This window comes from Erithacus rubecula (assembly GCF_903797595.1).
Source record: "Erithacus rubecula genome assembly, chromosome: 12".
In the NCBI taxonomy this organism is placed as follows: Eukaryota; Metazoa; Chordata; class Aves; order Passeriformes; family Muscicapidae; genus Erithacus; species Erithacus rubecula.
In genome coordinates this window covers 14,034,619-14,097,140 of record NC_136664.1, presented here as the reverse complement: position 1 = coordinate 14,097,140, position 62,522 = coordinate 14,034,619, and the positions used below count along the sequence as shown (strand labels likewise).

The window sequence follows — 62,522 nt, the reverse complement described above, 5'->3', positions numbered from 1 at the left end:
AAATCCATCCTCCTTCCAAAAAGAAAAGATTTTCAGGATAATTAGTTTGTTAACGTAATGGTGACTCCAGAACATCACAGTGTGGTTGATTCCAGAATGTCACAATATGAGATTGTCTTCTCAGGTTTCTTTTTTCTGGTTTGGTCTGTTTCCCACATGACTCCCATCAAAGCAATGAAACCTTTGGTGTGCTGACCTGCTGGAAAAGAGGTTCTTTAGGCCCTATGGCAACCATGGCTTTTGTCCCTTTTTCTCCTAAATGCCACACTCAGGGGGTGGGGAAGGGAGAATTGAGGTCATCTTCCTCTGTCCTTGCATCTGCAGCTCTCACTCTTAGCTATTGGTAAAGGCAGTGCAGAATTATTTAAGGATTGTGAAGATGCTCAATGAATTTGTATTCAACACAGCCACAGCATCTTTGCCAGGCAAAGCAATGATGTGGTTTAGTCTTACAATTCTTAGCTTGAGTAATGAATGTTATTTTATGTCCTTTGTATTGTGAAAAACATCATATTAAATTAAAATAAAGGTAAATGCACTGAGATACTAGTATCTTAGTCTGCTTAAATCAGTACATTTGTTTGATCTTTGTGCATTTAGGACTGCTTTGTGTATGTTTTCATACAGCATTGCACAGAAGATTTAGTGAAGGTTGTCCCAACAGGTATGCACTAATACAATTGTTACCAGCTTTGGAAGTTATTTTCAGTGAATCTGTGAGCTTGAAAGGCTGACCTGCAAGCAATGAGCACTGGTGCTCCAGTGCCACAAGAGTAAAAAGCTTTAGTCAGCTGAAAACTACAATATATACTGATAAGGAGTGTTCAGTGTTGATAGTTGTTTTCGAAGAAACTGGTGCCTGTTGTCAAAAGTCACATTCACAACTGTGAGTGTGAAAATGTTGTGTTTGCCAATGTGTTTCTTATATTGGTTTCTACTTAATCACATCCCAAAAACTCAGAAGTGCCTGAAACTCAAATGGGTTTTCATCTGAATAAAATGAGGGGGTAAGTGAGAAGTTCCTCAGTGCTGCATGCAAGGTCTGAAGGCAGTAATGTTATACACATTAACATTCTGTCCAGGGCAGAAGCCTCAATGAGTTGGTGTATTACTCAAAGTAATGCAGTGAATACTGTAAACAACAGGATATCAGGCAGCACACCACTGTGTAAGCCACACCAGCACTTGTGGAAGGAACAGGTCATAATTTGGGTCTGTATTGTTATATATGAAAGGTAAGTGCAGAATTTAGGAAACAGAAGTAAAGGAAAGCTGATTTTCAAGCCTGCAAATGTGACTGATCACCAGCTCTGTATCATTCTTTGTGCCAAAAGTATTTGTCTAGCAGCATTAAGCATCTGCTTGCCTTTTTCACACAGATGCTGTAAGTAGAATTTGACCTTTTGTTCAGCAAGTGTTTGATTATTTAACGTGAAAATATTAAGTTATCAGAAAGGCTGACTCTTTTGGGAAGACTGTTCAATTTTTATACAGCCCAAGTTGTTAAAGTACTTTGGAGCATGAACAACTTCAGAGCAGAACAAAGCAGCCAGTGCTAATGTGTAGAAACTCCAGAAGTAAATAACAGCTGTTCAAGAAGACTTCTATTAAATATGTATTAATTAACTTGAAGTGCATCACTTAAATATGTGAAGAGATTATCTTGTGTTAATTTACATTAAAACACACAGCACTTGTTAGCCTCATTACACCACCCTAAGTATATCCTAAGCTATCACCTCATCTTACACTGAGCATTTTGTTGGGTGTTGATTGCTTTCGATTTGCCCTTTTAAAATGTCAGATAGTGGCCTCCATTTCTTGTTGGATCTCTTCTTTCTCTCAGCTTTTGCTCTTGCATAGTTACTGTTCTTGCTTGTGTCTGATCTGTGCTGAGGAGAAAGAAAAATAACAATAGGTTGTGAAAATATAGTGGGAACTGCCCATGCAAACTTCACAGGTGCTGTTAACCTATGAACCATCAGAGAATGAAAGTGTCCATTTGTGTAGGAAAATTATTTTATATGAAGATTCAGTATCACCTTTAGACCAGGAAAGATACATAGTGAAATGGAGTCTCTTTCATGAAATTATAGATAAATAAAATATTAGCAGCACTAATAATAGTGATCTAAATCAATGTGTCAATCTTCATAAACTCTGATTGCATCCATAAAACAGGTATTTTTAGGTGGACTTAAGTAAAAACCCATCTTTGTTTCTATTTTGGTGCTGAAAATTTATAAACATATAAGATTTTCCTTAGTGTCATTTTAGCAGCTGATCCAGCTGCAGGGCTGTTCTTCCATCCATTATTTTGACTCTACAGACTCTCTGATCACAAGTTGGAGTTCTTGTTTCCCACACCTGTCCCAGCACACTCCTCACTAGGGGGACACTGAGGAATGTGAGAACAGGCCCTGGCAGAGAAGAAGGGCAAATGAAACCAAAATATTTGGCTTTAGTAGAATCTTGAAGTCCTTGACTATTTGCTACAATGCATGGCTCTCCTGGGAGAGTGAGTGGGGGTGTTTGCTCTACTTTCAGGTTATTTACAGCCTCTTCAGTTAAGACTTTGTGAATTTGCACCTAGGTTGTGTTTCCAAGATTGTCTTTAATGTATTTGTGCTTAGGGAGGAGTTTTTTCCCAAGTGAAAGCTTTGCAAGGTACTTATGGCAATATGGGAAGTGCTACCAGTAGAGAAATCCAGGCTTGGAATTCACATCCCTTAGGTTCAAGAGCAGATTTAGATCCATGTATCTTCCAAAAAACCCTTTAAAAGTGACTTAAATTAAGCCTTCACTTTGCCCTGACATCCAAGCAGTGTTTGCTGTGCTGAGTTGAGTTCAGGAATTAAACTGACTGTGGCTTTTTTCTTGTGCATTTACAGTGCTTATCTCTGTGACCTAAAGGATCTCTTTTTCAGAAAGGGTGGAGAAGTAGGCTGAGATATTGTTTTTGTGGGCTGAAATGCCATGGTGTGTAGTAGAATTGACCACCTCTGCAATGAAGATATTTTTCCTACTATCCAACCTAAACCTCCCCTGGTGCAGCCAAACTAAAAGGCCAGCTGGTCTCCAGTGAAATCCTGAGAGCAGTAGATGCTTTTCCACCCTAATCTTTAAAGGCACAGATAATTAAAGGCAGAAAAAGTCTTTCACATGAGGTAAAAGGATTGCAATTCACAACATAATCTGTTTCTTTGCTTACAGTTTTTAGAAGTAGTAGAGCTAAGGAGAGCCTAAGATGTTTCTTGTTAAACACTTAAGGATAGGAAAAGATGTGTGAGGGTAATTACCTTGATTAAAAAATTTGATCATCTTAAATAGGTATTTTTCAAGGTGCTAAAAAGGGATTTTGCTGATTTGGGCTGAAACTACTACTCTATCTATGTTTAACTCCTCTCTTTCCTGTCACTCAAATTGTCATTGTTTCATAAAGTAAATTCTGTGTCAGCCAGCAAATGTTAGTGTTTCATAATTTATTTTTTAAAAGGATGTCACTCCTTTAAAAATGAGTGATGAATGAATGAGGGACATTCAGAGATGCTGTTTGATGAATGGATTACTGGGCTATTGGGTTTTTTGTCTATTCAAATGCAATTTCTCCCTCTCTCCTTCCACCTGTGCAAAGGGAGATGGAATATCCAGTGTAGGGAGTAGGAGCTGCTAAATTGGTGGGTCTATAGGACCTTTTTATATACAGTGAACAACATTAAATGTAAAAATGTAGTTAAATGTAAAAAAATTACACATCTAAATTTGACAAATATGATACTAAACCAAGTGTTCAGTAGTTGAACTCAGCATTGTTTGACTTTGTGCCTGGTCACTGTGTTAGATGTGCTGTGTCATATTGCTTCAGGAATTGGTCACAAACCAGAGAACATTGAAATCGTGTTTCATACAAATGTAGGAGGAATCCCAAATTCAGCAGTAAACAAAGATGAAAAGGAAGGCAGCACAATAAGGGCAAGAAAAGATGCTTAAGTTTCCTGCAGTTCCTGCCTCATTGTTTATTCCAGCTTCCTGTTTTTTTCAGTCTGCTTCTCAAGCCTTTCTTGTGCATATACACAGATTATAGTATGCACAAGAATAAGCTGAAGGCAGAAACTGACTTAATGAAGACATTCTTGTGAGAGAGAAAAGATTTTGTTGTCCACAGATGCGCAAAGAAAAACAGAAAAGCAGCTGCCCTTAGAAATGGAGTAAAAGTAGAGCTGAGTGCCACATCATGATGCTTTGCTCAAAATCTGGTGTGTTGAAAGCCTTTGAGAGCTTCTGTACTATTGTGCAGGGATGTAACCAAGTGAAACAAGTCTCATGTCTCATGTCTTAGTGTCCTGAGCAGTCCTCTTTGCCAATTTTCAGATGGCAAATAAGGATAGGAGGAAATAGCTTTCATAACTCTGGTATAGTGACACAATTAATAATCAGTTTTGTGTCAAAAACTTCTCTTTCCTTAGGACCAAGCTTTAGAGACAGTTATGTGCTGTCATCCTCCTCTTCAGAGGAGGACTCTGAAGGGCAGAGGTCCTCAGCTCACTAGTTCCCATCTCTGTGAAATGCTTTGTCTTTTCTGAAACCTTTGAGGGCAAGGACAGTATAAATGTGGTGGAAAAGCTTGTGTGGCAAGTTGGGTGGGGAGGTGAGGTGAAGTGAAGCTGAGCTACAGCAATTTAGTGAAGGCTTCTGGTCACTTGGCCTGAGTTGAGGAACTAGGGATATTGGTTAGCAACAATTATTAAATTTAAGGAATCTCTGCATTACACCCACAAGTCTGTGAGCTCTGGCATCTGGGTGAATTGGGCTGGTTTATTCTACTCCTTTTGTTATTTGTTTATCAGCTGAAGCATTTATGAGAGCAAATGCAGCTGGTGGCATTTGGGCTATGAAAATTATAGTTTGTAATATTCTTCTAACAGTAATTTGAGAGTTTAAAGACTAATATTTCAGTCATGCACTGAAAACCTTCAAGTTTTAGGAATTTTTTTTTTTTTTTTTTTGTACTACCTTTATCAAATAGCCAAAAATTCTATAGGATTCCTCTGAATTACTAACCATGGCTGCAGCAGCATACCTGGTGAAATAGATCAGTGGTCCAGTCTGCTTTGACAACTCCTATGTAACCAAATATAGGAGAAAGAGAAGAGAAAATTTGTAGGGCTGGTAGTAGCTTGTATTTTTCTATAATTTATCAAGATTCGAGAGCACAGATTTCCTTTGGGAAATATTAGTTCTAAGGTTTACAAAGTGCCTCAGTTGTAAATACCCATAAAAATGACAATTTGGTGGGTCATATTTATTCTTAAGCGGGTCAAAGGACATTAGCGTATTCCTACTGTATAAATCTGTCAAGCACAGAATTTCTTTGTGCTCCCAAATCACAAAAGCACCTCTTACAGTCAAGGAGAAAGAGTCACATTATTGCCAATCAAGGACAACAAGCAAGAATATTGATCTCTACCCAATAACTTTTGCCCTGCTCACTAAGTTTTTATTACTGAAACTGGACACATCAAGGGATTGGATTTAATATATACATATAGTGCTGATTTATTACAGGAGGAGAAATATGGTCTGGCCTTACTTCTGGCTCAATATTTTAGCACTTATTTTATTCCTTGCATGGAAGCTTTCTCTACAGACAAAGTGTAAAATTTCCAGCTAGCTCTGGATGTGCACAAATCTTCAGCTTGCAGAGGAACTTTGACTTATGGGTGTGCAAGCACCCTGCCTTTGGTGGCCTTACAGTCATGAGTTTTGGTTTTAGGAGTTTATGTATGTGAAAGTGTGTAGGGGGATTGTTGCTTCAGAGAGACATGACTAAAGATAATCTTGGGGAGAGAGGGGAGGAGATTGAAGGGCATGTGGGCACAAGAGGTCTGGGTGCTGGTTGCTGAGCCTGGTGTGAAGATGTGTTGGCTTTCTGCTCACCTGTGGAGCTGTGCATGTAAAACCCTTTGTATAGGGGCTGTTTAGCAGTCACAGGTATTGGAATGAAGCAGAGGGCCAGCACCATGCATCTTGGTCTCCTGCTGGTGAAACTTCATATTTTTTGATCATTTTTGATTGATCACTGCAGAGGATTTGGCCTGCTCCACAAACGTCTTTGAACTCAGTCCACAGTGATAACCAAGGCTTAAGGCAGAGGTAGGATCAATCAGCTGCTTTTCAGAAGGGAAGTGCATCTACAAACCTGAAGGGAGAGTTCTTCACTACACAACTACAGAACAGTGGACATTGGAAGGAGCATCTAGTCTGACCCACAAGCTCAAAGCACAATCATTGAGAACAGGGTGCTCAGGATCTTGTCCAGACAGGTTTTGAATGCAAGGATGGTGTTACCACAGCCTCTCAGGGTAACCTGTTCCAGTGTTTCAGTGGTCAAGGGTAAGCTGTTGAGATAAAAATACAGGCCATATAAGTCAGCAGGACCAGATATCTGCTCATTTTGCATCCTAGGGAGCAGCCAGCTCCCTGTGTAATTATAAGCCCTGCTGGCTTTTTACCTGTCTGGGCAAAAGATAGAAGTTTTGATTGCTCTTTGGCCTTTCAAGAGCTGGTCAGGCCTTTCACAGAATAAATGCATGCAGAAGTAGCTGATGGATTTGCTGCTCATGTTCATAATGCTGTGGAGAGAGCTGGAGAGGCCATACCCTACTCTATCATTTCCTGACAGAGCAGGCAGAGGAACACACACTGAATTTCTCCAGACATGTCCTTCCCACGCCAGACATTTTGTCAAGAGGTTATGTGCAAGGATTATGTGTTTGTCAGGATTTCTAGATGTCAGTAATCCCAGCCTTTCCTCAGCACAGGAGCCAATCCTACCGTGCCTGTAGAGCAAACTGACACTCCCTGGGAGTGCCCCTGCATGTGGTGTGCACACTCACACTGCAGCTGATGTGGCTGGGGTCCTGTGCCTGCACCTCCTGTGGATTTCCACAGCACAATTTGGATGTGACCCAAATGTTTTGGATTAAGTCTGCGTGTTCAGACCATCTGTGCAGCACATGTTCCACTGGGCTGGTGGTGCTTTGAGGGCTGGACACAGTGCTTCTACCACACAGCTCCTGGGGATGCATTTCAGTGCAGGAAGAGTTCAGAACAGGATCATGGCACAATCAGAAATCATGCTTTTTACTAGAACCTCTAGGAAGAATTCTGCCATAGGAAGAAGCTGATCTTTCAGGTTCTTCAGCCTCCTGACTTGTTACAGGCAATTGTAGTCAGCCTTACCCTGCCTTCAGGATGCTTTTCTATGGCACAGATTTCAGAAGGATTGAGAAGGTAGTGGCTTTTGATTTTGCATCTGTGTGTCTTAACTAGAAGGTAATTTCTTCACCAACAGGAATTCAAACCAGAAAGGAGAGTGAACAATGTGGAGTTGAGATAAAAATATGACCCAGGGTATGCATTGCCTACTTCAAGTGTCATGTGGAAATGCTGAGTGCTGCTAGCTGCCTTAAAAATCACCTCTCAGAATCAAGCCTAGAATAAGAAAGTGACAATGACTTCCATGTCACCTTTTTAGGTAAATACAGAAAGCTGTAGTTGCCAGAGCAGTGATGAATCATGATTTCCTTCCATCCAAAGAGCCTTGGGCTTTTTCCTCATTCAAACATTTAACTTACTTGCAAGGCTGACAGAAAAGCAGTAGATTTTTTTTCCAAATATCCATTTGCCTTTCCATTTATCTACTTTGATCTAAAATACAGAACCTGATAGATGCCCTAGGTAAATCAAACATTTTCCATCTGCCAAAACGGTTTTGCAAATGCTTATTTCATGCCATTACCATTTTTCTGTTTCTAGCAGTAAATCAAAAAGTATCAGCCATTCATCCACTTTAAAAGTAATGCCTTTCCTTTGCATAATTACACATACCCAGTGGAGATCTGTGTGCACAGTAAATCTATTCCTTTAAAAGGTTTCGCCTTAAGTACCACAGTGACATAAATTGGTGAAGCGCAAATTTATTTATTTAAAAGGTTTATTCTTTTAACTGATCGAGTAACTGTTACACATCCATTGTTTGGTTTGGGTGGGGAGGGCTTTTATTAATGTATCAGATTTAATTTTGCAGCAGATGTTTATGTAGAAAGGTCTCACTCCTTACAGGACTCGTAGCAATTGATATGCGTGTGTAATTTATTCTCATTACAGGTTTATTCTTAACTGGTGTTCAGGGGGTCTTCACTGTATCTCTAGTAGATCCTTGAGAATTAAATAGTTTAATGAATGTAATGAGCAAGCTTGAAAGAAGTACACATGAAGCAGAATATGGATTTGGGTATTACCTCTCCAAATTTGCAAATAACAGAAGAACGGTACTAAAAGGGAGTGAGAAATTGCCAAAAATAAATGTCTTCAAGTAATAAATGCCCCGGATGGTATTCTGGCAAAGCAAAGATTAAAAAAATTGATCTTTTCATCATTCTCATGTAAAGTTGCTCATCTTTGTAAGTCATGCTTGTAGCTCTCAGGAGTGTCAAACCCAAAGCAGACAAGCCCAGCTGGTGGAAGACTGGGAGTGAAATGATGAATTTTTTAGCAGATCTGAGTTTATTTTTAGGCTTTATAGAATTATGTTTCATTTCCCTGTGAGTGAAATTGTAGGAAGTAGCTTTGAAGAAAAACAAATTAAGAAACTTCACTAGAACAGCAGAAAATAGCAAAACACTGGACCCTAACTACAGTTGAGCACAACATAACCTGATTGAAATTGTGACTACAGTTTAGTCCTGCAAATATTTACATACATGTTCAGTTTAATGCATATGAGAATTCTTGAAACAAGCAGTCAGTCTGAAGACACAGCAGACTGCAGGTTAGGTTATGGCATGGGGAGCTGAACAAAATTTCTAGTGTGAATATATTTTCTGTGGATATATTTTCCATGGTGCTGAATGTGGGAGTAAAATTCCAGGCATCTGGATTTTATTAGGTTATTCAGTAGAAGAAGTGTAGAAATATTATGGGGAGAGGAGAGTTCATAGGAAGATTTTGGGTCTGGAATCTTGTTTGGTTAGTGAAGATAATTTCATTAACACAATCAATATTCAACCCTTTGATTTCACACTATCCATTTTTTGCTGGCATTACAGAACTGTCAACTCTTTCCTACAGTTAAAGAAAAACTGCATTAGTTTCCAAAGCAAGTCTGGGAAAATGCCATGGACCTGGGATGATAGTTACAGATCTAGCAAAAGCTGTTTTTAGCAGGAATTTTTTTACATGCAGCTACACATCTCATGTCCATTCAGGTCACTCTTTTGAGATTTCATTGTAAGTAAATTTGGCTTTTGGGGTCTTTTCTAGTATGTAGAGTAGTTCAGATGTTGCCAACCAACCTTTTTTGTCAGAATTGATGGTGGTGCTGCCATGTAGTTTTGCCTGTGGCAGAAAGTGAACCAGTAAGTGACAAAGATGCCTCTTTGAATCCCATGTCCTAGAATGTGCTCCTGGGAGGGCTGGGGACTGCAGCCTTCCCCAGTGAAACAGCCTCCCCTTGTTCTGCAGTTGGGAACCAAAGGAGGCACCTTAAAGGGTGAGAGAGTACCTCAGCTTCCAAACTGGCTCAATCTTTGTCTTCCCATGCTGTTTGCATCGATGCTAATCAATGTTAATTATGGTAGTGGGGCTTGTGATGTACTCATTATAAAAGCCATCCTATTTTTCTGTGCTTGTACAGCCTGTAGCACAATAGAGCCCTGATTGGGGTTCCCTAGATGCTGCAAATAGTAATACAACTTGTTATAATAATGAATATGTGGTTCATGGTGTAAAGACTACCAAACTCGTTCATGGAGCTTGGAAGCATCACTTGAGAATTCTGTCTGCTGCCACTGACTATGGCACTCTGGATATGTCTTGACAGTTGGGGTCTCAGCAGTAAACCAGTTAAGTTTTTTGTTTGTGTTTCAACAGGTGCTTCTTTTTAAATTTGCATTTGAGTCTGTGGGTTTTTGATGTAAATATATGCTCGAAGTTAGCTGTGCTTAAAAATTCTTTTTATTCAGCATGCTCACTGTTCTGGGTTCATGATCCCACACTCATGGAGGAGTGTTTCCTCCATGACTGTAGTTTGTAACAAGCTCCTGCAGGGGCTGGCAGTGGCTGGAAGCCCAGAGCAGGGAGCTGATGCTTTCCTTCCTCCTGAGCTCCTGAAGCTGCAGCCTCCTCCTCCTCTTTTCCTAAGAGCTGACACCCAAGAGGTGCAGTCTCCTATGATGAATCTGGTTCAGTACTACAGTTATCCTCACTGGAAACTTCAGCACCAGTGTGTATATTAATTAATTTGTATAAATAACTGCAATTCATCCCCTCACTCTACACTACCTTTGTGAGTTTTGATGACTTTAAATAGACTCTTTTTTCTTTCTTTTTATTTTTTTTTCAGAGAAAGCATTCCAGTGTTATTGCTTGTTACCTGGTTTGTTATTGAAATTGTTTTTAGTCCTGTTTTTTCAATTCCCACCAGACTGCATGCTTGAATTTTAGTTACCTACATGCAGCTTAGGTATGTGATTATCTGCCTGACTCTAGTTTTCTGCTAGACTGCTGACCAAGCCTGTGTACAAAAAAATGTTTTAAATTGTTTAGATGTTATATTACCTGTCTTGAGTGTGTACGGTGTTTTAAGAGGAATTCAAGTCAGTGGAGAGCTTCTTCTGTGTTTGTAATTAATTTAAAGTATTTATTATAGCAGCTAGATTTTTCCCTGTTAATGGTGCTTTACGGAAATTTCATGATCTACAGCACACCCTAGTGATATCTGGAAATCATGAAGTTACACCCAGTCAATTTTATTTCCTTTGTGGTGAAGCACATCTTAGGACTACAATAAGCAAAGTCCAGGAAAGTAAATGCCTAAATGTCTTTGTATCCAAGATAGTAAGTGGTTTTATAAAGCAAAAATCAAGTTTAGAAATTGAGACTACAGGCTAGTCCTCTGTGAAAAGAACATCTGTATAATGAGTTAATCTGGCTTGCAATCTATGATGTTTGACATGTTTAACAACATGGGGAAAAGCAGCCTAGGGTTATGTGAGAAGAGTGAGAAGTATCTCTTGGGTTCCTATTTAGAGAGCAACTAGATATAAATAAAAGCAATGTGGAAGAAACCTGCAGGCAGATTTCATAGGTCAGAAGCATGAATCATTTACTCTCTTACAGCCAGAACATTCAAATTCATGCTATGTATTAAATTCCTCCTTTTATAGAGTGTTAGGTCACTTGGTTATTCAGGTGGTGATAGCTGTATTTAGTTTTGAGTGGCCATCAGGCTGCATATGATCCTGTGTGCACCTTCCTAACTTTTTAGGCTGTCGTCTACTCAGTTTTTTCTGGATTTCCATATTTCAGTCATTTATTTCCTTCTGATTTGTCTAAACACACAGACTGTCAAGGATTCTGAATTGGTTGCTGTTGATCCCATGATGGGGTGAGAGGAGAAATCAGGTTTGAGAAGGAATCTGACAAAGAAGTGTCATTAAGTAGTCAAGAAGGAAGGCAAATATTTATCAGAGGTGAAATCAAATAGGTGACGTGTGGATGACACTGAAAAAGTGAAATCCATAGGAGCTGCAGCTTGGCTGAGCTGAAAGATCTGATCCCATATCTCTGTTTCATGTACAGAGCATTCCTTGTCTATGTAAGGCAAAGCTGAATATGGGGTCCTGCTTCCTGTTTCTCTCACATGAGAAATCTGTATACTTTGGGGACAGGCAGGTTTCCTCTCTGACCTTTGCATTTCACTCTTGTCAGGTAATCCAAACAATAATGGAAATTAGTATTTTGTTTTATGTAAATAAAAACAAAAAGTTTGAAATAATTTATGGTATTTATTTAAATTACATGCAAATTACTTTGTGAAACTTAGGGGGGAAAGCAGCACAACTGAAACAGCACAATTGTTTCCAAGAACATTCATTTCAAATCCACATACAATATTTCATTCATGCTTAATTATTTCCCCAATGCTAGTCTAAGCATTACTAGTTTCCTTTGTCTTTTTGCTTTTGCATGCAGCATGATTAGCAAAACTGCTTGTGCTCTCCCAACTCCTGCACATATGGGGTTTATCCTCATTGTTCAAGGGGTGGAGCAACAAGCAACATGAACACTCAAGCTGCCAAATTTGGCACACGTGAGCCCTCCAAAGTATACAGATATCACCCATTTCATTGAAATCCCTGTCTATATTCTGCATTGCTACCATACTGGCAACTCCATTGTCTGGGTGTATTATTTGAAGCAGCTTTTCTCCCATTGTTTGTGCACTGTAAGCCTGGAGGTTTCTGTGGTCGTGAGCAGCTTACGTGAAAGAAATCACTTAGCTCACAGTGAACCTGCTGGCAAAGGAACAGCCCATGACTAAAGCATGAGACCTGTGATCTTTCCCAAGAAAATCTCTTCAGTAGATGGCATAATTTCTTGCTTTCATGAGACTCTGTTCTCAGGTTTGGACTCAGTATTTCCTTTTGTCACCTCTGAGGCATGATGGGAATATTGGCTGAAAAAAATGAGTAATGGTGTTGGCTGTGGATGTGTACCCTAACAGCATCTTACACACATCTCAAATACTAGCAAGGAGACACAGCTACTGTTTGTCAGAAATTTAGGACAGTTGTTTATTCTAACTGCAGCAAAGTCTTGGCCTTTTATTCTTCCGTGGTATTGATTGAATTGGCACATCCTGCTGTGAGTCTTTCCTACAGACTTTGAAAACTTAATGTTTGTCTGCTTAGGGAAAAATAAAGAATTTCCTGGAACTTGTTGTGGAGAAAGAGCTGCCCAGTTCTTTCCCTTTCACTTGCCTGGGCAGTGCCCTCTCCTCCAGTGGCACTTTCCTCTCATAATTGTGTATACACACACTGTTGTCTGTAAAGCCTTTCAGTATTAGTTGTTCATTACAAATTATGCCCATTACTGGTTTTGCAATGCACATCATTTTACCCCTGACACAGTCATTTGTGACACTTTTAAAGCAGTGGCTCCCAAGATGAGCGCTGCAGAAAGCCAGCAAAAGCTCCCTTTGTAGTTTGCAATGTTTCCAGTTCATTTTGTTTCCAAAGTCTAGCTCATGTTAGAGGACAATACAAATGTTTTATAAAGACTGCCCTACTCTTCATTTAGCTTAGTTCTTCAGAGAACCCTATTGCAGCCACATTGGCATTCTGTGATCCCAAAGGGTGACACCTTTGTGCTTGCCTGTGACACTGAGCGGTGAGCCAAGAGACAGTATTAAAATCTGCTAAACTGTAAGTCTGAAAATCCCATTTTAACTTATTTGAGTATTTGCAGTGACTTCTGGAAGTTTCAAATCTGGTAGATTCTCATTGTAGAGAGTGATTCAAATTCACCTTTACATCTTCTTGCCTCCAACTTACCACAATAAAAGAAAATCAGGTAATGTAATCTGTACAAGCTGACCTCTTCCACTCTACTACTCAGCTGCCTGTGACTTCCCTTCCTGCCTGCCACATTATCAGAACTCATATCCAGGAATGCTGGAGGCAATGATTTGTCCCTTTGGAAAACTGGGGCTCTCATTCAGCACCTGGAGTGGGTATAAGATGGAAGTGAAGTCAGCCAAGGACCCTTGGCTCTGATGGGACTGAAATCAGCTTCTTTGCACTCAGAGGGTGTCTCCAGAGTAATGTGTGTTGGGGGCCAGAATTACACACACTGGACACTTACTGTTCTCAGACTCCAGAAGCAACAGTGCACATCTCTCACACCACTGAATAGTACCAAGCATGGAAATGTATTGCTGATGTTATTCCAGACACCTTCAAATGTCATCCATCCTTGATGCTCAAATGTTTTGTTCCTTAACTGAATGTACAATAGGCATTTTAGATCTGATTTTGACATTTGTCTAAATTATGTATGCCCTTTAATTAGAGTTTTAACTAGACCTCAGGTGCACTATTTTAGACACACTTTGCAAAAGAATGGCTCTAGGAGATAGGGATTTTTTTAGCTCCTCTCTAGGAATCTTTCTAGCTCTTCTCTGGTATTTTGTGTAGCAATTTTTTCACCAGGTTTTTATTTCCACATCAGTGTTCGTCCATGCTATAACCTATAAACATGTAAGCTAATTTCAGGACACTGACTTTTACATTCAGATTGCTGTAGCTTTTTTCTGAAAAGGTCACAAAATGACTATACCAGTAAACACAATTAGTGCATTAGGTTGCTGAGGAAGTAAAAAAACAGAATAAATTACTACTGTAAAAGAGGCTAAAAGAGCAGGAGTTAGGTTATTCCATTTGCAGGTAAGAGCATGCCCAAAGTACCTTTACCAGCTTGCTTGGATAGTGCTAGCTAGCAATGTGTGCTCTGTTCCAAAGCACCAGCCTAAATTTTTGGATCATCTTTCAAGACTGAGATGATCTAAGGCAATTAATAGTGTTTTGTGACCTTCTGCACCTGTAGTCCATCTTTTTGGCATTGAAACTGATTTTGCCCAACTTGGCATTTTATCACCTGGGAGTACTGGGGAGATCAAAGAGACACCTTTTACAGCAGCAGTGGAATGATTTAGTTCTGTCACACTGTTCTTCAAATTCACCGTTTCTTACAAGCTGATGAGGCAAACCTCTTCTTTGCTTAATATCACATAAGGTACATTGAAAGGCTGTGAAGAGGCAGATGTTCTATAGCTTCACTTCATATGCAAAAACCTGTTATTCTTTATTTGCATTCAATTAGAAGTCAGACCCCGATGAATATCTAATGTAGGAAATGGGAAAAGATTTGCCATCAAGCATATGCTTTGCTTGTGGTGGATCTCAGTAACCGGCTATTGTGTCTTCCTGCAGTGATTTGGTCATTTCTACTGCATTAATTACACCTTCCAGCTCAGGGCTAAAGAGTATTAAGAGATGACAACTGGAGTTATGTTCCTGCTTTTTGAAATTTGCCTTTTCTCCCCCCTTTAAAAAAGCCACTCTGCAGTTGAAAATTTCCCTTACTAAGTAGCTCTGTTTGAGGATTTAAATGCTGTAGTGTTTCTTCCATATTCATTTTCTTTTTTGATACAGTTGTGCCTTGTTTGATCTTGTGAAGGCTCACCATTCTCCTGGCAATCCTGAGTGTAATGTGAGGAGCTCAGAAGTTATAAAACTGTTGCGTTGTCAAGAAGGGAAGGTTCAAATGATCACTGTAATAGGAAGCAGAAGTGGCAGGCTCTTCCAGAGCAGCTGCTGTGATTGCTGTGACACTGCAAGAGCACACATACCAGGGTATTACAGTACCTAGGGAGAGATGAAAGTTGTCTGGAGCCCAAGACATCAGAGACAGGGATAAGCAAAGCAGCTTTTCATCACTGCAGCAGAGGGTTTTACAGACTTTGGGGGAAAATAACAAAAATCTCATACCCTCCTAAACTGGGATGTGATTAGAAACTTGCTTTGTTACATCTCCCATCCCCTTTCTTCTCTGTGGACCACTCTCACCACATGTTCTGGGGAACACATGACATTTCTTCCTTTTTTCTCTTTTCTCTTTGCTTTGATCTAACATTGTAAATTAAACCATCCTCACCTATATCCAAGCAATGCGTTGACACAAAAGGGAAACCTTGAGAGTATTTTTAGGTGCTCTGCAAACTTAGACAAATAGATCAATATTACTTCATGCAAGCCTCAAGTTTGGAACGATTTTTTTTGTCCCGCCATTGTGATGATAAAAAATGTCAAGATTTTAGGGAAAAAAAAAAAGTCCAACTAGATGAAATGGTGAAACAAATTCTGTCACATACAGTTGCCTAATCCTCATGTTTTCTCCAGGAATCTCTAGCACAGAATGAAATGTAGGGAAACAACTTTTTTTTCTGTGCAACAAGATTGTCTCATCTTAAAAAAAAAAAAAAAAAAAAAAAGAAAAAAAAATCTTAGGGTTTCCTGTGAAGGTAATAGGTATTTCAGATAATTCTGTGTTCTGGACAGTTTCTCCAGACTGGGCCTGCTTCTGATGAGCATTTTCTCAAGTTGTAGTAAAGGACAGGCTAAAAGCCAGAATGAATCATTGTTTTGGTAGCAACAGCTCATCCGCATCTGAAATCATTTTTGGTGCCCCTTGGCCTATCTCTTAGTATGTCAAAAGCTGTGCAAACATGAGGCTGAGGACAGACTGAAGGGGCCTGCAGTGATTTTGGGATTTTGCTGTATGTTAGGGAAGCCCATGACAGAAATCTGCCAAGTGCTCATGAGACCAGAATGCCAGTGCTCCACTGCTGTGGTTGATTTCTGATGCCTGCTTTTGACACATAGTGAGGATTTGGGGGAGTAAAAGGGAATGTGGTTTTTATCTTGATTTTTAAAAGCATGGAGATGCTAGTAACCTGAAGAAGAAAAATATATAAAACATCCTGGTACAGGAAATGAAATAGTGAATCAATGCTGATAAAAGGGATGGGGGAAGAGCAATGACATGTAGTATTTATTAAGAGCCCAGCTCACTGCAGTGAATACAGAATCACAGACTGGGTCAGGTTGGAAGGGAGCCCGATGGGACATCCAGCCCTACCTCCCTGCTCAAACAGAGCCATCCCAGAGCTCCTGGCACAGAACTGGGTTTCCCCCAGACCCAGGAGGAGCTGCTGGTTTCCCCAGACCCGGGGGGAGCTGCGGGCTCTCCCCAGACCCGGGAGGAGCTGCGGGTTTCCCCCAGACCCGGGAGGAGCTGCGGGCTCTCCCCAGACCCGGGAGGAGCTGCTGGTTTCCCCAGACCCGGGGGGAGCTGCTGGTTTCCCCCAGACCCGGGAGGAGCTGCTGGTTTCCCCCAGGCCCGGGAGGAGCTGCTGGTTTCCCCCAGACCCGGGGGGAGCTGCTGGTTTCCCCCAGGCCCGGGAGGAGCTGCTGGTTTCCCCCAGACCCGGGAGGAGCTGCGGGTTTCCCCCAGACCCGGGAGGAGCTGCTGGTTTCCCCAGACCCGGGAGGAGCTGCGGGCTCTCCCCAGACCCGGGAGGAGCTGCGGGCTCTCCCCAGGCCCGGGAGGAGCTGCGGGCTCTCCCCAGACCCGGGGGGAGCTGCGGGCTCTCCCCAGACCCGGGAGGAGCTGCGGGTTTCCCCAGACCCGGGAGGAGCTGCGGGTTTCCCGAGACCCGGGGGGAGCTGCGGGCTCTCCCCAGACCCGGGAGGAGCTGCGGGTTTCCCCAGACCCGGGAGGAGCTGCTGGTTTCCCCAGACCCGGGAGGAGCTGCTGGTTTCCCCAGACCCGGGGGGAGCTGCTGGTTTCCCCAGACCCGGGAGGAGCTGCGGGCTCTCCCCAGACCCGGGAGGAGCTGCGGGCTCTCCCCAGACCCGGGGGGAGCTGCTGGTTTCCCCAGACCCGGGAGGAGCTGCGGGCTCTCCCGAGGTGCGGCTGCCGCCAGATGGAGCCGCCGGGCAGCGGGACCGGGGAGGTAAAACCCATCCCGGGGAGCCCCGAAACAGCGCCGGGATCCAGAGCCAGCGCACCCGAGAGCTGTGCTGATACTCGAGCATCGGTGAGCGCTCACCCAGGACAGAACAGGCACCATTCCATCAGGTCCTGGCTGGGAACCGCGGGCACAGTCGTATCTTAACGCAGCAGCTGAAAGAACCACATTCCCGCAGAGAACCAAATTCATGTAAAGAACCAGATTCCCTCAAAGAACCAAATTCCCGTAAAGAACCAGATTCCCATAAAGAACCAAATTCCCGTAAACAGCCAAATTCGTGTAAAGAACCAGACTTCGATTGACTGCAGCCGAGTCAGCGTTTGCGTGAGTGCAGTGCGATTGCAACATCATGTACGGCATTAAAGGATATTCACCCTACACAGCTATCTTACATTTCGACTTTAGTAATTTCTGTCATACTAAAAAACACACCTAAGGATACAGCCCTACTAACCCGTGTGTATTTTTAACTGGAGTAGTGAAGTAATGATTCGGTTTGGTATATTGATAAAAATTCCTTCCAGACTTCACTGGTTTTAATTTTGCCCCTCGGAAAGCTGCTTGCAGCTGGAATTTGGGGTGTTACTTTTTAAAATGTACATGGCATTTAGGTTCTTTGCTCATTTTAGGAATTACATTTGTGTTTTACATCCGAATCATAAAAATCAAGAGCATCAGTAGACCTGTAACATTTTGAGTTGTTACACAGAGAGTTATTTTATGTGATCATATAAAGCATGGGGAGGTTAAGAAGTCCCCAGTGTAGCCACAGGAAAGGGACAAAAATTATAAGTTATATTTCTCCTTCATTTTCTCATCCTGCATTTTCAATTTCTGAACAAGGAACTGACAGGAGATGGTTTATCTTAAATCAGAAATGAGATAATAATGAATGCTTAGTTTACAAAGCCAAAAACCTCTGTTATTAAACCATTCTTGAAGAAATGGCAGCATTTTCAACATTTGGCAGTAACTTTCCTAAGACTGCACTGGTATTAGGAACCAGTGTGGTATTTCAGGAGCCATATGTGACACAGCTGTTTTAATGCTCATTTGATTGCTCCTGGTGCTCCATCAGCTAGCACCCTGCATTTTATTGAGTTGGTGACTGAAACAAACCTGGATGACAAGCATGCAAAAATATTCTGAGATTAAATTCTCAGAGTAGGGCCAGACACGTCCTAACACCATTCTGTGGCACCTTTCCTCCTCCTTTATCCCAGCTCAGATGGGACTGGAGTGTTCTGTTCCACAACCATGTTCCTAAAATCCTGGCATCAGAGACCTTGAGGAACATCTTGCTCCAGCCCCCTGCCATGGGCAGGGACACCTTCCACAGTCCCAGGTTTCTCCAAGCCCTCTCCAACCTGGCCTTGAACACTTCCAGGGATAGGGCAGTCACAATGCATATTCTCCCCTATTCCAGTGCCTCACTACAATAAAAGAATTTTCTCCTAATGAAAGCAATGAGAGGGAAGCGTCCTTACAAACAAACTGCAGGCCTGCTAGTAGATAAAGCCAGACACTGACAAATGAAAGAAGAAACGAGGGCAGCCAAAAATTCCAGAGGAATTCCACTAATTAACAGAGACTGCAGCTCACCCAAGGTGGTGTTAAATTCCTGGACTTAGAGAAAAAGATCAGGATACATTAGAAGAGGCTCTGTATTAGGCTATATGGGAAATCTGTACCTCCCAAGTACCTCAGCCACTAGGAGCCTGTATCTTCTAGCAATTTGAGACTCTCACGGAAAATGTCCCGTGGTTCCTCCCTTTATTCAAATAAAGCTACAGAACTTTACTTACTCTACTGTTTCCTTCTTGGACATAAGCCCCTGGCATCATTAATTAATTTCCTGACACTAATCTCTAACCTAAACCTGCTGTGTGTCAGTGTGAGCCCGTTCCCCCTTCTGCCGTCACTCACTACGCGCTCTAGTGAACGAGCATTGCCCCATCTTTCCCCCGCGCCCCGAAGGCCTCAGCGAGGTGGCCCCGCAGCTCCTCTCGGTTGCGGCAGTGCTGCTCCCCGCCTTCCCTGGCGGAGAGGAGCGGGGCCCGCCGCGGGCCCGGTACCGGCACCGGCACGGCGCCCACAGGCCGAGCCGGGCCGAGCCGAGCCGGGCGGGGCGGGCGGAGCAGGCGCGGAACCCCCGGCAGCGAACGGCGCCCGGGCCCAGCGAGCTGAGGGCGGGCCGCGCCGCGCTGCGAGGGCCCTCCTCCGGCCCGCCGCTGTTTCCGGACCGCGGGGAGCCGGGCGCTGCCGGCGAGGTAGGCGGGGAGGGGAGGTAAGGAGGGCATGAAAGGCGGGGATGAAAGGCGCGGCGCTGTCCCTGTCCGTGAGGGCCCCGCCATCGCCCCGCGCCGGGGGAGCCGCGCCAGCCCCGCGCCGGGCCCGCACCCGCAGCCGCGGCTTTAGCGCCCCTAAAAACCTTCAGGCCGCGCTGAACCCCGTGAGCCGCACGGAATGCCCGGGTCATTCTGTGCGATCACCCAGCCCCAGGCACGGGCACCCCGAGGGAGGCACAGGAGCGCGGCTGGGTGGGTTGGCAGGGAGCGCCTCACTCATTTCTGCAAGTCACAGGGCGGCTGGAGCAGTGCTTCGGCAGCAGCGAACCTGAAACTGGCAGGAAAATAAATAAAGAAATAGCTATAGTGTGATTAAATCTCGGCTGTTTGGAAGGATTTATAGTTACATTTTATGCTCAGCCTATTTTATTTAATAAATTTTAAAACATTCAGAACATGTGGGTTAGTTTTAATGAGATGACGTTTTACGTTTTTGCAATGAGTCAGGGCAAACATCTTTAGTTTTCAGTCTTAGTTCAGATCTTCAAGATATCACCGCTGTGTGCTGTGATAAATACCTCTACAAGGGAACCACTCTGCTGGGAATAAATAAATTTAAAAAAAAAATAAATGTAACTACCTCTAAAAGGGAACCGTTCTGCTATTTGTGTTTGAGTGTCACTCTTTTCTCTTAACTGAAAGTCTGATTATGGGCTTCAGTATCAGCTATCTCATAAAAGCAACCAGTAGCTTTTTTGAATATAGCCTTCAAAATGGAGAAACTGGCTAGGAAATGGAGGGGGGGGGGGAATCACTCTTATTTTATAATTAGAAGAACAATGAAGAGGTCTATAAAAATTCAAGGGCGGAAGGAGTTATGGCCAGTCTTTCACAGATGCTTTGTAATTTAGCAGACCAGGTGAGCTGGGTGTCCTAAGTGCCTAGACAGATTAGTTGCCAAATTTCCTTTTATCTCAGTGGAATGAGATCATTCCCATAGGATACTTACCTGCATTTTTAGGTATCTAAGAACCTTGTAAAATCAGTTTCTAGGTCCCCAGAAGTAGTTTGCTCGTCTAATGAGTAAATTTGTTACCTCTTGTGTTAAATAAACCAATTAAGTGCTTTGATTATATTACATGCTTTGATAAATACAAAGAAGAAGAGCAATGCTCTTATAGTTTCAGTTCTTACAAAACAATATTAAAATGCTCTTTTATGGATTTCAGTTGAATTCGGGTTGTGTACCAAATACAAGAGTTTCTTACCATCTCCTCACATAATATTATCATCTCCTCATCTGAGTAAATATATAGTCAGTAACATATTATTACAGTAAGTACTTGTAGCTGCAGTGAATCCTCATGGTTAGGAAAGAAGATTACCAAATGCTGAGGTGAGAATGGCAGTAACCATATTTTAACTGTTATGCCACAAAGCAGGAGTCAACCCTTTCTTAGCAAAAAAAAAGAAAATTGCAAATGCAGAGAACTGGTATATTTAAAAAGCTGGGATATTTACTGGCTGCTGATGCCAGTCATGATTTATATCAGACAGACCACCTGCTTTGCAGGTTTCAAGTGCTAGACCAGGCTCTGAAGGTAGGATTTTCAGAAAGTGATGATTTAGGAGCCAGATGCTGTTCAGGATGTGTATGGACCAGTGGTGAGATAGTCCTCCTTTGCAGATAGGAATATCTTGAGTCCCTGTCTGTCCACCAGCTGTTATTGAAATAATTGATGGCCTATGTAATTTATCAGGTGACATCTTCTTGCACACTGTTGTTTGTGAAGTCGTGCTGTCCTAGTTTGAAGGACAGGTGTCTGCCAATAAAGGCAGAAACTTCTCTTTGAAATGGAGAATGAAAACCCCTTTCCTCCAAATTTTGAAATTAAGGAGCTCTCATGCAAAGATATGGGAATTAAGAATAACAGTTCTTTACTAGGGAAATTAAAATAGAAATACAGTATTACAAAGAATAATCCCAAAAACCCTGCCAGAGTCAGAATCCAAGCTGACACCCGTCAGTCAGTCAGGGTGCTGGCAGCAGTCCCATTCAATGGTGGCTGCATCCTCCTGCAGGGGCAGATGTGGTTCAGCTGGAGCAGTGCTCCTGGAGAAGGTGCAGTTTTCCTCTGAAGCTGAAGGGATGATGTGGAAAGCTCTGGCTTTGCTCTGGAATCCAGTGGAAATAAGTTAACTTGCTGTGCCAAATCTCAGTTTTTATCTGGGTAGGAAAGGCTTGGCTCCTCCCCTGGCTGGAGCATCTCCCAGTGGGATGATGTAATTTTATCAGTCATGCAGTGGGACTGAATGGACCAGCAGCAGATGATATCTTCCTGGAGGGAGGATGGGCTGTGGGAAAGATAAAGATGATTGCCCCATCTTTTCTTAAAGATGGCCCATTAGCAGATAATATGTGCCATGGAGATAAGGGTCACTGCCCCACCCAGCTTCAACAGATGGTGATGGAATACTCATTTCTGGCCATCCTATATTGCAATCCAAGACAGGTGTTCTTTAGTCTGTCTCAGTGTCTGAGTACCTTGCTCCAATGCTGTTCTCTTATTTCTTGTAAAAGGTTGCAGTACATACAGAGCTTGTTGCTGTACAGTTGAGGCAGAAGAAATTGTCACCTCACATTCTTCTTTATCACCACATCATGTCCACCATGATACAGACAGCTGCAGGTAAGAGGAACTAGCTCTGTATCTTCACAGCCTGGTGGGTTTGCAGTGTGCTGTGTGAGTGGGTTTTTGTGCTGTGTGCATGTGCCAGAGATGTTCACTCCATTTCCTCAGTGAGAAGCTGTAAGGAGCAGTGAGGACAGCTCGATGGTGGGGCAGGCTGGAATGTCTCCTGTGTGGATGTTTGGGAAGAGGCTCATTTTTCCTAAGTGAAGTTCCTACCATAGAGTAATCCGGGGCCCTCTTCAATTATTTATATTAGAAGGACTTTCAGTGAGTTGGGTATGATATTGTTGTTTCAATTCTTTCTATGGTGTTTTTCTTCTTAAGAAAACCTGCTAGTTGTAGGTGCAAAGTTGAGATGTAGAATGATCTTACATTCCCTTTGGATAGGGAGAGCAGGAGCATTTCTCACTTTGTTCCCCTCTCCTTGGGGTGAAAGTGAGGGAGGGAGAATCAACTGAAGTACAGAATCTAAGACTTCAGATGAGTATTTGGGGAGACCACAAAAACACAAGGAAAGTCACCATTGAACTGCCATAGCAAAAAACATTGCACAACAAAGCTTGATTTCTCAGGGCTTCCTGCTCTAGAACTCTTGGGTTTGGTTTTTTCTTAAGGTGCTGAGAATTCTTGGTGTCATGTGAAGCCAGTGGGAGCTGTGGGGGACTTAGCCTTTGAAAACTGCACACAATTTTATGGATGTTGGTATTTCTATCACTTCATTAGACCAAAGCCAGTATTTTACAATCCTGGTGTTTCCTAATGTCTGGGTGAATTCAGTAGGGAACAATTTGGGGCTAAAACAAAATTGCACATTATTTGTCAGTTACATCATCAGAGTTTATAAATGTTTTTGACTATCATGTGTTTGTACTTGTAGTACACAAAGTTTACAGCTCCTACTGTGCTGTTCTGGGGTAGAATCCTTGCTTCTTTGTAGCACCACTGGCATTTTGCAACATGCCTATCTTCTTATTCTGCTTGCTTGTGATTCTGATTAGTAGGTTGATGTAAGGTGCAACTTTGTGCTCCACATTCTTGCAGTTGGCTTCTTACAGACCTTAGCAGTCTGTGAGGTGTTAGAGGTTTGCAGCTGCAGAGCTTTTTTTAAGCCTTTTGTTTTTCTGAGTGAGCCCAACTGACAATTTAGTTGTCTTTGTGGTGGGGACTGCTTATCCTTTAAGCAGGTTAAATGTTTTTGTGGTGTCTCTGTTGCAACTTGTTAGTGTATTGTCAGAATATCCTTTAATGGCCTATGGTGTGGTTAAACAAATACATGCTCACTGAAAATTGCCTGACTGATCATCTTGATTCTTAATTGGAACTTAATTGCATTTTTTCAAGGAATTCACAATTCTATGTGCTGAATGTAGGAATCTGGGATTACTTTACATGTTAAGACATGAATCATGTTTCAGTGGCTCCCACTAGTGCTCTGTATGTACAGTTTAAAAAAAAAATCTTGTGTGTGCTGTGCCTTAGGTACTGTGTTCACTAATGTTCTTTGCAGGACTTAAGTTATAGTAAATATGACAAGAGGTCATAGAAATACTTGCAGGAGTTTAGAGAAAATAAGTGTTCCTCGTAAAGTCTCTAAGAGTTTTGAGTGTGATGCTCACATTCAGAATTAACAAGGAGCCACTCTTCTATGCCCAGAACCTTGTTCAGTCAAGCCAAAAAAGCCCAAATAATTGTTAAATTTGTGAGTGGAAGTTTCCTTCAGGGAAGCTGTGAGGGGAGTGAAATAATCAGTAATTTGGTATGGAAAAGCTACTTTCAGTTTCTTGAGTCCCAGAAAGTTTCTGCTTTATCTTGAGGGGTGATTAATAAGTTACAAATTTGATTGCAACAAATTCCTGTACCTCCAGACAGCAGTGTGCTTACTATGTCCAATATGGTCTGGCTATTTTTTAACTTCAAGTCAACTGCACTTTGAAGCTAGTTGGTAAAGAGTGTTTTATTTCTCCAGAGGAAGCAAGGGTAGCTGGTTACCTTTGCACTGTGTCACCTCTGCCAGGTCCCCATGGGGACTCCTTGCAGTATTTGCCCTGTGGAGGATGGTAATGCAGGGGACTGGGCAACAGCTTCAACCCAGTGCAGGAACCTCCTGCTTCAGCTGCAGGCATGTTTGCCCATACACCATCATTTCACATCTGTTACAGTTAGATTGCTGTAGGAAATTGTAGCACTCCCTCAGTTTGAGGAGGCAAAGCTGATCATCTTACTATCAGTGAGAGTCCTGTGTTGTTAGCTCTCCAACTTGTCCCACCCATGCTGCAGAGCCTTCATACTCGAGGCTTCATGTGAAACATCAAGTGAATTTAGCCCATATTATGAGATAATATGCATCTCTGGAAGCAGGATGTGTGGCTCTGCTATTGCTAAGCACCATGCACTGCCATTCTGAGCCACTGCTGTGTCATCAGCCTGCCAAAAACCCAAAAGCAACAGTGGTAAAATGATGAACTTGGATGTTTTCTTTAGACTGGCACAAAGATGAATGAAGTAGTGAGAGAAATCAACTATATGATGAATTTCCTACTGTGCCTCTTTGCAGCTATGGAGCCTATGTTGTCCCTTCCCAAAACCCAGACTTTTGTTCAGTGTCAGTGGTACTTATATCCTTCAGTGGCATGGATGATTTGCAGTCAGCCATTTTAGTGCAAAGGAATGCTTTCTCTGTTGCAGTAGTTAATTTTTAATATGAAAAATAGTGTGATACCACTCCATTTTCACTTTGCACCGAGGAGATCTATTCAGGAAAAACTCTAAAACATGTTGATTTGGGCTGAGAAATCTGGGATAAGAGATTTTCTAGGGGCTGAAAAAAAACCCAAATGCTCAGCTATTCTATAGTGCTGACATTACATGTACAACAAGAAATCTTCAACCTGTGTATATGTGATTGTATTTTTAATCTTACTGAATACTTTTTTGTTTGTTTTTAATTATCTCTGGAAGCCCTTTCCTCAGCTGGTGTGCATAGTGGGAAGTATTTATGCAATGAGCAGCAGCAGCAAGTGAATGAGGTGGAGAAGTTTTGATCTGAGTGCTTGTTCCCAGGCACAGGTCTCTGTCCCTTGATGAGGACGTGTGACAGCATTTTGCCACCTGGGGTCCTGTGTCTCTGCTTCCTCCTACATGAGACTCTTCTGGTATCTCTGCTCTGAGTCCTGACTGCCTTATCCATCCACGCCTACATTTCTAATGGCCTGACTCCAGAGCACCCCAAGCACTAAATGTACCAGGTCTCTCCACCAACACTTTCTTAGGGACTTCCTGGTTAGCCTCCTGCCTTCAGAAATCAGTGTGGAAGTGTTTAAACATGTAACAAAACAGGAAGAACTGGTCTGTGAAAATAATTGACTGATTTGTGGTAAAAATTAGGACAATGAGAAGATACCTGACAGATTTGTCAATTATTATTTGCTAGTTGTGCTAGAGTGAAGTTGTCTTTTTCCTGGAGCTGTGTGTGATGCTGAACACATGGGAATTGCTCAGGCCAAAAGCAATGTACTGAAGAATTTGATACTGTAGAATCTCTAAATTTGTCATAAACTCTTTTTTTTTTTTTTTTTTGGTCTAACCTGAGCAGAAACCTAACCATTGGCAGGTTCAGTAACCTTCAGCAATTACCGTAAGGGATGGTTTTCCAAGAATTAAAAGAGAAAGCAAATACAGGAAATACTTCTTGTGTTTGTCCTTGAGCACTAGGGTTTCTTCACCTCATCCATTTAGCAGCTGGGTTTAGTCTGAGCTGCAGTGTCAGACAGCCTCAGCCATCTTTTGCAGGGCTTGGGCTGGCCGAGATGCCGATCCGCGCTGATGATGTGATGAAGCTGCTCAGCCACGTTGCCCAGGTGAAGGGCATGAAGGCTGCTGTGGCACACTCTGGCCGGGGAGCACTGCTGACTGGGGCATCAGCCTTTGTGGGGGGCATGCTGGGAGGCCCACCTGGAATTGCTGTAGGTAAGTGTGCTTTGCTTCAGCAGCAAGAGGGTGCTTGAATCCCTGAGTGAAGAAATGGGAGCTCTGGGGGTTGAAGGAGGAAACTTTGAGTGTTGACATTTCCTGCTGCAATGGGGGGTGAGAGCGAATATGCCTTAACATGGGACATCATCATTTTCCAAATAGTCTTACTAAAAATGGTGCTCATTTCTGTATTTTAAAATATTTTCCTGAAATCCACATCCTGATGAACTTGGTTTTTTCCCACTGGGATTCAATATTCCCTGTCATTTGCTTTTCTTCTTATTACAGAAAGTTACAGGAAAGCCAAAGCCTAATAGTAAAGAATTCTCTCTCCTCTGTATCTCTGGAATCGAGTTGTCTAATTTGGAAGCTGCCTTGTCACTGAAGGCATGTGGACCCTGGCCACTGAATATTGAGCAGCTGAATGTCCTGTCAGAAGTTGCAGAAATTTCACAGGCTTACTGGTTCTGGAGTGAATTGCAGCAAATTGAATTGCTTTAACTCCATCAGGTTGAGTTACAAAAACAAGGAAATAATTTGTGAGGAGTGATAACAGAAAATGCAAACTGAAGCTGTGTATTTACTCCTGTTACAGGTGCAAAGCTCAATTAATAGCCAGAATAGTATTTTGACAAATATATGACTGAAGTTATGAGGAACAAAGAAGAGAAATGAAGCTTTTGTAAGAAATTTGTAAGCTTTAAATCTGGAGTAAAGGTAATGAAGGTAATGGAGTGAGATGAAGAGAAATACTGAAGTTATTCTTGGATCTATTTTCTCTTTTAAGTGTTTGTTTAAGCTTTCATATTGTCTCCTAGTCAAGCTTGATATTCTTCAGCCACTGAGGAAGGCACTGGAACAAGTATACCTATTACTTTATTCTAAAAGTATACAATAATAAGCATATATAAGAAGAGTAATAAGTGCTAACTAAATTCAATTACAGTGCAACTAAATCATAACCCTCTAATTTAACTTTTAAAATTGGACAGTTAAATAAGCCAGATAAGTTTGGGACGGTTAGAGAGAGCTTTGCAATCAAGTGCACCTTCACTTGCTCAGACAGCCTGGATAGGTGTGGGACAGGGTGGCAGGTGTTGTCCCTCTTGCTGCTTTGCACCAGGAATGAGGATGAGTTGCCTGCCAAGTGCAGCATTGCTGGAGAAGCTTCAGTCATCCTGCTTCCCAAGGGCTGCCTGCTCTGAGCAGAGAGGACTGTGGGTTTGTTGCTTGGGGGGAGAAGTGTGATCGTATAACAAATCTTGTCTCAAGGGATGAGGAGCTTAGGCATCAATACTTCTAGTGGCTTTTGCATTAAGTGCCCCTAAATCAGTTATTGATGTTCTCATAAAAGTCCCTTGAAGATGAATTCAGCCATCATAGGCTTTCAAGTATTTCTGTGGTATCATGGGAAAAATTGCTAACTGAGTAAAAGCTGCAAATTAAGAATTTTTGTCTAATGAAAAACTGCATTCCTGTGAGTGCATAGCTGATTTCTTAGGAACAGTCACTGGGAGTGGCAGTTTTGGTGGCAGGGTCAGTTCTGCCACCTCTCCATTGTGAGGGTTCCCCATCCATCCATCCATCCATCCATCCATCCATCCATCCATCCATCCATCCATCCATCCATCCATCCATCCATCCATCCATCCATCCATCCATCCATCCATCCATCCATCCATCCATCCATCCATCCATCCTTCCATCCATCCTTCCATCCATCCATCCTTCCATCCCCCGTCTGTCCCAGGACCTGTGTGCTCCAGTAGTGCTGTCAGTCCTGTGGATTGCTGTGCTGCACTCAGGCTGCTGATGGAGAAGAGCCCTGTAGGGCTGTTACCCTGGTCACCTGGGACCTTCTACTTAGCCCAGCACGTCTTGTCCACCCGGGCTGGCTGGAGAGTGCATGTGACAGATGAGAGCCTGCATGTGTCTAATGGCTTTGGTCTCTGAGCACCTGCAGGGCTGGGCTCCATGGGTGTAGGAGCTGCAGTGAGTGACTCTTCCAGAGGCAGAAAACTTTGATCAGTCTGGGAGTGTCTAGTAAGAGATTATGACACTAATAAGGCAGTTGTTGGTCTGCTGTTTCCCTTGGGCAAGGTTTTATTTAGTAGTAGAGCTTACCCTAAGGGAGTGTCCAGGGAATGTTTTGTTTCTGCTTTCTAGCTTGAAGCTATTAGTGTTGATTGTATTAAGGGTTTCTTTATGGTTGCTGTGGATGTAAAGTGCTTTTTAAATCCTTTTTGATGCCTTGGATATCATGTATAAATCTAGTTAAAGCATACACATAGGCAACTCTACGATGGTTTCTAGTCAAGATGGCAACGTTGGTGAAGTCTGTGGATAGAATTTAAGGCTTTAACATTAACTGGTAAGACTAATGAATCTCTGTCTTTCCTAGGAGGAGCAGTGGGTGGATTGATTGGATGGATAACGTCTGGACAGTTCAAGTCAGTGCCTCAGATTTTGGTGGAATTGCCTGCTGCTGAGAGGCAGAAACTCTGTACTGAAGCCATGGCTGTTGTCAAGAACATACACTGGACTGATGCTGCTCAGCTGATTGCTCTTGTAATGTCAAATTCCACTCTCACAGAGAAGGTGATAGGAGTGCTGACCACTTACCTTACTAATGAGCTAAAAGCACAAATAAGATATGGAGAATAATCCTCTATAAAGCAAGCTTTTTATGCTGGATTGAATTTTACTCCAATAGCTGTAAATCTTTAATACAACAATTACTTGTTAGCAGTACTAATTATAAATATATGCTGATCTAAGTAATTTTGGGAAGTTTAGTTTTGATGGTTTTACATTTTTATTTTCATTTTTGATTTTTGTGGATTTGTAAAGATAATATTAGATTACTGCATTATCCTGACACTGACTTGCTATGTAATTGTGGATTGCTCTGCACTAGGACTAATTTGAGTCACTGAAGGGAATCATGCTGCTCTTAGGCTGATGTGTCACTTGGGAAAATTTCCAAAGTAATTTTGTTTTATTTAGGAGACTTGACTCTCTTTGTTTAAGTGCTTTAATTTTTTTTCCCCTGTGAATGACATGTAAGGTGCCAAAGTAGCTGGGGCACTTTGAAGAATTTTACCTGTAGTTTGTTCCAGCTCTGGAAAGTTTTATAAGGAAGTACATTACTGTGAAATCAAAGGAATCAATCCATATTTTGTCACATTTTTATTGTAATTTTTTGAGTTTTCTTTTTATGTAAGAAGTGAAGCAAATACTAAAGATTTCAAGTATCAGGAAAACAAACTGTGAACATTTTCAGTTCAGTTTTCATCAAGTTCCTGTGCCCTAGGATGGGAGGGTATGGCAAGCATTAAAAAAATGGGGAGCTGAATCTGCCAGTTTTATATTAACCCCAGGGTTAAAGTTGTCATTTCAGCATTGGTTTCTTGACTGAGTCTGTACAGCTGGTCCTCTGTTTTCATTAAAATATTCCTAAAAAGCCTCATAGTGATCTGTGTGTTGCTTTCAATTAAATGAACTCAGGCAGGCCTGTGGTGGGCAGCCAGCAGTTGGCAGCAGCAGTGCTGTGGGGTGGGGTGGTGTGCCAGCTGCATTATTACTGGAAGTACCAAATGCTGTGGTGCTGAATGTCCCAGCCAGTTGTTCACATTTCAAGGCACTCCTAAGACAAGTTTGTAGGTAGAAAAATGTGCAGGTGTGTCTTCTTTTTATGTAAAGACAAGTGAAACTGTTCTGACAAGTTCATTTTTTTTTGCCTAAAATAAAGATCTATCTCCATATGTGTGATGAGGTTTCTGTAAGTTAAGGTTTAAATGGTAAAGCTTTAAACTCAGAAGCTGCTGTTATATGCATTTGATTAATTTACTTCTGCAGGTACCATTTGTGTTTGATAAATTCTGTGGAGTGCAGTGCAGTGATTGTTCTCAGCTTTGGTAACACTTTTTCAGTGATGTTAAAAGGAGCTGGAAATGGATGGTAAGTGGCCCTCCTAACCTTGTTAGAGTTTCATAATGCTGAGCCTGAAATCAGTGGGGTTTCAGTTTCACTGGCAGATTACACACACTGCAACTTTTAAAAGATTTTTAAAATTATATCCATTTAAAAATACTATTTTTATTAATCCAGTTATTTTACTTGCAATTTTCTGATTATTTCACAAATGAAATCCAGTCTTTGTAAAACAACACAACTGCTAGCAGTGGCAGATGATGGAATGATCCAGTGGGATGGAGCTGGCATCCTGTGCTCAGCTGTTCAAACCCAGAATGAACAGAGCTGACAACTGATTGTAAAGCAGGCCATTGGAAAAATGGGGGTTCCAGTTCATCTGTAATAGTATTTAGTATTTAAACAGACCTTTACAAGTTTCAGTGGTTTCAGACATCAATATCATGACCCCCATTTTACAGGTATTCATAAATTTGGGCCCAAACATAGGTAGTGGATTGATTTTTATCTCATTTATCAGTGTAATAGGTGTGGATGGAGTTTAAATCATTTGACTCTGATCCTCTGCTCTCCTGTGACTCTAAGAGTATTCTTTGAAATGTTTTTAATTATATCCTTAGAAATTGTAAGCCAATTAAAACTACACTCTTTTAGCCTTCACTAAGGGCATGTGACACGTGGATGCCAACAGAACTCGGGTCCCAGTGGTTCAGAGTTCTGTATGGCCCAGTCCCAGCTCATGTCAAACCCCACTGCTGCTGAGCTCCTGACAGGCTTTATGCCACAGAGGAGTGTGCTCTTAGTCATTACAATAAATTTAACTTCTAGAGGTTTTCAGATGACTGCAGTAGAACCAGAAGAAAGGAATTGAATTCTGTTCGTTCTCTGCATCTTCGTTTAGTATATTTGATGCTCTTGGAGCTCCTTGGAAGGTGGCAGGAATCTGTTTTCAAAGTGATAGCACTAGGTTTGCAGACTGGTCTGAAACACGTTCCACTGCTGGCAATGGAAGAACAGAAATGAGCTCAAGGGCTCATCTCATCTGAGTTTGGACCTAAGAAAATTAGGAAATGACCACTCCTGATGGACTCCCTGATACTTAACTACTGAGGGAAAATGAGCCCAGCAGCCACAAAGGTTTTGTTTGTGTTTCAGTGGTTTGTGACAGTTTATACTGCTGGATGCTGCAGGAAGAGCAAATTGTGCCTTTAGTGCTCTGACTGCAGCCCCATGATATGTCCTATTGAGGTCACCATGATATTTGGTCTGCAGCCTGAAGTGGGAATTTGGGCGAGTTAAAAGCACCCTTCAGCAGATTTGATCATCCAAGGGAGAAGAGCAGCTGCACCAGAGTGTTTTAATATCCATCTGTTGCTGTTCTTTGGTAGAGACATGGCTGTCCACCACTGCATCCCTTGTCGGTGTTGGAAATAGCCACAGGCAAGGGATGGCATCTTCTGAAATCCATTGCAGCTGCATAATGTCCAGGCTGAGTGTGAGGCACTGCCATTGCCTAGGAAACGAGGTAGGACAGTGCCAGCAGTTTTGGGAAGCAGCTGAAAGAGTCACTATGGGGAGATGTACATATTTATATAAAGAAACCATCTGTGATGCTGGTTATTAACCTGGTTTTTTGTTGTAGATGTGACAGAGTCAAGCTAGGTTCCCTGGCAGATGGTGTATTTTTAGTTAAAATTCTCTTTTTTTATTTGGGTTTTTTTTAAGCATTCTGATTTCAAAAATAGAAAGCAACACAAAGTGTTCTGTTAGCAAGGACAGGGAATATATATGCTTTTTAAAAAGGCAGTCCTGAATTCAGGTATAGATTAGTAATTGAGATGTGCCATCTAGTGGCAATTAGATTAGTTCTTAAACTCACCCTCTCAAGACTGCCTCAGTATCTGGATAACACAGTTAGTTACCTTTTTCTATGAAAAGTAAGGTTGCATTATTTTTTTGCTCTTACTCTGTCAAATTTCTAGCCTTAGTAAATTTGAATTAGACTAAAAGTATCAGCCCAGCTACAGACTAGACTAGAATTTATATGCATTCCCTGCAAGCCGGCTCTTTGGTGATTATCATATGTGAGCTGTGACAGCACAAATATTTACTGCAGCTGCATGTCACATTTAATTATAGTGAGAAAATACAGAATCAGGCAGAGGAGGGCAGTTTACTTCTTGATTACTGAAGGACTGGATTTTGTGAGCTGAGCAGCAGCTAGTTTGCAAAGGCAGATTGTCCACCGTGGAATTGGCAAGCCAGTGAGGAGTTTGTTGCCTGGAGGCTGCATTTCTTTGTGCCCCTCAAAGGGGGGGTGACTCTTGTCCCAGCCTGTTCACGTGGTATTTATCACATCATCTCTCACCTCTTTGCAGTACGAAAAGTAACAGGGATTGGCATTCCTTGGCAGCTTTTCCAAGGAGTGCCTCTGTCCTTGCAGGGCTGCACACCTGCAGAGGGCTTTGCTGTGCAGACCATTCCCAAAGGAGACAGGGTCCTTCTCTCTCCAGGAGGCTCCAAAGGGTGCTGGCAGGAGGGGTGCTGTGCAGACCATTCCCAAAGAGACCATTCCTCTCTGGGAGGCTCCAAAGGGTGCTGGCAGGAGGGCTGCTGTGCAGCCATCTGTGCAGGGCACACACACGTGTCCTTGTCCCTCCCGTGCAGGGCTGGGGTTCCCCACAGCTGCTGCCCAGCCTGTGCCTGCTGGCTCTGGGCAGGCCAGGCTGGAGAGCTGCCTTGTGTGAGGAGGCTGGATGGCTTGGGACACTCACCCAGCTTCCCCACCAGCTGCTTTGGTGTGAGGACAGCACCCAGCTGGTGAGCTGAGTGACACTAACAGTGTGTGTGGTACCACCAGCATGTTGCCAGTGCTTGGTTGTTTCTCAGCATAGTTTCAGATGGTTCCAGCAGTGTGGTGTGTGGTGCTGTGTGCTGTAGCCTGGTTACAGGCTGCTGTGCCCTGGCAGAACTCTTGCCCTTCTCACAGGTCACAATTTGCAGCTCCTGCCATGTGTGCTCGTGGCTCAGGTGGGGTGGAATCTGCCATCACCTGCTCCCACTAACACTCACCTCTTCAGGGGGAAACCCTGTGCTTCAGAGGGCTGGGTGGGACCAAGGTAGCTGCTTTTTGAGGCACAATTCTATTTAGCACACATGGCATAAAGCTATTGTGCGTGCCCACATTTGTTTCAGATGACATCCCTCTGATGATTGCAACCCAGTGGAGATGAGCATGCCTCACTCTGGTTGGTTTGTGGGAAATTAGGGCTACAAAACTCACTGGAAGATTATAGAAGGGGATTGTAATATTCAAAGTCATTAAGCAAATTGATTTTACAGAGCCATACTCTCTTGGCATACGTGCTCAGAGGGCCTGGCCAGGTTTGCTTGGGCACAACATGGAGGATGAGTCAAATCCTTACTTCATCACCTGGTTCTTCCTGATTGTCAATGATTAGCTAACTTTTTGGACAAGTCTTTTCTTTCCTTCAGGATATCTTTCTTTTATGCTTCTGCTGCTGCCTTCCTGTGGGTCCCTTGGCCTGTTGGGCTGACAGGAGGACTGGCATATGTGGAGCACTGTCCTGCTCTCAGTGCAGGGTTTTGTTGAGGAGCTGCCTGTGCTGTGTTCTCACCAGTGAGCCTCCTGCATCCCTCACTATCCAAAGAGGCCTCTCTGTTAATTGTTCTGGTGCTTTCACATACACACACTTCCAATCACTTATTCCAAAATTAAAATTCCTGTTAAAAACTGTGCAGGCTCATGTGGAGATGTTCCCATGTTTTTCCTGGCAGAGCTGCAGCAGAGCTCCCTGGTGGCACAGGGGCAGGCTCAGGGCTTTGCTCCTGTGTAGCTGCAGTGGTAGCACCTGCTGAGCTCAGTCTCCATCAGCAGTTTTGCTGCTGCAGCCAGAGGATGTCAAAGCAATGTGTTTTTCCCCCAACTAAAAGCTCTTACACTGAAAGCAAAAGCTTAGGCTGTCACTGCTTGATCAGCTGATGTATAACTCCAGACTAATTGAGTAGCAGCCTTTCAGCTGGGTTGGAAAGCTTTTAAAAAACCAAAGGCCTTTGCATTGAAGTGAACTAAAGCTATTAGCCCTTAATTAAAACATGAGGTTTCATCTTTACCTTTCTAGAGATCACAGAAATCTATGTATTTTTCAGGCTGTAAGCCAGAAATCAAACATTCATCATGTAATTGCAGTAAGTGTGGCTAATACTTCTCATTAAGTGTGATTTATGAATTCCAGAAGAGCCTATGAGGTAAATATATAAAATGATTCTGAAGTCTGCAAAAATGAAGGTATTCATTTCTTTGAATGACTGTTCAGCAGGAGGAATTTAACGTGAACATGACAGCTTTGCACATTCAGTACAGACTCTGCATTTGGACACATGTACCTTTGCAGTTCCCTCCGAGTCACTGCTGATCTTTCACCTGAGCTCACCCTTCAGCTGTCAGCAGGGAAAGCAGTGGGGCTTTGAGGCAAGCCCATTCTGCTGGGCCTCAGGACATCTATCACCTTCTCTGGCTCCTCTGCTTGTTTGCTGGGTGACCTTGAGTAACTTGCATTTAGATCCTGAATGTGCTTTTTGTTAAACACTTGGTAATCTATCAGTAGGAAATGATGTGTTACAGAAATGTGATAGCACTGTTCTGTAACTAACCAATCTCTGATCCTGCAGGCAGGACATGAGCATCAAAGAAGGAATGTAATAAATGTTACTAGAGGTTCAAAGCAATCAGGACAAAGAAGAAACTGCTAAGTTTTGAAATGTAGCTACTTTCTTAGTGGCAGATTTGCACTGATGTTTGACCTTAACTAATTAGTCCCTGTACAGGAGTGTCTAACAGGATGCAAATGTTTTGTATTCCTTATTTCCTGCTCAGCTTCAGTAGGCAGGAGTGAGGGTGAAATTAAATCTGTCCCATGCTCTGACATGCTGCTTTGGAGTAGAGCACTCTCAGATTACTTTGTACATGTAATCTGAAGACAGAATGAAGGGTTTATAATTTCTGTATCAGTCAGTGAGATATGATGAATAATGTTTGTAATTTGGGTTAATTCTAAAAACTCAGCAGTTTATTTTTACCTCACCCTGCTGCAGCTCCCTGAGCATCTCCTTGTGCAGAGATAAGGCATAATAATGGGAGGATCAGAATCAGCTCCTGCACATTTACAGAGATCTGAGTGTTTGCAGTGGGAGAGGCCATGGAGCCAGTGCAGGTGTGTGTTTAGCCCCAGCTGTGCCTCTCCAGGTGCTGGCACTCCCTCACAGCTGGAGGACATCTGCTTCTCCTTATGAAGTGGGTAAAGCCTGTCCTGGGTGTAGGTAAACTCATTCTTCTAATATTGGTATAGATTCCCAAAATTGGTTCTTGTTCTCACCCAGCCAGCTGTCCAATGGATATTTCTTTTCCATTTCTGCCCTCTCCCTGGCAGACAATTCTGTTTGATACTAATGGAAGATTTCTGAAAGAAAGGAGCCCAGGGCAGATCTGATTTTTGGTTATCTACATTTATCCAAACCTCTCTGGCTCTACAAATTCTGTTCTTTCAGGGCAAAAATGAGGGGCCATCTCACTTTTCTAGCTTGCTGTTCCAAGAGAATTTTATGCCCTATATAACCACTTTTTCAAAATCCTAAGTTAAAAACTTGCTCCCTTTTAGAGCAGTGAAAGATAAAAAAGACACAAAGCTTTAATGTAATATTCGGTCTTGAGAGAGACAGAGTGCAAGAGAAAATTCTTGGTTACTCAACAAAGCAAGGGATAGGGCAAAATGGTCCAGAAAATAGTAGGTTGAAGCAGAATACTTGCTGAAGTATCAGAGGGAATCAGCTGCTGTGTGCCCATCTGTGAGGCACAATTCATGTAGCAGACTTTGACCAAACTGCAGTTTATTAATGGTTTATGTAGGAACAAAGTCAGTAATAAAAGGCTAACTAGTGTGCTGGTGAGGAAGGCTCCTGGATCTGATTTTGCTGGCTTCCACAAGAAGGGCTCGCATGCTTTTTCCAGCCGTTCTCTCCAGGAATCTGTGTATAAAAATATTTGTTCCATAACCACAGCGCACAGCCTCCCATCGCCTGGCAGCCGCCTGCATACTTGAGGCTTTCTGCTGCCTGAAGTTTAACTCTGCAGGAGCCTGCGCTGACGCTGAGTCTAATCCTAATCTCAGACTTTCCTGTGGGGGCTGCTAACAATGGCAGCAGCACATCCCCGGTGAGTATGGGGTGAGATTAACCTTCGCATTGTGCCTCTGATGAGCAGGACCAGCGAGGACAATAAGGAGCACTCTTGGACTGCTTTACATCTTCAAAGTGCTCTGCTCTTACCAGTTGAGTAAACTGCCTTGTGCCAAAGGTGTGTGTTTGTGTTGTGTCTGATGGAATTGAGCTGCATTGTTACGCAACAGATCAAAATTGGATGGTGCCTGCAGATAGCAATCAGGAAATCAATTAACCGACTAGTGCCTCTCACACCCCAACAATCAAGCCAGTTCAAAGCTGCCCACACCGCCTGGTTAGCCTTGGCTTGTCTTTGGCAGCTCGGATATTCGTGGAAAGCTGCGTGTGCCGTGTGTTTGTGTGGTTGCAGTGTTTGCAGCAGCTCCGTTTGCAGCCACACCGTCTCTGAACCCTGCCCAGAGGATGCAGTCCGGTGCTCCTGAGTTAAACCCGGCCACTGCCGGGCTTAGCCAAACAGCCCCAGCTCTGTGCTGCTGCTGCTGCTGTGCTCTGAGTACAGGATCGTCCTGCTGTGTGCTGGGCACAGGGGAAAACAAGGTCACGCTGTGCTGTGCTACCACGGCGAGGAGTAGATGCCTTGGGTTGCAATATAGGATGGCCAGAAATGAGTATTTCATCACCATCTGTTGAAGCTGGGTGGGGCATTGACCCTTATCTCCTGGCACATATTATCTGCTAATGGGCCATCTTTAAACCAGCTGGGGCAATCATCTTTATCTTTTCCACAGCCCATCCTCCCTCCAGGAGATATCATCTGCTGCTGGTCCATTCAGTCCCACTGCATGACTGATAAAATTACATCATCCCACTGGGAGATGCTCCAGCCAGGGGAACAGCCAAGCCTTTCCTACCCAGATAAAAACTGAGATTTTGGACAGCAAGGTACCTTCTTTCCACTGGATTCCAGAGCAAAGCCAGAGCTTTCCACATCATCCCTGGAGCTTCAGAGGAAACTGCACCTTCTCCAGGAGCACTGCTCCAGCTGAACCACATCTGCCTCTGCAGGAGGATGCAGCCACCATGGAATGGGACTGCTGCCAGCACCCTGACTGACTGACGGGTGTCAGCTTGGATTCTGACTTTGGCAGGGTTGGGATTATTCTTTGTAATACTGTATTTTAATTTCCTAGTAAAGAACTATTATTCTTAATTCCCATATCTTTTCCTGAGAGCCCCTTAATTTCAAAATTATAATAATAATTTGGAGGGAGGGGGTTTACATTCTCTATTTCAAAGAGAAGTTTCTGCCTTTATTGGCAGACACCTGTCCTTCAAACCAGGACAGTAGAGGGGATGCTCTGCTTTATCTGCAAGATTTCAGAACCTTACTGGGCAGCAAAGCCACCTCCCCACAGCACCCCAGTGCCTGGCAGCAGCTGCAAACATTGCCATGAGCCTGCAGTCAGCTGAACCCTGCCTATTGGTAAGTGTCACTAGGAGGATAACCCTGACCACACAGTGCTGACCTATTTTCTCTCAGGAAGGAGCTTGAGGTCACCGGACAGATTTCTGACACTACAAGTTCAGTGCTCAGTGAGTCAGAAGGCAACAAGAAGGTTAGGGCAGGTGGGAAAGGAAACCAAGAAGTAAATGTACTTAGGTCATTGAACACATCCAGGTAGCAGCCACATCTTGAATAGTCTGTGCAGCCTGCTTGGTCCACTGGTGTTTGTCCTTTGGAGTCAGAGGGCATTGCAGAGCTGTGAAGGATAGAGAAGAGTAACACTGTGTGGGAGGGCAGCTGTGTAAAGAGAGATGGGCTGGTTTAAACTGCTCGACCTGGAAAAGGCACTAATGGGGGCAGATTTTGTCACAGCTGTGCCTGGCACAGAGATGAATAAGAGGAACAATGCTGTGGTGTAGAAGGCAGGGTGCACCCCCTGAACTGGCAGAGGTGAGGGGAAGTGCTTGTTCACACAGTGTGACAGGGAATTGTGGAGCTAATTGGCACAGGATGCTCGAAGTGCCAAAACAAAAATGTGTTCAGAAAGTGATTAGGCAGCTGGAGAGTGAGGACTGGTCACATAGGGCTGAGCACTGCCCCCACAAGTTTCTCACCAGGCTGACAGGAGACTAAAGCAGCAGCAGTATTGCTCTGCAGCTGCCTCAGACGCTGTCCCTCCTGATTTTGGGATAGGTGAACTCTGGCTCTGGGTTATAGGGCTGCTTTCATGTTCTCCCAATTCCTGCAGTGTTGTGCCAACACACGTGCTACTGTGAGTAAAATACAGCATTTGAACTGACAAAGCAATGGCGTTGTGCAAACAGTGTGGCATTTTTTGTGTTGTACAAAAGGGGTTTCCTGTGCTGGGGAGGACCTGCCCATTTGCCTTTGTGTCTTCTATTCTGCTGAGGAGTGGAGCCTTCCTCTCTCACTGCTTTCCCATGTACAAACAAGTGATTAAGAGGACCTGACCTCTCCTGGTCCATCAGTTCCAATCAGTTACTTCATGATTTCAAAACTGCAATATCAACTTTAAAAATAAACCAAGCCTTTATTACTTGCACTACAGAGAAAATGTCTTTAAGCCACCAGAACCCAAAGCCCTAGGCTGTATTTTTAAAGAGGGGAAATCTTTATTCACAACCTTTTAAAGTGGAAGTTGTATTAAGATATGGTCATGCTATTGTTTTGTTTTGCAGGATCTCTCTCTCTCTCAATATATATATATTTACATCTATTTATATGTATTTTAAAAGTTCCTTCTCTTTCCCTGTCTTGCTGTCATTCCTAAACCTGCAGTCAGGAGCTCTCCAGCTCACAGAGGTGCCTGTTGTGCAGGGTTGGTACAGCTGGGAGGGAGGCCCTGCTCCCTGCAGCCTCATCCCAGTGTAGCAGGATGAGCTGGCCCCAGGAAAATCCAGCCTCCAGAGGCAAATTCTGGTGGGGAGGCTGAGCAGGAGGAGAAATTTCCAGTGCTCTGAGTGGGAGGCAGAGCTGTACAGGAGGTGATGAGCCTCACACAGCTGTGACAACCCATCTGTTCTGGAGCAGCCTGTCAAAGCCTGTGTCCAGGGTGCTGCAGTGCTTATGCTTGGGCAATGAGCAGCTCCTCTGCCAGCTTCCCACACAGGACCCTTGCCCCATTTCCCAAAGGGAACAGCATTTCCAGTGCTGGGGGCTCCCCATTCTTCATACACTGCCCAGAGGGCTCTCCTGAAGGGTGCTGAAATGGGGGAAAGCTCTGTGGAGCTCTAACTTGTAAGGTCTCAACCAACAAACACACCCTTTTGGGCTCCTTCAGTGGCACAGCTGTGGCTGGGCTTTGGCTGTTGAGCACCCTGAGGAGGGAGGGAGGATATCAGCTGGTGTGAGCTGCTGGTTCCCCAGTGCCTGCAGTGCTGCTGCTCCAGAGGAGGGCTGCCCCTGCTCCAGGGCTACACCAGCTGCATTCCAGATCCCGTTTTTAAGGAGGCAACAGCCTCCACTGCTGTGTCACAGGGAGCAGCAGCAGCACTGCTAAGTCCTGAAGTAGCCAAGTGTGACAGTCTCCATTTGTCATCCTCCCCAGACTAACAGCTCTTTGCCAGTGGATTTTGTAGAACCTCTCATCATCATCAAAGCTGTTTCCTTGCAAACAGATGGCTGCAGTGTGTGACAGCCGAGTGCCTGTGGGACCCAGCCAGGCAGAGGGGCTTGCTCAGCCCTCGGGGCTGTGTCTGCCTCCAGCCCGGTGCTGGTGCAGGAGCAAATGCAGCTGCAGCTCTCACCCTGCGGGAGGGATGTGCTGACACCGGGCTGGGCTCTGGGGAAGGCATCTGCCCGGCTGGAGCCCCAGCAGGGTTAATGCACAGCATCACTCTGCTCCCCTGGGCTCTGCAGGCAGCTGGGGACAGGAGTGTGGCAGGGAGAGCAGCTGGATCCTGCCCAGGCAGCAGCAGCAGCCTGCCCCAGGGAGGAGACAGCCCTGCAGGAGTGTGCAGGGGAGGATGCTGTGAGCCCAGCCCAGACCAGCACTGGGTGCCTGGGGAGCAGGGCTGGCTCTCGGGGTGTGCAAAGCCTCAGATGAAAGGTGCTGGGCTATGAGCACCACCTGGCTCCAGAGGCTGCTCAAACAGGAAACAGGTGGGCCCAAGGACATTTTGGGGAGGATCTAGAGACTCATGTTAGTTTGCTGCTGAGCACTCATCAAGTCAGAGGCTCTGAGGGAAGTCAGGAAGCTGTGACCTGGGTGCTGGTGGCTCTGGTTTGTGGGTTGGTTTTGGCTCTCACCCTGCTATTGGAGGTGTCTGAGCCATCTGAGGAGGGGCACTCCTGAAAGCACTCTGGAAATTTTTGTATATGAAGCTACTAAGGCTCTAGTTTTTACCTTATGTATAACTCTCCCTGTAAAAAACATGTGATTTTTTTTTTTCTTATTGCTTTAGAGGTAGAGAGACCTGTCTAGCCTTGAGCTTTTCCTTCTCAAGTCCATTTTCCCATCAGTTGTCACCAAACCACATTGTATTTATGATGTTAGAAAAGGAGAGCTTGGCCAAAGCTCAGCAATGCCCTGCTGCACGGGGCAGTCTGGGCAGCAGGATCACAGGCAGCAGGATGGTTGCTGGCAGCAGCTCTGCCCCAGGCTGTGTGCAACAGGAGTGCTGCACAATAGAGCTTGGCTGAAGTAAAACCTTTTATTTACTGCCCTCCTTTTCCTCTCCCCTTCCTGCAGTCACAGACTGGGGAGGTTGTGTGACTTGCTCTAGGCTCTCGATAAGAGAAAGAAATCCTGCTCATTGCTGCTTTGCATTTCCAGCCCTTACTGGAGCTGGAGTCAAATGCCAGCTTTGGTGCTGCTCAGGGTTCAGCAGCACTTCACACCACCCCCCTGCCTCCCTGCTGCCTCCCCTCCTCCACCTGCAGCACTGGCTGTGTTTGGAGGCTGTATGAACAGGGTCACAGGCAGGAGAGGCTCCCTCCATACCTGGCACCAGGGCTGTTCCTGCCTGTGGCACAGAACATAAAGCAGAGCTGGCTGGGTGTTGATTGCTCCTGCAGTGCTTCACACCCTGGTGTGCAGCCTGTGCTCCTCCCTGGCTGCCCTGGACACCATCTCCAGCACACAGCCCTTGGGCAAGGGTTTCTTGCAGCTGTTTTGTGTCCACCACGGCTGGGACAGCAGTGTAACATCTCCCTCCTGCCAGCACCATTCTTAAAGGCCCATGGCCTGGAGCAGAAAGAGAGAAACAGGAGCCTGTACTTTTCATTGGAGACATCACTTTACAGCTCAGGAGCAGCTGGGACTGTGTGCACTCCTCAGCTCCTGCTCCCAATCAAAAATCCAGGCTGAGTGAGGAACATGAAACTGCCTTGGAGCAGTGGTGAGCTGGAAGAGACTGTGACCTGTGGCAGAGCCAGAAATCCAGCTTGGATGGAAACTGAGTGTTTGAGTAACTGGGAGCAAGACTTGTTTGGAGCAGCTGGCTCACTTCTCCCTCCTGAGGGCTTGTGAGTGCTGAGTCAGCACCTGCTGGGAGCTGGTGTGTGCCTGAGCTGTGCCTTGGCACAGCACAACACACAGCTTTCCCTGAACCTTTTGGATCCTCTTGGTTTATTTGCAGAGCAAATCTCCCCATAACCTTCTCTGAAGCTTCCACGACTGGCTGCTGCACCAGTGCCATCCTCCCCTTTAACCACCCTTGGTGTGCAGTGGGGACACCTTCAAAGCTGTGCCCTTTGGGCTGTGACACCTTCAGGCAGGGGTTCAGCAGGGAACCTCTTCTGGCAAATGATGCCCATCCCCATGTCTGGGAGCCCTGCAGGAGGCTGTGACCCCACACTCCCTCCAGCCTGCAGCTGTTTCCCAAGGTGAGCACTGGAGCTGCTGCTCTTCCAGCCACGTGAATCTCTGTTCAGGCCTTTATTCAGCTAAAATAGAAAGAGCACAAACCATCAGGAAATGCCCTATTAATGCTCTGGAGATAGAATCAGGCTGGAAAACTCCAGGCTGGACTGTAACAGCACACAGCCTGTGATTTAAAACCCATGTGTTCAGCAGGCCAGAAGCCAGGAGCCCCAGGCTCTAATCCCAGTGCTGAGCTCCACAACAAAACTTCAGGAAGTGGGGGAGAGGCTTTGTTTGAATTTCCCCATGTTTTCCTGGGCAGAATCCTTTTACACAGGCATTGAAAGTTTAAGAACTTCTTGGTTTCTTGGGGCTTCCAGTTGGTGACAGGAGTGATGGCCCCAAAAGCCATCAGCAATATGCACCCAAAAAAGGGGCTGGGTTGTTTTTGGTGGTTGGTTTGGTTTTTTCTATTTTTTTTCCCCTGCTGTGATTAAGAAAAGCTCTTGCTCACCAAGAAGGCATTCTTTAGAGGTGTGCCTGTCCCTCATTACAGCATAAAAGCAGTTCATAGGTCTTTTGGGGCTGGCACTAGTAAGACCTTTGAGCATATGAAGTAAGCTGATCTCTAAAAGAACTAAGGATTAGGTTTGAAAGTGCCATACATTTCTGACTGGATGCAGATTCAGCAGCTGGGCTATTTTTGGCTTGTGAGCCACTCTAATGGCTGTTTATTTTTAAGGTCATTTTCTGTTTGCATAGCATGTACACCCTTCTGGTGGGTGGGAGGCATTGTAAAAACAATCACTGCTGTGCAGAGTTAGGAACTAAGCCTGGAGAGGGATGGAAAAAACAGAACTCAGTGTACTTACTGCTTTAAAGCCCAAAAACATCTGCTTAGGTCATGAGGCTTGCTGGCCCACTCTGAGCTGTGTCCCCACCGGAAAAACACAGTTCCAATTAATACAGACTACTGCAGGGGACTGCAGAAGACTTGGGGAAAGTCTGTCAGATGGTATAAATAGAAAGGAAGCATCAGATTTGATGCCCTTACCTTTGAGCAGTAAATAGAAAGCAGGGCAGTCTCTCCCCAGCTGAGGAGCCACAGCTTGTGCTGGGCTGGCAGCCTGGATCCCAGCTCCTGTTAAGGCTCTTGTTCAATAATAACATGCTTTATTGTCCTGTTTTCCTGGCTCCTTCCTGGTGGCCATATCTTTATTCACACACAGTCAAGTGATACAAATTCACTGGAACAGTAGCAGTTTATAAAAGATAGTAAGAATAATTACCTTGAACTGAAATTTTAAAAAACACGTGGCCATCTGTCAAGTAATGCACTGCTTGTAACAGGTCATGGTAAGGCAACATTTTAGAACATTGGCAGTGTATTCCCAGCCATGCTGCTTTTCCAGACCACAAAATACACAGTATAAAAATATACTAAAAGTAATAATGGAGTTTGTAGAAATGTCAGCTGCAAAACAATTGCTGTTGTCTGATTTCCTCTAAATTTACTCCCACACTACATTAGGATAGAATACTTGAATAAACACAGTTTATTTCTAACTGAATTTGAACTTTAGAGTCGATCTCAAGTGAAATCTTTGGCTCCCATCCTTGAAGTACATAAATGACCTTAACTTTGGACTCGTGGGACTGATAAGGCAGGAGGTGAGCCCACAAGTGAGAATCTGATGCCTTGGGCAGCAGCCCAGGAGGGAAGGGGAAGTGCTGTACTTCACTGGATCTCAATTTGGGGCATTTTTCCTGGATTTTCAAAGACTTTTAATAAGTCTTCCCTGGGCTGTCCTTTTACCTGATAGGCTTGAGTTTTTCAAGTTTCTAGTAATCTGGTATAACTGCTTGTGTTTGAGATCTGGGCTCTACACTTAACTGAGTGAACTGCAGTACCTCCCTCCCTCTGTATTTCACTGCTCAGTGTCATTTTCCCTGTCCCTTCCCCCTCCTGGCCCCACTGGCATGGCCTCTTCCCATGTGAGAGAGCTGGATGCTCCAGTGCTTTGCTAGGGCTGCTCACACTGAGCCTCCCACAAGCTCCCTGCACTCCAAGCACCATTCTCTCAGTGTTTGCAACCTTGAGAGATGCAGGCGGAGACAGGGGCCGGTGCTGGACCCACTGTGCAGGGAAGAGCAGCTGTTCCCTCATGCTGGCAGCTTGCAGTGAGAATCTCAGAATGCTCATGGAAAGTGGCAGCCAGAGTGGTCCTTGCCCTGACAGAGGAACGCACTGTGAGCAGGCAAATGTGTTCAGCTCTGGGATTTCTTGCTCCTTTTTCTCCCAAGAGCCAATCTCAAAACACTTCAAGCACAAAGTTCACATTGCTGTGTTTTAGCAGAGAGGAAGAACAAGGCACTGAAGGTGAGCTCATGTGGCCAAGACTGATCTACAGGGCGCTGTCCCAGCCCTCAGTGCTCTTCACTGAGCTGTTCTCCCTGTGCTCACGTTTGAGACGTTCTCAGAGGGGCAACCTCTGCTCTGACACCACAGGCAGGGGCCAGGATCCACCTCCCCGGGCACAGCCTTCAGAGAAAGCATGGAGAAGGAGGCGCTGGAGGCTGGATTGGCTCCCAGTGCCCCAACACCTCCCGGGGAGGTCAGCTGTGGAAAGACGACCAGGATACCTCTGAGGTATAAAACTCTGTGTCTGCTGGCCACTGCTCAGCTTTGTCCTCGTCAGACTTGTCGCTGTCATCGCTGGAGGGCTCGTAGCCCTGGATGGCGGCGCGGAGCGGCTCCTGCCTGCCATCACCCTCGGCCCCCTTCTTCTCCTGGGCCAGCAGCTGCCTGTAGCAGAGGCTGCAGACGCGCAGGGGCTTGGGGGACAGGCGTGGCATCAGGAAGCGGTGGCGGGAGCAGTCCGCGCACACCACAAAGCCGCACTTGCGGCAGTGGTGCCGGCGCGTCAGCGCCGAGAACTTGGTGTGCGTGCAGCGCATGCAGATGTCCGTGGCCTTGTCGGGGATCCAGGGCGCCGCCGGCTCCCGGCACGGCTGCCGGCCCGTCTTGCTCAGCAGGTGCCTGATGCACTCCTCCAGATGGCTGATCCACTCCTTCCTCTCCGTCAGCGAGGCTGCAGAAACCACAAAGGACTTCTTGGAGGTTTTAATCATCCAGCGGTTCTTCATCTGCAAGGTGTCCGGCAGCGTCTCCAGAGTGACATCTTCCAGGGGGATGATGTGCTGGGAATTGTACTTCCTCTTGTTGATGATTATGCTGCCGTAGACCAGGATGTCGTTGAAAAGGAAAAATATGCGAGGCTTTGGTTTCTTGCGGCATTCTTTGGTCAAAATCCCTTCTCCCAGCAGGACCCTGCCTGGCAAGGCCAGGGGCTGGCCAGAAGCCCCAAAGCAGTTTTCCACAGCAGCAATGCGCTGGCTGTTGATCTCGGTGTTTGCCAGGTGGTCCACCATCTCCAGCCCACTCTGAAGAGAGGAAAGCAAAGAGGGGAGTGGTGAAACTGCAGGGGGAAGGTGAGTGGCCAGTGGAGGCACAGGTGAGATGCTCCTAATGCAGTCTGAGGGTACAGGTAATCTCAGGAGCATTTCTGGCTTTAGTTGGTTACCTTTCTAAACAAAATCTTCAAACTTTCTGACCTCATTTTACAACACCCCAAGCTATACTGGGATGGCTCAATTTGCAGCAATAGAAGCCCCTGAAAGCAGAGCTAGGTCCTCCTGGTTGTGTTTTTTACCAGTCTCCCAGTGTGCCCTTAGAAAAGAAAGCTGCTAGGTCTGAACCTCATTTTATGCAGATCCTTGGATCTTGAGAGCAAGCTCTCATTTATGACTGCACACCTGCTTTCTTAAGGATGGGTTATAGACACACAACCCTCACAACTCCATTTTGGGCCAGAGCTGAGGCAGGAACAAAAGAAAACTGTGGTTTCACTGTTGGTCTTCCATGCACAATAAAAAGGGTAAAAAAAAGTAAAAAGCCCTCACGATGTGAATAAACCCACACAAGCTAAGCCTTTCCTCCATTATTCCAGGACTGATGGTGCTTCCAAATGCAAGACACATCATTCTGAAAACAGTGTGAGCTGTGCTGAAGGGGAAGTGGAATGCAGCACACTCATCTGTCCCACACCTCTGCACCCTCCTTCTCACACACTCTGGGGTTTGAGAGCGTGCTGTATTTTTGTTCCAACAGGAAACCCAGGTAAGGGTAACTGCAGCAAAAGCAGCTGCTTGCTCTTGGCAGTCTGCAGTAAGGAAGGCACTCCCTGTAAGTGGATTTTTTGTTGCCCCTTGCAGGCTGGAGGGTGCTGCCCCAAGGCCAGCTGGCCATGGGAATGTGAGTCATTTCCTCCTGCAGCGAGGTAGCTCAGCCATCACGAGGCACTCCAAGATCACAGGGGCATGTGTCCCTAGCCTGCTATTGCTAAAGGTTCATCAAACCACTCCTGCAGAGCTGCTCTCCACCGCTGCCCCTGTGCTCCCTGCCAGAGCTCCTGCTGCCCAGGGGCTGGAGGGAAGGGGCAGAGGAGGATGACAATATGTCTGGTCCTGTGTGAGTGGGACATTCTACCCTTGCCCCTCACCCCAATCACCCCTTGGCTGTGCTGGAAGGGAAACCACAGAGCTGCTGCTGAAGGCTGTGCACAGCGTGTACCTCTCCTGACCCATCTGGCACACAGACCAGGCAATTCCTCTGCTTTCCCAGGATTTCCTTCTCTGGGGGCAAAAGGCACAAGACCAAGACACAGGTTTAGCCATGGGAGACCTAAATGAAGTGACCTACCCTGCAGAAACAGCTTTCACTGAGAGGCACTGAGTGCTCCTGAAGAGCTTTCCTCAGGGTTCCCCTGAGCTGGAGGGAAGGATGTGTACCCCAGGGCCCCAGAGCACTGGAATGCACTGCATGGAGCTGGGCAGTGTTGGGCACAGTGTTGGGACTGACTGCTCTGCCCAGGCTGCAGCCACAGGGGCACTCCAGGGGCTGACTGCAGCAGCAGGGGCTGAAATCACACCCCAACCAACCTGCCATGGCACAGACATGCAGCAGCTGGGCAAAAATCTGTTACTTGTCATCAGAGAGGAGAGTCTCCATTCCCATGTGGGTCTGTGCACAGAGAGGAGATGCTCTGCTGCAATAAGCACCATGTGCTTTCACCCTCTCCCTCTTACACACACACATTAGGCTGAAGAACAAACAGGCAGGGCAAACTGCTGTCCACAACTGCACCAAACTCCCTGAGCAGGGTTTCCCAGACTCTCACCTATCCTGGGATGTGGTCTCTCCATAAATGCCTGGATGAGCAGTTTCTGTGTGAAAGAGCAAGATGAACACACAAATAATAAGGGAAAAACTCAAATTATAGCTTGGGATCCTTGGTGTACAAAAACTGTGAATGCAATAATATACTGTCAAGAACTTTTGGCACCAGCAACACCAAATAGGATAAACCAAAGCAGTCCCACCAGTTTCCTTTCCTCACACTTCTGGGTTATGGAGCTCTTAGTCTACCTCTTTTATACAGTTTAGAAGCATGGCCCAACTTCTCAAAAACTTATGGTACCTGACCTGACTCTATTTCTAGGGATCTCTGCACACCATATTCCAGCGGAAACTAAAATATTTTGTCAGATATAAAGACCTTGCCTGCACAGAGCCAGGAAACCTGAGCTAATTTTCAGAGGAGTGTAAGCTCTGCTGCTGTGAAAGTTTTATCTGTTGCGTTGACCTGGGTCCCTGCAGAGGCCAGAAAGCTCTTGGACTTACTGCATGGAGCAAAAGGAGAAGGGGCTGGACACAATCCTGCAGTGTGAAAAAAACTGAAGGTGAGCTCTCATTGCACATCAAGACTTCTACCTGCAGGTATGTCCTTACTCCTCCACCCTCTGGTTTGCTACCTAGTTAAAATACCACGAGTTAACCTAAGAAAAGGCAACTCTGTCGTGGGAAAATATTGTCTGCTGAGACTAAAATTGTTAGTCTTAGCAGACACTGCTAAATTACTGCTCTAGCCCAGGGTACTTCTTGAAGGAGTTTTCCTAGGATGCAAAAGCAGAATGTTTCCCTTCCATCTCCCTCCCCCCTCAGGCATAAGTGACTGGAGGACAGCACCTACACATAATAAAAAGATAAAAAGAAAAAAAAACCCGTAGGAGTGAGACTGCAGTGCATACCTACAGGCTTGGACAACTCACTATCCCTCTGTGTGCCCCCTGTTCAGGCAAGGGGGAGAAAGAAGCAGCCATCTGAGGGGCTGACTCATCACATCCCACCACAGGCCAGATCCATCCTGCCCTGAGTTCCAACAGCACTCGGCTTGACTGGCCACATAAAACCCAGTTCCATGTTAATACTGTGACTCACTGCAAATAATCCACAGTTTGGCTTTGGAACTCAAGCACTCTGTGAATCTGGTAAATAAAGATAGCTCTGAGTGCCACTACTGCCTCCTTTCCTGGGAGATGAGAGCCTCTCCCTTTAGAACAAAGAGAAGATATGAAGTCTGATCTATTTTATGCATTTTGGTAAATGATTTTTTCCTGTTTGCTCAAGTTTGCAGTGCCAGGTCAGCAGGGTCACAGTGCTTATTACCAAGTGTTACATATGCCCATGTACCACATCCAGCAGCAGCAGCTTACCCAGCTGAAATTAGGGTGGCAGGCTATGTATGTCTGGCTTGCTGCTTTTCACAGAAAAGCATGCTGAATTCTGGGGTTGTTTTTTTCATCAAGATCTGCTGGTTCTGCATGTGATCAAATACTGTGCAGTGAATATGACTGATGTTCAAAGGAAAAAAAAAATACAGCTTGGCACTCCACTCCAGAAGTAAGCATGCCACAACACTTAACAAAGAGTGCTTGTTCACTTGTGATTATAAACAGCCATGTTGATGCCTGCCAGGCACAGCCTTTCAACTTAAGCTCACGGGTCAGCAAGCCTGGGGTATGTTTTTTCAGTCTGTATGTATCTAAGGCTTAGATGCACTGATGTAGCAAGCTGTTCTACCTGATCCTTCCATTCCTGCCATCAGGCAGGACTGACAGCCTTGGTATCCACTGCATACCTCATGCATACCATGCATGGGATGGTCCATGACACCCATGACTGCTGAGGGCTGGCAGCAGAAAATGCCCCAAGCCTCATCTTTCTGCAGCTTTTTCACTCCCTCTTTCTGCTCTGCTCTGAGAAATCTCTCCTGGAGTTAGGGCTGGCATAAGCTCTTGCTCACCAAGGACAGCAAGTAGCGTGCAGCTGCCTGAGCAGGCATTTAGAGCAAGAAGAACCAAGTTCCTCCCCTTTTGCTGCCTGAGGGCATTTCAGCTCGCGTCTCGCTCTTCCCGGCATGCTGTATCTGCTGGGGTAAGGAGGGCAGGCTCTGGTCACCCCTTCCTGCCATGCTTACGGGGAGCCCAACTCAGCACGTGCACATTTTGGGACTGGCTGCCACATCAGGCTTTAAGAATGTCACCAGTCCCAGTGGGACATGGACTAACTGAGCTACCGAGCTCCTCGCCTCGCTGCTCGGCGTAGGGCAGAGCAAGGGGGCGGCTCTGGAGGAGCTCGGAGCGATGCTACCGAACGCAGAGCCGCTGCAGCCCGAGCTCAGCTGTGGCTCCGGCCACAAGTGCCAGCCAGGCCCAGAGGCGCCCAAGCAGCAGAGGAAGGGAAGGAAGGGAGGGAGGAAGGGGGGAAAACACGAAACTCGGCAGAGCTGAGCACTCGGTCCCCCCGCTCCCTGTCCCTGCACATCCCGAGCTCTCCGGACACGGGCTGGCTGCCGAGGGGGAACCACCGAGGGAAGCGGCAATTCCCTGTCCCCCCGGTGCCCGGGAGCTCAGTGCCCCTCGGGAACAGGCGCACGAACCAGGCGGGGTCCCGCGGGGTTTGCTACACGGGCAAAGCTGGTAACTTAAAGAGTCCCCAAACCCCGGCACAGCCGGCCCCTCTAAAAACCCCCAACACAGCCGGGCCCCTCTAAAAACCCCCGGCACAGCCGGCTCCTCTAAAAACCCCCGGCACAGCCGGCTCCTCTAAAACCCCCGGCACAGCCGGCCCCTCTAAAACCCCCGGCACAGCCGGCCCCTCTAAAACCCCCGGCACAGCCGGCCCCTCTAAAACCCCCAACACAGCCGGCCCCTCTAAAAACCCCCAACACAGCCGGCCCCTCTAAAACCCCCGGCACAGCCGGCCCCTCTAAAACCCCCGGCACAGCCGGCCCCTCTAAAAACCCCCAACACAGCCGGCCCCTCTAAAACCCCCAACACAGCCGGGCCCCTCTAAAAACCCCCAACACAGCCGGGCCCCTCTAAAAACCCCGGCACAGCCGGCTCCTCTAAAACCCCCGGCACAGCCGGGCCCCTCTAAAAACCCCCAACACAGCCGGGCCCCTCTAAAAACCCCCGGGACAGTCGCCTCTCTGGAGCGGCGCTCGGGCCGCGCAGAGACCCCGCGGAGCCGCAGGGTCCCGTGGGACGGGAAGAGATCCCCGGACGGGCAGCACATCCCCCGGGACCAGCAGCACACCCCGCGGATCAGCAGCACATCCCCCGGGACCTCAGGCCGAGCCCCGTTACCCGCCCGGCCCCCGCCCCGCCGCTCTGTCCCTGTCCCCCGGCGGGCGGAGCGGAGCCGCCACACCGCTCCTGTCCCCCGCTCCGGCCCGGCGGTGTAAAACCCCCGGCTCTCCCCGATCCTCAATCCCCGCTCCCCGTACCTGCCGGCCCCGCAGCGCTCCCGCGGGCCGCGCCGAGCGGCTCCGCTCCGCTGCGCTCCGCTGCTGGGCCGGCCCCGCTCCGCCGCCGCTCCCGCCCATCGCCAGCGCGGCCAATGCGTGCCCGGGCCGGGCGGGGCTGCGAGTGCCGGGGCTGCGTGGGACCGGGCTCCGTGCGCCCCTTGTTCCTGTGTCCGCTGTCAGCTGTGTCTCTTGTCCCTGTGTCTCCTGTCCCCGTGCCCCGTGTGTCCCCAGAGGACTCTGTGAGTGTCCCGGAGCTCTGTGTGTGTCCCATAGCTGCTCTGTGCATGGCTGCGTGTGCCCTGCACACCCACCACCCTCCTGCACTCCACTTGGCCCCACAAGCATAACTCAGTGTGTTTTGTTTACTCGCTGGTTTAAATTGCAAATTTCATCATCCCCTAATGGCAGTCTATTCCATCAAGAATGCTACACATGGATGACATTGTGTAAAGATTGTTTCAGTGATAAAATAGCCCCAGTGTTTTACACTTAAGAAGAGGGATAAAAATAGAGCTACACACTATGCTGGTCCAAACCAGAAACTAGTCCTCTTCCCAAGTTTTTGATCACATCTTCTAACCACTTTTGTGATTACAGTTACAGATGTTTGTAGCGAGAACAAGATATTAACACCAAAACTGGTGATGCAGGGAAATCTTTTTTGGGATCTGCCACCCCCTCATCCCTCCCACATGGCATGCCAGGAGGGTGGTGGCACTGGGAGAGGCTGTGAGTGTCCCCAGCCCTGCTGAAGGGGCCGAGCTCTGGGCCTTGCCAGGTGCAGTCACACAACCCCAGGCCTGTGCTGATCTATAATTCAGGTGCTTGCTCACTTTCTGTAATAGCTTTTCTATTTTTAATGGGAAGTGATGGACCTGTCAAGGTATTAGAAACATTTTTTTTCCCAGCTTTTCATTTTCTTTGGTAATAATAATGTAGGCTGGGAAGATCATGGTGCACTTTAGAACTAAAGTGCTTGCAATCATGGGAGTTTTCACAAGACTTTATTTCTTTACACTTTGTGTTTGTGTCAGATGAGCAGATAAATGAGGACATGGACTAAGTTCAGTGCAGTAGCCTGGCAGTGTAGGAGGGAGGGTTCCAAGGGGGCCATCAGGGCACTGACAAACCCCTGAAAACCCGGGAGAAATCTCAGCCCAGAGGGGAGGACAAATCTGAACAGATTCAGGTTACCACTAGGGTTTACTGTGGGGTCTTTCCAGTCCTCCTGCCTTTTCTGTGGGGCTGAGTGGTGTGCTGGTCTGCCTTTGCAGCCTGGATCTCACACCTGGAAACTGGTTTGTGCTGAGCTGGAGCACCAGCTCTCTCTGGGGAGCAGTCTGCTAACTCTGGGGAGACCTGCCCTGCTTAGAAAGCTCTGCTGGGGGATTTTTAACAAGATCCAACTGTAAATATCTGTAAACTAAAAATAGACAAAGCACTGAACTGAATATGCCAGAGTTTGTCTTAGCTTACTCTGAAACTGTTTTTTTTTTTTTCCTCCTGTATGCTAAAATTATTCTGAATTTGTTCTCATGCTATCTTAGTCATAGTCTTTATTACTGAGATGTATTACTTTAGTTTATTTTTCTTCTTGTTTCTCAGTATGCTCACCTGGACAGCACATGAGCCAAACACAGCACTGGATTGGCCAAACCACCTGGGATTTGAAGGTTTTTTTTCTTCTTCAGTCAGAATTGGAGGTGTACTCAGGCAATTGTTGCATAAGGAAAGGAAAGCCCCAAGATACACTTTGGGCTTACAGTTAGTGTTAAGCAGTCACAATTGAGAACTGACTTTCTGTTGGTATTTTGTTTGTTTGTTTTGGAAGCTCTCACACACTTGTGTGAATTCCTTACTGAGACACAAACTGGGAGTTTCACCAGTAATCTTAAGAGTTATTTGATAGGCAGGCTCAGGAGCTCTGTTTTTCCTGGCTGTAAAACCAAACATTTGTGGGACCACTTGAAAAAGCTGCAATTCAAATTAGCAGCTTTTAATGCAACTAGAGCAAGGTGAAGAGACTTTATCTGCCTCTGGCATTTTCTCCAAAGCCACTTGTTTCTCAGCAGCAGAAATATCTTGCCCAACTGGGATGCAATAATTTCCAAGCAAGTAAAGGAAACTGCAGCTGCTCAGCTGAGTCAGCCAAAGGTAAGCTCTGCAGGGGAGAAAATGTTTTTTTATTATCTTCTAGTGGCAAAATTACTACAACAGCCTGCAGGAAAAGATTAGATTATAATAGTAACAAAAACATCTGTTAAATTCTCAGCTCAGTGTATGTTTAGTGCATGTTTGGAAAAGAAGAAAAAACAGCCCAGGCATTTGATAAAATTCCTTTGAATAAAACTTAATATTTAGATTCAGTTTGGGATGTTAGGAACCCACTGTGATCATAGGATAGACAGTGGTTTTAACTAATTGACTACATGGGGCATTTAATCAGTGGAGATTTTATTGAATTGAGCTTGGCATACTGTGACCTAATGAAGGAATAAGACAACTTATGTTCATCACACAGGTTTTGTGTGGGGATGAGTGACCTCTGTCCTGAGTGAGAGTGTGGTGAGGGGGAAAAATTGTCTCTGGCTCCCAGGGGATTCAGCTAATCAGCCTCTTCCAGAAATGTGTGACTTGCCATGATTGATTTGTGTCTCTGAAGCCCCACCAGCTTCATCTGCCTGCTTTAGAAATGAGTTGTTCCAAGTCTGACAGTGCAGAAATCACATCCATGCTCAGCTCTGTCAGTACAGGATGGAACTTCAGAGTGCCAGTTTCCAAATTCTCACTGGTCCACGTGCCTTGAAAGTGCTGCCCAGCAAACCTGTTTCATAGGATTCTTGTGCCTTTAGGGCATCTCTCAACCCTCATGCAGGAAATTACCCATTCTTGAGTGCCTCTGGGAGCCTGGCTGCAAAATGATTGTCCAAGTGATGAAAGTATTCCTGAAAGCAGCCTTTGCTTGCTCCTCTGCCTTTTGCAGAAAGCAATACTCAGCCAACATGCATTTGTATTCACAGAGGCATTGCTGTGCCTTGTGTGTGTGCAACACTTTATTCTCAGGATCTGAGGATACTGTGAGGGTTTGTACCCTTCTCACAGGGAGTTCCACTCTTGGAGAGTCTCATTTGGTCACACGGTGCTTGGTCACACAGAGCAGTGGGTTATTTGCTATTGTCCCCAGTAGACACAGGCTGTGGCTCAGAGTGAATCACTTGGGAGCTGAGAACATGCCCCAGAGCTCCTGACTCACAGCCCCATGTGCCTCACCACAGGACCATGGCCCAGCTCACAAATCCCAGCTCCTTACAAGAGCTGTTGTGTGCCAGGCTGAAAAACCTCTCACATGAGCAAATTCTAAAGTTACAAGTTTGTCTTGTGTTTGCTGCACCCTTCCCTGCTCAGACCTCAGCCCTGCTCCTGGATCACAGTGCTGGAAAATTGGAAATTCAGTCTTGAATAACCAGTAATGATCAATAATTTCTGATGGGTTGGTTGTGATGAGTCCCCAGGCTGCACCCAAGAGCTGCCCAGAGCAGGGACTCACAGCAGGGGAAGCTCAGAAGTTTGGGCTCTCCTGGGGAGCAGGATGGGTGAGCACACACTGATAAACAAGCAGGAGCTCTGACATGCTGCCAGCCCCCGTTTCTGGGTACTGCTCCCCAGTAGTGGGAACAGGCTTGAGTTAAAATACAAAAGGTGAAGGTGTAGAAAAGCTGAGGTAAGAGAATATAGAATGCCAGAGCTGTGAGAAGGTGCAGGTGTTCCGTGTAGAGAGGGATGTAATATTAGAACAAAATGTATGAATTTACTGTGGGAGAAGTGTGTCTAGAAAAGCTACTGAATGCATTTTTCAGCCTGCTGTGAGTCCTGCACCTTCTGAGCTCAGCTTTCCTTCCAGAAGGCACCATTCTGTGCATTCTCCTCTTCTGAACTCTTTTCCTACTGTTGCTATTCCCTCTGAACAGTGATCTCGTATTCAGTGTGCTTTTATTGCACAAGATAAATCATGGTGAACAAACAGCTGGTGAGCAAGTGTTTCAAAGACTAAACTGAGGTAGATTAGCCATTTCAAATATTGAAATAGGGAAAAAGCACGGGGAACAAGAGTGTTATAATCACTGGCTAATGCAAAAAGATGTAAATGACTGATTGACTGATTAGTCAAAGACAAATAAAAGAGTATCATTCCTGAACTCTGCTTTGCCTATGGATATAGCTTCTATTTATGTGAAGAACATGCTTTGGTCTCTTTCCTTTGTAACTGCTGCCAGGCTGGATGTGTGTGCTGCTCAGAAAGGAAAAACCTTCTCTTTGTCAGGGATCTTGCCCCACATCAGTGCCTTTTGTGCAGGCAGGCATCTGCTGCCGTTGCCTGGGGAAGTTTCATGCATTGAGTGCATGTGTGGAGAGCTCTGTGAAAGGGGAACAAAAAAGGAAATCATTGTTTCCTTTTGTTATCTTCAAATATAAGGGAACACAGTCAGGTGGTGTGCTTTTTTCCCCAAGGTGTTCTGCTGACATCCTGGAAACCAAGAGAGCAAACCTCAGTTTGGCTGAGATCCCCATCCATTGGCATGCTGGATCTTTAAGTGGAAGGTGCTGATCTGAGCAAGGAATTGGGGATTTCTCCTGAGGCAGAAGAGGTTTATTGGGTTCTAGAGATTGTGTTGCTGCCTGGGCTGGGCAGGATGTACGAGATGTGACACAGAGGATGTATGAGGGATCACACTTAATTTGTGAAGTATAAAAATTGTTGTCTGGTTGAGAAAACAGAGGGATGTTGTGTAATAGGAGGTGTGTGGTTGCTGTTGGGGGACATCTGAAGGAGGAGGTGAGGATTCTGCTTTGTGCTTCAGCTCAAGCTCTGCAAGAATTGCCCATATCCAGGTAGTACCATTCTGCCTTTTGGGGAGAGTTTTGCTGAGATTTCTCTTACTGATGTACTGAAATGCAGGATGCCTTGGTTTTGTTTTCTTTTTAATTTTCCTTTTTTGTTGTTTTTGTTTTGTTTCGTTTTATCTGTTCTCAGAATGAGATATTTCTTCTCTAACTGAAGAGCAGCTGGGGGGAGGCAGGGGAAGGCACTCTGTACCATTTGGGTTGTTTGATTTCATTAGCTTGGGAGCCCTCACAAACACCTCAGGCCATGCACCTCCTCATGGACCCAACTTGGGAGAATCTCTTGCTGCTACTGCATGCATTAGCCTTCATTAATACAATTAGCATAATAGCGATTAGGATTCATTATTCCCAGCAAAAAGATAAAGCCAGTAATACATATCTCTGAATGGAATTCCTCAGTGCCTTGTCTTGGGATTGCTTTATTTTGGAGTTGTTTGCTCCTGTTGTTTATATCCTTCCATCTTCTAGGAAAAAAAAAAAAAAAAGAAAAAAAAAAAAGAAAGGCAAGCCACTTAATTGTAAAACTGTTTGGGTCAAAGAAATGCCCAAGATGATCTTTGTGCATGCTAAATAGGTGAAGTGATCTATGAGACCCTCACAGCTCACACAGCCACTCAACAGTCAAAACTGCAAACTTCATCTTCTTCAAGCACAAAGCTACTTAGTTTCCCCATGTTGAGGACTTTTTATAATAGCAATAAGACAACTCTAGAGAGAGTCATCTAATATTAACTCCAGGGAGCAATCATCTAATCACAATCTGGGGGTGATTTGAAGCACTCATCTGGACCAAATGCCTCACAACACCCCAGGAGTGGTTTTATTGCATGATAGCAGTACCCCATTGAGCCTTATTGCTTAATTAAAAACAAATTCCCAAGTAATTTTTTTGCCTTTCCATAAAAACACAGTAGTACATAGCATGTATAAAACATCCATTAAATGATGGTAGATGCAAATTTACTTTGTGAGACACAATCCGTTTCTTTACCACTTGGGGTTGAAGTTAAATGTAAAACCATTTCCTATAATCTGTGCACTGCTGCGTTTAGAGAGGAATAAATATGGGAAAGAGAGGTTCATTGTAGGATGCCTTGTTTTTATTAAGTGATATGTTTGGTCCCTTACAAAGGAATTCAGATTCTCATCCATCTTGCAGACACAGGAGTCAGTCATCACTGGGGCCTTTTCTGCCTCTTCCTGCAGGTTTCCTCTGCTTGCACCATTTCAGGGCAGTGTTTCACAGGGGCTGTCCCTGTGTCTGGCCTGCCTGGGCTCTGAGCAGAGAGCTGCTGCTGTTTCTCATGCAGCACACTGAGCAGCTGGTGCCCTGTGTGGGTTCTGCAGCCCAGCAGGGACTGAGCCTGGGAGGTGCCTGGTTTATCCACTTGTGGTGCTGCTGCACTGGCTGTGGCTGTCCCCAGGTCCTGCAGTTTCACTGGAAAGCTGTGCAGGGGACCCTGCTCTGCCAGGGACCCAGACTGCACATGGGAACTGTGTGAAAGCCCTTCCAGCTTCTCTGGAGGGATGCCTGGCTGCCTTGCACCTCTGCAGAGTGCTCTCATAGCCCCAGGGACTCTGAGTGTTGTTTACATGAGAAAAGAGTAAGGTGAATGTGTCCTTACAAACAGAGCATGAGAACCTGGCTGTAGACAGGGCCAGGGACTTTCAGATAGGGAAGAAACCATCAGTTCTAGAAAATGTTGCTAATTGACACAGCCTGCTGCTCAGCCAAGGACGTGTTAAATTCCTGAATTTACAGAAAAAGAACAAAGGCTTAATACAGTTATGAACAGTGCTTTGTTATGAAAGAAAAAATAAATGGGGGGGGTGTATTACAGAGGGGCATAGAGTAGGCAGTTCTGGGAGTCTGTACCTTCAGAGTACCTCAGCCAGTGGGGAAAGGGAAAGGGTGATATGGCCAGGAACTTCGGATAAAGGAGGGGCTGCATCCCCCAGCAATTTGAGACACCCCATGGAAAATGCCCCGTGGCCTCTCCCTTTATACAAATAAAGTTACAGGACTCCTCTGTCTCCTTTTTGGACACAAACCTCTGGTGGTATGAGCTTTTCCACACACATGTTAAAGGCAGAGGAAGCAAATCCAAGCTTTTTAATGTTTATCTGAAAATCATACAGGGATTGATGGAACCACTCCTCAGAAGTCCTGGCAGCCAAAGCTGTAACTGGGCTTTAGGCCACAGAACTGAAATAGATGAGGACAAAAAGGCTTGATATGACATTTTCCTCAGATTTATTACTCAGGTTGCCTTTAATTTACAGAGATAATCTTGCAAGAACGATTTTTAAAATAAAAGCTTGGAATTAGTAGTCACTGTTACTCTGTTTTTTCCAGATGCTGGAGCCTTGTCATGGTACCTGCAACCTCAGGACAGAGGATGACACTTGTGTCAGTCTGTCCCACTGTGGCCCTACTCATCCTTCTGGTTTTCCCTATCAAAAAGTGGTTCCCCAAGGAAGCAATGTGTATCTACTGCAGCATTTGGGGTTATTGAGGCAGCCTGCTTTCTCCTGTACTTAGATTTTGTAAAAAATAAACGTTGAGGGTTCTTTTTTTTTTTTTTTTTTTTTTTGTGAGCACTTTCATAGACTGCTTCGCTGACTTCATTTTTAATGTGCCGTTAGAGGGATGTTAAATGTTGTTGTGGGGGATTTGTTGTAAAGATGTTACAGCTTTGTAGTGAGAAAATGGATGAGAGTAAACTGTTACCCACTTCTGCTGTCTGAGAATAGTCTGCAAGAGCAGCTAAAAGAATGATTAAACCTGAGTATTTAAAAGAGTTCTGTACTCACCTGGGACATTGCCAGGTCAGAAGAGGACAAGAAAGGATCTGGCAGTGTTCTTGAACAATAAACACTCTTACCTGAAAGATCTCTGCTGGCTATTAGGAGCTCCATTATCTTGCTTTGATCTGACCCTCTAGGACTGGCTGCTCACACAGCTGACACAGAGCTAGCAGCCAACAAAGGAAAGCCCTAATGGACTTTAATACCTTCAGTGAAGGGTTTCTCTTCCCATCAGATGTGTGTCATCTTACAAAGGCCCCTTTCATCTCAATGTGTCTGTGGGGATGGCTGGAGCAGGGAGCACACAGCCCTGGGCTGGGCAGGCTTTGGAAGGGTGGCTCTCACTTGCCAGCCCTGTGCCCCTGTCCAGCCCAGCTGGAGCTGCCAGGGGTCCCTGCCCTGCCTGTGGAGAAGAGCCCCTGGCTCTGCTAAAGCCTGGCTGCTGGGCAGGGAATGGCTCTGCTTCAAAACCTACTGCAAAAAATCCCCAAACAGACAGTGGGAAGTGCCCTACTGGTTTTTAGGTGGTTTTGTGGGTTGTTTTTGTTTTTGTTTTTTTAATTTGGTTTAGTTTAGTTTGGTTTGAGTTTTTTTTACAGGTAGGTTTTGAGCACAGCCAGGGGTTTATTGACCTCCTGGGGTGGACAAAGGCATACCTTGGTCATGTGAAATTCCTGTCTTACTCTGACTGCCACAGAGCTGAAGAGTTAGCAGAGCACAGACCTAGCCTGTTCTGTCATCTGAGCACACAGAGCTAAGCTTTAGGATGCAGAATAAAAATGATATCTGCCTTTATTTGGCCTTTTAAGATGAGGAGTCAGGACTTTTATGTTGATGGTTCTGGGATATTTATGACTCCCTTTAAGAGTATATTCTTCCACCGAGGAAATGAAGAGTGTGATATTTTAGCCATTTTAAATGCCTGGCTTAGTTTGGTTCTGTTTCCCAATTTCATTTTGACATGGTAGGCAATTCAGAAAATGCATTTGGAGCAAGGAAAATGGAGTTGTTATGGAAACATCTGAGCGAGGCAGCTGACACAGGGTGAGGCAGGCACCAGATTCTCTGTACACACAGACACACTAAAACAGCAAGTTCATGTAAGGTAAGGGAGCAGTTTCCAGGCACTGTCTGCTTCATGGGTGGCATTTCTGGCACTAGAAGAGAAAAAACCACTTTAAAACTGTGAGCATGTGGCTCCATCTTCTGGTACCAAAACAAAGTGTGTTGCTCTGGATAGAGACAGAGGTGAGATTTCTGTATAATCTTTATGTTAACTTCTACTAAAGCAACAACAAACCCAGCAGCAACAATAATAATAATAAATGAAAGTACCTGTGCCCTAGAGCCAAGCTAGGAGTTACTAATGTAGATTTCCTGAAGCTACAAACCATTCTGCTGGAAGAAAAGTGCCTTTTGAAACGTTTTCTTTGATGTTTGGCTTGTCCTCTGAAGCAGGGCACTGCTCTCCTGTGTGAAAATGGTGTTTGCTCAGCGTGGGCTCTCCCAGAGAAGCCTCGTCCCTGTGCAGGTGCTGCTCTCCACCCATGGCTGTAGGATGGATCTCTCTATTTTCCTCTGCAACAACATCTTTGGCAAAGTAGCTACAACAATTCCTGATGCATCCTCATGGAAATGCTAGCTGGGTAAGAGCAGGAATGAATGGCTCTTGGAGGTAGACTGCCAGAAGTCAAAAGAAAATAAAAGTGCTTTATGCCTTCACCAAACAGTGGATGCTGTCACAGCGCATATTGCGCATGCCTAATTGAGCTTGATTGCTCAATCTGTTCACTTCAGTAACTCATTTTGGTTTAACCAGAAATAAGTCATTGTTCAAAAACAGGAGGTGTTATCATTTGCTGGGTAAACCTTGGGTTTTTAAAATAATCCTAAAGCATCGCCCAGCTTTGCTGCTTTAGAACAACCCCCAACACAACAAATCAGAACAAAAGGTGATGATCTTGTTGAGGTGCTGTCCCAAAACTACTGTTTGCAAGTTATTGCACTTAGGAGGCACCACTCTGTAAATGCAAAATTAAAACTATGGACCCTGTGTTTTATTTGGTTTAATTCTGTGTACATATGTAACTATGTTCTTTTTTTTTTTTTTTTTTTCCCTCCTGGATAGTGAGCCTAGGATAAAAGGATCACAAATTCTTTATATAAAGCACAAGTTTTCAGTCCAAATTACTTCATGGCTTACCTGTGACAGTGAAGGTGAGGGAATATAAATGTAATTGCCCCAGTGCTTGTGCCACTCTAAGATCACTAACATGAGTGATAAGTTTCTTAGCCATGGGGAGGGTAGCGTGGAGACCTGCTTGGAAGGATGCATTCCTCTATGGCAGGGAATCATATCACAAAAATCATTCCTAAAGTAAGCACCAGCCAAGGCTTCCCATCACAGCCTCAGCAGCCAGGCTGAGGATCAAAGCCAGAGGTGAGACCAGCCTTTGCTCTTCACTGTGGTGCTTTTAAGGCCCCACACAGAGGGAAGCACTTTAAGTGGCCACAGGCTGTGCTGATAAATACCACTGCAACCTCCATGGCTGGTATTTAGTGCTTCTAACCTGTCCCTGAGGCTGGGGCTTCCCCTTGGCACTACTTGGGGTTTTCTCTTGAGGCTGCCTCCAGTTCCTACAGGCTTTTTTCCCCCTCTTCCTATATTTTACCTTCAGTTTCATCCTGTTTCATTGGTGAAACCAAGCTCTATTTTCTAGGGTCTGTGTCTCTCTCCATATCCTGTGGATTATTGAAAAGGGATCTATTTTCCTTTCTGAAAGATGTCACAAGGGTAGCACCTTTCACTGACACTAAATAAATACTACAGACTTCTTTTTTTAGGAAGTACAAATCCTACCCAGAGTGTGTTTGATAAATCAGTTCTTTTGCAGACATCTGGAGATTGTATTTGCAAATCCCCAGCCAGCTTGTTTTGTAGTCATTGTTACCATAATTCAGGTTAATGTTGTTGCCACTTTTTACTTGCTAAAACACATGTGGTGCTTTATTGCTTAAGAAAAAAAAAAAAAGTGTCTGCCTTGGAACAGAAGTTCTTTTAAAACCCTTTCTGAAAGTTTGCTGTTTGGAGAAACAAATGTCAAATCAATTGTCCTATCTTTGTATTGCCATTCTGAAAGTGCAAGCTGTGAAAAGAGATTACTTGGGTTCAGCAACAGGGAGAGTGTAAGGGTCTAGACTGAGAATTATGTACCAATGGAGACCTAAAATAACAAGTGGAACAAGTAAACTTTTGGCTTTTCCTGTAAAGATTTGCTTAAAAAATATTAGATCCCAAGCGAGGCTGCTCCTGCCAAGTTTTAAATCTCATTTGAATTTTTATAGCTGTTGTAATCTCTGATATATAACCTTGGAAATAGGGTCTCGTAACAGAAATGCCAAGTCCCCTGACTATTGCCTTGCAAAGAAGAGTTGCTGTAATAGCTGCAATTCTGAGACAAGTTTGTAAGGCTGGCTTATGTCTGCATGTCATCATTCAAAGGGGTCTAAGCTGGGCTCTTCACATTATCTGAATTTTTTTGTGCACTTGATCAGCTGTTCCAGGAGTGTCAGCCCTCCAAGGGGAACAGCACAGTTCAGCACATCCTTGTCCATGAAATGTTGCCACAGGGAGAGGATTGGAGCTTGGACATGCTGTTAGCAAAAGTAAAGAACAGCTTAATTTCTGTTTTGCTGTCCTTATTCTTCTGCATTTCTGCACAGAAGAAATGGAAGTTCCCAAGGAGCCAAAA

At 45.2% G+C, this 62,522-nt stretch overlaps 2 protein-coding genes across 3 annotated transcripts; one reads left to right on the top strand and one right to left on the bottom strand.

Annotated features, from left to right (window-relative positions):
- The first annotated feature begins 19,668 nt into the window (after window positions 1–19,668).
- Window positions 19,669–29,850, top strand: LOC306806919 (protein C19orf12 homolog). 2 transcript variants are annotated; one of them, XM_079316071.1, is made up of 4 exons: window positions 19,669–19,707; window positions 22,307–22,415; window positions 26,208–26,384; window positions 28,789–29,850. In XM_079316071.1, the coding sequence occupies exons 2-4, from the start codon at window positions 22,388–22,390 to the stop codon at window positions 29,049–29,051; spliced, it is 468 nt and encodes a 155-aa protein (XP_079172197.1). In that variant the 5' UTR covers window positions 19,669–19,707; window positions 22,307–22,387; the 3' UTR covers window positions 29,052–29,850. The 2 variants fall into 2 exon arrangements, with proteins under 2 accessions (XP_079172197.1, XP_079172196.1); XM_079316070.1 differs by lacking the exon at window positions 19,669–19,707 and adding an exon at window positions 21,413–21,485.
- Window positions 29,851–43,528: 13,678 nt separating this feature from the next.
- On the bottom strand, window positions 43,529–51,170 carry PLEKHF1 (pleckstrin homology and FYVE domain containing 1). Its single transcript, XM_079316516.1, has 2 exons — window positions 51,037–51,170; window positions 43,529–45,790 (listed from the first exon to the last, which is right to left on the bottom strand). The coding sequence occupies exons 1-2, from the start codon at window positions 51,133–51,135 to the stop codon at window positions 44,963–44,965; spliced, it is 927 nt and encodes a 308-aa protein (XP_079172642.1). The 5' UTR covers window positions 51,136–51,170; the 3' UTR covers window positions 43,529–44,962.
- Window positions 51,171–62,522: the final 11,352 nt, after the last annotated feature.

Bases quoted from the DNA above. Each gene is read 5' to 3' on its own strand.
- LOC306806919 (XM_079316070.1), top strand. From the start codon at position 21,465: ATGGCCTATGTAATTTATCAG. The intron at 22,416-26,207 runs GTAAGAGGAACT...CATCTTTTGCAG, and splicing joins CATGATACAGACAGCTGCAG to GGCTTGGGCTGGCCGAGATG. The intron at 26,385-28,788 runs GTAAGTGTGCTT...TGTCTTTCCTAG, and splicing joins CCCACCTGGAATTGCTGTAG to GAGGAGCAGTGGGTGGATTG.
- PLEKHF1 (XM_079316516.1), bottom strand. From the start codon at position 51,135: ATGGGCGGGAGCGGCGGCGGAGCGGGGCCGGCCCAGCAGCGGAGCGCA. The intron at 45,791-51,036 runs GTACGGGGAGCG...TCCTCTCTTCAG, and splicing joins GAGCGCTGCGGGGCCGGCAG to AGTGGGCTGGAGATGGTGGA.